This window comes from Coenobita brevimanus, chromosome 74 (genome assembly GCF_032717465.1).
Source record: "Coenobita brevimanus isolate Jiangsu-jjx chromosome 74, ASM3271746v2, whole genome shotgun sequence".
In the NCBI taxonomy this organism is placed as follows: Eukaryota; Metazoa; Arthropoda; class Malacostraca; order Decapoda; family Coenobitidae; genus Coenobita; species Coenobita brevimanus.
In genome coordinates, this window is record NC_137027.1 from 13,642,405 (window position 1) to 13,714,493 (window position 72,089).

Consider the following 72,089-nt stretch of genomic DNA (forward strand, 5'->3'; position numbering starts at 1 on the left):
TACAGTGTTGCAATTGTTATGTGGGGGATGCAGGGATTGCTGATGGGTGGAAGGATATGAAATATGAGGAGAGACAAGAGAAGATCGGAGAGGATTAGGAGAGAAAATAAAAAAGAAGAGAATGGAAGAGAGGAAGGTGATGTAAGAATAAGGATAAGAGAAGGAGAGAGAAGGAGTAAGGAGAGAAAAGGAGGAGAACAGAAAGAAAGAGGAGCAAAGAGAGAGAAGGAGAAGGAAGAGAGGCAAGAGAGAAGAGAGGAGAACAGTACATATGTTGCCAGTGTTGTGTGTGGGGGATGCAAGGAGTGTTGATGGGTGGAAGGATATAAAGGATGAGGGGATAACAGTTTGTTTACCTCGCACCAGAAATTTACATCAAGTTGGGAGGTTTTAGTGACTCTGCATCCCCTTACCAACCCAGTCCACTTCAGCATTGGTACACCTAAGCTCTTATTCATTCCCCTACATTTTTTTAACTCTCCTCTACTCTTTGCCGCTCTGTTTCTCTCTTCTCCACTTACAGTCTTTTGCCCTCCACTCAGAAATTTACATCAAGTTGGGAGGTATGAATGACTTATCGCATCCCGCTTTCCACCCCCGTCCACTTCAGATCTTGGGACACTGAACTCATGTCCAGTTTATTTCACTCATATTTACTCTTATTTAAGCATTTCGCCACTCATTCACACTTCATGTCAGCCTCATCCTCTCACTCCATTTCACAGTGGCCACTCCATCACTGATTCTCCTTCTGTTACCTGTATTACGAAAGACGTGACCAACCCATCTCCGTCTCTGCTTTAAATTGTGATGATTATTTTTCTATTTATTTTGTTATCATTTTTTCCCTCCATGTGATACTCGTAACATGGTATCATTAACACTATTGAATAAGGTGTCCATGCGTGCCAGGTGGGAAATTAGGAAGTACAGCTAATTCACCTACACTTGTGGTTTCGTAACTTGCAAGCATCACGTTGAGGAGAAAAAGGCAGAAAAAAAATGAGACATGTGGAATATATATAATCGCCAAATTATTTAGTACATACATGCTACATAAATGCAACATCCAGGCGAATTTAATCGGCATAGAAATGGTCATTCTTTCAGAAGAAATTAATGAATTAATGAAGGCTTTATCTAACTACCTATATCTAAATCCATATGATATACCCAGCCAGGATCTTGGGCAAAAAAGAAAAAAATTAAAAGCACACAGAAAAATGTGAATTATCTATATTTCCCCATGATTCAATACTTACAGGGCACCCATTGTAATCAGCGGACCATTTTTGCATTTCACTGCCTTCCCTTCTTAAAGTCATCGAAGAAGAAGCACAGGAAGGAGACTAAGAACCGCCCAGGCACGTGTAAACAATCCTTAGCCTCTGCCGGGTAAGAAAACACACAAGTCCCTCTAGAAATTCCCGCTTGATACATGAGCGTTTATTTGATCAGATACTCGAACTTTCCGCCATCCCAGTTGACGTTGCAAGTTGCCTGGGCTCCCTCGCAACTTATGATATGGTGCAAGTGTTCAAAATATTGTCAGAGGCTGAGGATCGCCGCGGAAATAACAAACTCCGGGGCTACTCGCAAACAAACAATAGTGGATGTGGTGAGCGGCAGTCTGTTTTTTACACACACACACACACACACACACACACACACACACACACACACACACACACACACACACCGAGATGTTATGAATGGAGTGGTTGCAAGATGGAGGAGGCAAAGATAAGCACCAAAACCGGTTCACAAATAGCCCTGGCGTGTAATTGGTTCTTTGTGCAGCTGGAGGCAACTGTTGCTTTACAATGTTTGGATTTCTTTTCTTAAATCTAAAGAGACTGTGGTAAGCTTCATTCATCATAATCATCATCATCATCATCATCATCACCACCTTCACATCTGAGCTAGGGCATACAATCGGTGACAAAAATTAACTTAATGTGCCACTGACTCTCTTTCGCACCTACGTAATGTCCGTCGCTTTCCTTCCCAACGCATCATATCCAAGAAGGGACAAACATACCAAGCCTTTCTTAGCTTAGGATTATTATTTATCAGAGAAAAGTGAGTGGTGATATGCTGGAGGAATTTCTAAGTCTGACTGCGCCTGGTGTGGGTTGGACATAGTTTTTTCTTTTTTGCTTTTTACAGAAGATGAGCAGACTAAGGAAAATAATTTAAACACATCCTTCCTTTTCTTCCTCCTCTCTCTCTCCCTTTTCCTCTTCCTCTCATTTCGTCTACTGCCCCTCTTCTCTCTCTCTTCCATTTCCTATTTCCCTACCTCTTATCTCCTCCATTGCCATCTTGTCTCTATCCCTCTGTCACTCATGAAAAGGATAAAGTCATCAGGGGGCTCTTCTTCCCTCTTTCCCTTCCCCTCTAATTTCTTCCGCCCCCCTCTCCTTTTCATTCCCTCCGCCTCCCTCCCTCATTTCAGCCCCTCTCCCTTCCTCCTCCCGCTCTCTTTCACCGCCCCTCTCCCCTTCCCCATCCCTCCTCTTCCTCTCTCTTTCACACACACACACACGTCCGCAGGTTTACACACTGACTACAGCCTCGTTTATTTTCCCAGCTTTTCCTATACCACACACGAATCAGTCAGGAGGAGAAACAGGTGCTGATGGACTCCTACCTTACCTTCCTACCTGCCTGCCTGCCCCCCTCCCAGTCCCCACCTCACCCTCCTCACCACCCCCATCGCGGCCCCTTCCCCCTCTCACCTGAGTCTTTGCCACCTGGCCATCAACGCATTGTTTTGCTGGCCTGATCCCGTTACATAAAAACACAAAATAAAGGGAATTGTTTTAACTTAGAAGTATTTTGCTGTATAGGCCTATATGGTCACCTTTTAAGGGACTTCCTCCACTCTCTTTTTGAGAAGTAATCCCACTAATGTTGATCATTTTTAATGTCATTTAGCTGAAAACGAAAAGACCAAGAGTTTATGGTTCCTGCCAGCAATTCGAAAGGAAGATTGGGATAGAGGAATGATTAGAGAACGAGGATATGAATTTCCTTAGAAGTCAAGCGTTGGGTGACGGAGAAGAGGAAACAGAGAGAAGTGAGAATACTGATAACTGTTCTCAGGTAATACATTTCTCAGTACTAGTGATCTCATAGCCTGTGTTAGGATGGAACAAGGGCGTGGTTAATTAAGGCTGCAGAGGGGCACTTGTGTTTACAGTGAAGGGACCTGTTGCCGACCCTCCCCCACTGTTTAGAGAAGACTCCCCTCACTTTTGTGGCTCCATCAAGGTCCCTTGGCTTATTATGTACTCTGAGGGGGTAGTGTAGCTCTTAGAGGATCTCGGGACAGTGAGTAGGATGCTTTCTTTTTGGTCAGGTTGATGGAAGACGGTGAAGGAGATGCTGTTTTTTTTCTTGAAGGGATCTAAAGACAGTAGTAAGATTCTGTAGTCCGTTTAATTAGTTAAAATGCGATAAATCTGAGTGAATGATAAAGCGTGTTGTGCATAAACCTGCATTGATATTACAAAGTTTTGTATTTTGTTTCGTGGATCAATGTAGCACTTAAATTCGATTATTTTTGATCTTGTAAAATAGAAAGGGTTCAGTAACGACACTGCTGTGAAACTGCGCTCAGCTTAAATACATGCACACGCCTTCAAGAGGATTTAGTGAAAGGTTCAGGGTTGACGCACAATATATACGGTCCTCACGCAACACTCACGTGAAGGACAGATAGTCACCATCCCCCGAAAATTATCTCCCAGCATTATTTCCCACTAAACACCTTCTGCTTTAATCTGACCTAAAAATTGTCATCTCTTCACCTTGAATGCTGAACTGTGACGAGAGATTAAACGAGAACGTGGTGCTGGTGAGGAAGAACTGTTATGGAAAAAATGTAGAGCCAAAGATATGTCGGAGTCTGCCAGTGAGCCATAGGGTAAAAAAAGGTGGAAAATGAAAAAAAAAAAAAAATCCCTCAAATTAACATAGAACATATATTTTTCAGTTGATATAGGAATCGAACCTTGGATTTTAAGGGCCATGCATCCCCGACACTCAAAGAGATAGCCACAAATCACACCACAATCCCGATATCGCCTCGAGACTCAAAACAGTCTTAATAATAATCCCACGCCTCCCTTCCCTTGGCATAGGAAGTTCCCCTACTCTTTTCCACGTGAACCCTTTGGGCCTTAGGACGTCTTTTTTCACTTTGTTCTTGGCATCCTCTGGCGATTATATTTACCTTAGGAAAGACTCTTCGAACTGGAGAGGTTTTATGTAATCTTAATGAACCCCTTCAGTGGGAGACGCTTTTCCTAAGTTTAATAAATTCATCTGGAAGCAGCAAGAGTAATTTATAAAGGATATTCAGAATTCAAGGACTTCATTCTTTTTCTATTTAATGTACGTTTTCACTCAGTATCGTGTTATTTGTTCAGAGTATGTCATCACAAAGCCATTATGTGCGTTGATTCTAGTAGCTTTTCAATAAACTGACGCCTGCTCTTTTTTATTTTTATTATTTTCTATTTGCTTCCTCCAGTTGATTCATTTTGGTTTGGGAAAATTTCTTGTAGTGCAGGATTTAAGAGAGATTTTTCTTATCTGTGCGAGTGCTGATAAGAAAGTAGGAAAGCTATTCTTTCCTCTTATCTTTTCAGCCAAATATGTCTTCCTTGTAATTGTTAAAAGATGCACCGTTGTTTTAGATGCAACAGGAACTAATAGTAAGTTTGTCTGTAAATCAAAGTCCACTCAGTCTTTAGGCAATTCCAGACTTCCCTCACCGCTAAGCACACAAACTACCCTCGCCCACATTAGCAACGGATTGAGTAGCTATTTGTTATGACAGGGAGAGTGAGAGAGTCTGAGGTGAGGAATACGTTCAGGAGAGGATATATGTGTGTGTGTGTGTGTGTGTGTGTGTGTGTGTGTGTGTGTGTGTGTGTGTGTGTCTGTGTGTCTGTGTGTGGATTTGTATGTTTTTGTGCGTGTGCATGTTAGGTTATGTATGTACCAAATGTGTATGTATTTTTGTGTGTTTGTGTGTTTGTATGTGTGTTTCTATGTGTTTGCATTTGTGTATATGTGTATGTTTGCGTATTTGTGGGCTTGGGTGCGTGTGCGTGCCTGTGTGCATGTGTGCGTGCGTGTTTCTCCCCAGACGGCTCCCTTACTCTCCTGTTGCACGTCCATTCAAGCAGTTCGCTGTTTAATTATTGGAGGTGGTGAGATACGAGTGAGAGACGCTGGCAGGCAGGCAGGGAAGCACGTACACCCTGACTGTGGTAAATGTTAGGGAGATATGTCGATCATGTTCAGGTGAGGGCGAGGGTGGTGGAGTGGGTGAGGATGGGGGATAAGGGTGAGAGTGAGTGATGAGGGTGAGAGCTTGGGTGTAGGGCTTTGGAACAATGAGGGATGAGGGTGAGAGTGAGGTAGAGGGTGGTGAAGAGGGAGAGGATGAGGATGGGGATTGTGAGCAGTAGTAAGAAGGAAGGAGATGAGAGAGTGTGGATGAGAGATGTAAGTGAGAGTCAGGGAATTTGAGTATATGGACGGTGAAGAGGGTGAGGATGAGGGTTGAAACTCAAGGATGAGGGTGCCATGAATGATAATACAAAACAGTATAAAGGATCTTGGATAGGATGAAGGGGAGGGATGAGGCTGGGAATGAGGGCTGTGTGAGACGGAAGGTGAGAGATTTGAGTGAGGGTGGTGAAAATGGTAAAGAAAGTGCCATTGAGGGTGATAATTATTGACGAGAGTGAGGATTATGAACAGGAGAGAGAATAAGTTAAATGAATAAAGATGATTGATATGGATGTATGAAAAATATGAGACAAAGTTAGGGATGTGAGGGAGTTTGACGGTAAGTGATGGTGGTAAGAGATGAAGTTGGAGAAACGAGAAAGGGGGGAGGGAATCGAGCGACAGGATGAGAATTTTCCAACATGTAGTTTTGTTGGTATAATGAACCGCGAAAAAATTGGTGTTGAGTACTTCTGTTGAGAAAAAAAAAATATTGCAGAAAGTGAATCAAGATACATAAAAAATATAAGCCTATCATCAAATACTCCATACTTCCCCAACACGAATTTTCCTGTATTGAACCAAACACAACCACGTAAAATAAAAGCGACATCTCTCCAAAAACTGCATTGCCGAGGAATATTGACAACGAAATATGCACAACTGAATTATTCTTTTACGTAGCCAGACAACACAGCTACGTAAAAAAATAAAAGCGAGGAAAAAAGAGGAAAAAACAGTAAAATGCCACATCCACCAAAATTTTTATTGCCAACAAAGAGCATTTCAACAATAGCTCCCCCCACCCTGCCCCCAACCACCCTTCCCCCTCGCCCCCTGACTCAACCAACTACCTCTGTGAGTCAGTGGGGGGCGTTTTAATCCCTTCAGTCCGATGATGTATTTTTTTCATTCTTCTTATCACTGGGCGATTTTATTCAGTTAACAGGACTTCCTTATAGAGAAAAGGTTAATGGAGACCTTACCTAACCTGTCCAGTTCAAGAAAATCTCTGTTGACCTGACGATTTTACTCAGCTTTGGAGAGTCTCCTAGTAATGGAGGGGTTAATGAAGGGTATATCTAACCCCTCCAGTTCAAGAAAAGCCCCTAAAGCCGAGTAAAATCGTCTGAGGATTAAGGAAAAAGTAATGGAAAAGATGTGCCCGGACTAAAAGGTTTAATCCGTTAAGCTTTCACACACCAAAATTGCTCTGTGATCTGATTCAGCCAGAGTACCCAACCTCCCATCACACACACACACACACACACACACACACACACACACACACACACACACACACACACACACAGCACACTGAGTCGGGTCTGTATGTTTTGTGCTGTCGGATTATTCTGGCCAGGTTAGGTTAGGTGGTGTTTGGGTTTGCGTGTTTTGATATATAAATCGTTAAGGGAATGTCGGAGTGTGTGTGTGTGTGTGTGTGTGTGTGTGTGTGTGTGTGTGTGTGTGTGTGTGTGTGTTTGTGTGTGTGTGTGTGTGTGTGTTTGTGTGTGTGTGTGTGTGATCAGGGTACGGAGTGTAGGTCAGGTGTTGTAATTGCTATTATTGTAGGTCAGAACGTTTCGTGTGTTACATGTGGTAGAGTTGGGAAAAAAAAAACTTTTCATATAACACCTCTGTTTCTCAATATCCTCATCTTGCTAATATTCCCAAGCTGTGACAGGTTTTGTAGGCTTCCAGTAAATAATGCGCTGTGACAGTCTCCATTAGCATTCTGTTATAATAGAATCCATGCAAAGCCCTACGTCATCAGCAGCAGTCCCCATTAACCTCCCCTACATCCGCACTTCACCCCTCACCCTCACTCATCTCCCCGCTACTCCTCCCCCCCCTCCTCCTGGGCACGTCTGACTCAGCCTGTGGCACAAGAGGGCGAGTGTTCCGTCCGCCTCGCCGTAGTGTTCAGCTGCACAGAGTGATGGAGCCACCGTGTACAATAACACTTACTGTTCTTGTCCTGGCGCTCCGATAACAAGACGGAGGAACTGCTAAGGAAAACACGAGGTCAAGGGCTGAGAGCTGAGAGGCTTGGTGGGAGGGGGAGGTAGGGAAGGAGGGGAATGGAAGGAGGGAGAGGAAAAGGAAGGAGATAGGAAGGAACGAGAGGGAAAGATATAGTGAGTAAGAGAGAAGGGGGGCTGGGGGAATGGAGGGAGGGTTGGGAAGTGGATGGCTGGTTTGGGGGAGGAAGGGAGAGCTGGGGAGGAGGGAAGGCTGGGGAAGAGGAAGGAGGCTTGAGGAGATAGAGAGGGAGGGTTGTGGTGTGGGAGGGAGGGCTGGAGAGAGGGAGTAAGAATTGGGGAGAGGGAAGGTAATGTAGAGAAACTGAGGAAGGACTAGGGAGGTGTGGTGAGAGGGAGGGAAGTCTGGGGAAGAGGGGGGGAGAGCTGGAGAAAGGGGGGAACAACACGGCTGGAGAGGGAGGGGGGTGGAGGACTGGAGGGAGGCCTGAGGAATGGAGAAGAGAAATCTAGAGAAGGAAGAGAAAGGTGGGGAATATGAATGAAAAAGTAGTGAAGGGAGGTAGGGCTTGAGAGAAAGGAGACGAGGTGGGGAGACAGAAGAGAGAAAAGGCGGCAGGGTTGGAAGGGAAAGGAGGAGGTGAGAAGGAAGGAAGGAAGAGGGGATGTTAGAGGGGGTAGGAGTGGGAGTGGAGCGAGAGAGAGGAGGAAGTGGGGGCAGGTTGGGGGGAAGAACAGGGGTTGGAGGGTGAGTGAGGGCGATCTTGTAGAAAATGGAGCCTTGACTACCAACACAAGGGCCACCTTGTTGACTGGACAAATTTTATAGGTATCTTATCTCCGCTACCCACAGTTGCTAATGAATGTTTTTCTTGGTGGGATTTGCAGGTGCGTTGTCTGACTTCACCTCCTCCTGAATGAGTTGATTCTAGTTGTAAGATTGGTGAGATAAATTCGTCATAGCCTCTAAAGAAATATGAGTTTTTTATACAGTAATGCGGATGTTAAAGATTTGGTGTTTTTCGTGTATTTTTTCATCATCATCATCATTTTCATTATCATCATCTTTATCATCATCATCATGACTTTTCCCATATAAGAACGGAGTGAGGTAGGATCCAGAAGCAATGGAGCAATGTACCAAAGTGTGGAAACCATCAACAGCATATTCACTAAATTATCCACGTGTATGAATTTGTTATTGATGCAAAGTACGTCGATATTAAAAGAATTTCAGTAGCATACAAAGGAATGCTACGGCGTTATATGCAGGTTAAATCGCTAAGGAAGAGGTGCCATGAAGAATCCAGCGCCTCCTACATGCAGACTGAATGCCACTTGACTCCCCCTCCCGCCATAATGATGAAAAGATACTAAAGATATGAGGGGCTCCACGCCGCCTCTCACCCTCATCCTATACTGAGGCTCCTACCAACTTCGGCTTTAGAGTAAGAGAATAAAAATAAATGTCAACTGTTATATGAAACATTTATACCACGTTTATTTAAAAAATGAGTATATTTTTAGAGAACTGAATTCGAAAGTGTTTCCGTTAATATAAATATACTTATTTTTAAACTTACCGCTTTCTTCAGTCCGAACGACCTTTCAAAAGCTGAGTAAAACGTCTCGAGAACAGGTATATAGGCGACATCTTAATGACATGAATCGTGAGATTATTTCTAATTCTGTGTCTTGCAGACCTTCCCCCTATGTAGATTGCAATTCCCCAAGTATATCAAGAACTGAACAAATATGCTTCGTCTCACTAAAGGAGTCAAGTTACTACAATAAACAGAATTCAGTATTGGACAGTTCTTTTGTTCCGCGTACCTCAGAAGTATAGAAATATATCATGCTTAGAATTAGAAACAATATCCACTAGTCTTCTCACTGTGGTGATGACCACTGTTTCACTTTTGCTACCAGTAGACTATAATATTCTTACCACTACTATTGCATGTAATTCAGTTGAAGTAAACAAAAATAGTAAAGGAGTTAAGAGCTTATTGTCCTGAGCAATACATCTGGCAGACCGACCTTGAGACATTAGTAAGCTGTAAACAAAGAGAGAACGGAGTGTCTTGGTGTGCGGGGATGGCCAGGAAGGGTCACAGTTATTTATGACTTCAGGGGAAACGAAGGAGACAGTGTTAACTCCCAGAACGGTCTATAAATTCTTTCAATACGATGACTGCTATTTTTTCTTTACTCTCCCTTTTGTCAGACGATTATTTTCAGCTTAAGAGAGACCCCTCGTTGTGTAAGAGTAGGTAAGAGTAAGTTAGAATATTACGCTACATACTTACAGCTTTCCAGGCTAATGATTTATGACAGATATTATACAGTTCGGTAAGATAACAAGTCTTTCAAGTACTCGGTTAAGATATTTCGTAGTTTTTTAGTAAAGTAACATGACCAAGGAAGCTAGTTGGAGGATATTAAATTATCCAAAAATAAATAAGTAAAACTCAAAACCACCGGAATTAGACGGAAAAAGCAAATGGTGGGAAGTGAATGTGGAAAGCGATGGTAAAATGCAAATAGTAGAATAAAGTGAACAAGAGGATGAACACTGAAGATGGAGAAACTTTTAGGGACAAAGAAGAGGATGCAGAGGCAAAAAAGTAGGAGAGGGTTTTGTAATAGAGGAAGAGTGGGTGAACAGAGGAAGAAGTGGAGGAAAATACGGAAGGAAGTGGGAAAGAAATGCACATGGTAGAGGAAAGAGTACCGTGATATAAGGAATTAAGAGAAGTGGAAAAGAAAGTAAAAAGAGAAAGGAATTGAAAAAAGTACTGATCTTGGAGGAAAAGGAAATGAAGAGGTTAACACAGAGAGGAAGCTAGAAAGAAACTAGGTCGGAGAAGAAAAAACAGTCATAGGATGGCAATGGAAATGGAAAGGAAAGGAATGGCAAGAGGTACATGAGGGAAGATGGCGAGGAGGACTGAAAAGTATTGGCAGGTTCCTCCTATATGTCGACAGGCGCAGACCACGCTGGGGGTGATGATGGAGTGTAGGGTGTGAGGTGGGGTGAAAGGTGAGGAGCGGGGGGGTGTGGTGAGGTAAGATGATGGGGTGTGGGAAATGAGGGGTGAGGTATGGAATGGTGAGATATACGATGATGGAGTGTCGGGGTGAGGTGGGGTGTGATGTGGTGAGAGAGGTGATAAAGTATGGTGAATGTAAGATGCAGAGAAGGTTGGGAGTGATGTGATGAGGTGTGGTATGGTGAGGGAAGTGGTAAAGTGTGGTGAAGTTAATAAGCAGAGAGGGTTGAGAGTTGTATGGTGGTGTGATGAGGAAGAGGTATGGTGAGGGTTTAGGTATAGTGAAAGGTGGGGTTGAGGGGTGAGGGATGGTGACTCGTGAGGGATGGTAGAGTTTGGTGTGGTAAATAATGAGAATAAGGAATAGTGTAGGAGTGAGCTGAGTAAGATCTGGTGATTGGTGCATGGTGAGGTGTGTAGAAGGGGATTCTGTGTGGTGAGAGGCATGGCTGATGAGTAGTGAAGTTTGAGGTAAAACTGTGGGTGAGATATGTCGACAGGGAAGGTGTAGTGATGGTGAGCGATGGTGTTTATCCGGAGGTGAACGTGAGGAGAGGCGAAGGAAAAGTGATGTACAGGTTCACTTGTGGTTGATGGTTCTATTACAGTGTCTCGAAAGTGTGTCAGATATATCTTGATAAACTTAGTGATAATATTCAAGTGTGTTAGAAGTGCCTTAGTTGCTTTGCTTGTTCGGGGTCCAAACGTATAAAAAAGATCATCATTCAATGCTGTACATCATTAGCTATTTAATCCCATCGGTCTTATGACACTTTTTGCTATTTTCATTTCAGCTGTCGGTTTTTTTTTTTTTTTTTTTTTTTTTTTTTGGGGGGAGACCTTTCAAAATGGGTAAGTTTAATGGAGATCGTTTGTGACTCATCCAATGCTATAGGTTTCTCCACAGTGAAATAAAATCATCTGAGTGTAGCATGAATGAGGTAAAAAACACGGCATCTGAGGGCAAGTGTTAAATATAGATGACTGAAAGTATTTTGAGGGGTGATATGCAACGATGAGAAGAGATAATATTCAAGGGCACTGCTGATGAACAAGTAGATATGTGACTCATTTTTCCTTTGCACCGGTGACAGTCTTTCTTCTCTTCCTCCCTCCCTCCCTTCCCCACCTCCTTCCATCTCTCCTCCCTCTCTCTCTGATGCCTCCCCACTCCCTTAGCCCCTTTTACTGACCCCTTCTGTCTCCATTTGAACCATATACACACTTAGTCTACTCCATCGCTGCCCCCCCCCTCTCCTCTCTCTCTCTCTCTCTCTCTCTCTCTCTCTCTCTCTCTCTCTCTCTCTCTCTCTCTCTCTCTCTCTCTCTCTCTCTCTCTCTCCTGTGACCCCCCCAAGCCACATAGTACGTCAGCCCCGTCGCCTACCCTGCCAAGTGTGCCCAGACAGTCACAACACACACGGCAGGGAATACCTCTTTATTTTTCTCTGGCCAGCCTGTCCTTAGTGCCGAGAGTTTGGGACGCTTGTGTGATGAGTGAATGGACGAGTGGCCCAGTTGCGATGGGGACTTGGCTGATAGTGCACCTCTTTCTGTCTCTTTCCTTGTCTCTGTCTCTCTTCTGAAGACCAAAATTCTCGTCACTTAAAGAGGCTCCCTGGCACCTCTTTGTTACCGGTTTATTGTTGCATATAGCGCGTTAATATTCACTTCACGTATTTAATGTTTAAGGAATAAGTGTATTACAAAGTTTCATTGCATAAAAAGAATACGATGGTTTAAGTAGCAAAGGTAGAGGTGTGAGAAAGCATCCTAATCCGAGGAAAAGAACAAGATCTTGAGTCTGTAAGGAGGGTGACAAGATTCCTTCCTTATATTTGCTGTGGGAAACCTTAGTCGCTTCCCAGTCGCTTACCTCAAGTGTCTATTTTAACTGGTGATCAATAGCCTGAATCGCGTTAGGCTTGCGATAATACGAGTGACACCGAGAAACAAGAACGACGAGCACACGCAGGGAGATGGGCTACGACAAATATCATTTTAAATCTCTTAGCATTGACCAAGTATTTTTTCTATAAATGTTGGGAAATTAGAGTTTTTACCTTTCATGATCATAGGAGTAGATAAGTGGCTGTGCAGGTATTACTAACATATACTTCGAGATTCCACCTTCGATGTCTCACAAGCCCTGCTAGATAACAATGCATATACCTTTACTGCAGTGTGGATATGCGCCAAGTACTCTTGACATTTAACTATCAGTTACTGTTATTTGAGTCGGATTTGTTCATAAAGTTCGCAAAATAAGTACTATATAATTTTCAGGTCGTATAGTATGATAAATTAGCCTTCCATTGTCGTATCTATCTTGTTTAAAATCATCTGCAACATTTCATAACTCACTGAATTTCCTCAAACAGTAAATATTAAAAACTACCTCAAAATGTCATATAAAAAATTACTCTTTCTTATTCTCTGCATACTGAGAAGAAAAACAATTCGACGATCATTATTTACAGTAATCTTGGGGATTGCTGTGAGACTGGTGAGCAAATATTTGTGGTACATTAAGGACAAACTAAGAGGATTATTAACAAAACTAAATCAACATAGAGAGAAAGAAAGTAAGAGAAAAGGAAAGATAAAAGAGAGAGGGGGGGGGAAAGGAGAGAGAGAGAAAGAAACGGGCACAGGAAAAGAGAGGAAAAAAAAAAGAGAAAGGAGAGGAAAAGGAGAGAGACAAAAAGAAAGAAAGGAGACATAGAATGAGGAGAGGAAAAAAAGAAAGAAAACGAGAGAGGGAGGTGAGGGGGTACTAGTGCAGATTCCCAGACGTGACCCACAACTAACAGGCCCAAGACGTATGGCCAGGGAGCCAGGCCAGACAGGGACAGGCACCTATGCAGTCCCTAGGGGCAAGAAGGTTTCACTGTTGTGCTAAATCTCTCTCTCTCTCTCTCTCTCTCTCTCTCTCTCTCTCTCTCTCTCTCTCCAAGCGAAGGAGCAGATGGATGGAGAGAACTACGTAGTTACATAGATACACAGACCACACAGACCTTGTTGTCCCAGCGAGTCAGTCTGGCCTTAGCATTAAGGGTGCTATTTAACGAAAGTCACAAGAGACAGAGATTGAGAACAGAGAGAGAGAGAGAGAGAGAGAGAGAGAGAGAGAGAGAGAGAACAGATGAATTATGAACTGAATGATTTATAGACATTAATAATGTAAACAAACACTGACAAAGTAGAACAAACAGTAAGACATCAGTAGTAGCAGCAGCCACGGACACAAGAGAAAGGTGATGAGAGCAGGAGGAGAGAGAGAGAGAGAGAGAGAGAATGAAGGAAATATCGTGTTACTTGGAAATTCGTCAAAATTAAGAATCTGGTAGAGCTGTGTGTCTTTAATTTTACAGCCATCAGTCAGGATCAGTATAACAGTCTCTCTCTCTCTCTCTCTCTCTCTCTCTCTCATTTCATTTTTCTTTTTCTTTCCTCCATCCCCTCTCTTCTTCACTCCTCTCCTCTCCTCTTATTTCATCTCCTGTCCTCTTCTCTCTAGTACTCTCATCTGGTCTTCCTGTTTACATTTCCTCCCTTCACTTCCTCCACTGAAATCATCTCAATAATTCTCCTTCGTTCCCCCACACACACTTAGCTCCTCTTTCCTCCCCTTCTCATTATATTCCCTCTTTTCCCCTCGCCCTGTCGCCTCTCACTGCAGTTCCCCTCTCGCTTCGTCTCACTCCTTCCTGTCCCTTCTGTTTCCTTCACTTATTGTCCCAGTCCTTCTCTTCAGCCATCTACCATAAGAAGAAAAATCGTCTTTCTGTCAGAATCGCCTGCTATGTATTTCGAGATTGTACACAGTGCCTCTGAAAAACTGTGAAAATATTTAGATTATAGTCGTGTAAAAAAATATCAATAGTTGTTTTTTAAATTGGATCATCTGTTTGCCGTGGTTGTAGAGTCAAAGAAACAGGTATCTCCCTCGTTCCTTCTGGAGAAAAAAATATACAACTGGCGAAATACATTGAAACCCCATCTGTTTAGTCCGTGTTACAGATGGTTCGATTTTTCCGCTCTATATTCGTCAGACTTTGGGAAGATTCTTGTGTCTCTCTACATGTGTGCACTATATTATGTTGCAGTATAATTGCTTTAAGTCGTATTTACAAGTGTGTCTTCAAATCTGCGGGTACGTTTTAGTCTACAGCAGCTGTTCATTGTATTTTATAGCTAGGAGAAATACAAGTAACAGTGGTCCTTCCGTCTGGGCTCAAGTTTATCTTTTTCTCTCTCTCTTTCTCTCTTTTTTTTTTTTTTTGTCCCCGGTTACTGTCTTATGCATGAACTCATTCATAACATCGCTTCTTCCTCCTCTTTCTTCAGCTCCTTCCTCCCCCTGGCCGCTTGTTCTTTACCTCCTCCTCCTCCCCAACATATTCCTATCCCCCCTTCATCACTCATGCCTCTCCTCCTGCATCATTTTTTTTTTTTCGCTACTCATAATCCTTCCTCTTATGCTTGTCTTCAGTCCGCCCACTGTTCTCTCTATTCCTGCTCCTGCGAGATCTGAGTCTTCTGTTCTTCCTTGTTCTCCTTCCTCTTCTTCGTCTTGTTTTTTTTTCCACCTCATCTTCGAATTTTTTCTTTCAAGTTCACCTTCACCTCATAGTCAACATCCTCATCCTCAGCTTCATCCTCATCATTTTCCTTCATTTTTCCTTCCCTTTCTCCTTGCATTCCCAATCCTCCACCTTTTCTGCATCTTCTTTCCCTTCCTCCTCTTCTCTTCTTCCTCCTCCTCTCCTCTTCCTTTTCCTCCTCCTCCTTCTCTCATGACTCTTCCTTGTCTCCCCATTCTTTTTCTAGATTACAAGTTTATATACGTATTTCTTTCGCTTCTTGTCACTATCAACAAAATTTTTCATGATTCTTCACTTCCCATTCCGTGTTCCAGAATTATCTCCTTGTCTTTGTTTTCTTCTATTTTCCTCTGCTTCCTCTTCGCCTCTCCTTTTCTCCCTATTCCTCACTTTCTCTTGATTCCCTTCTTCTCGTTCTTCTCTCTCCTCTCCTTTTCCATCCTTTATCCTTTTCTTTTTCTCTCTCTGCCTTCTGTCCTCCTCCTGCTTCCTCTCTCACCACTTTCCTCCCACTCTCTCTCCCCTCCCCCCCTGCTTCTCGCCACCCGTGCCCAACCCGTAATTAAACACCGCAAGATCATCCCAGCATAAACACGGCCACTCATTACCGTTCTTCATTAAACCCGGGTTACGCAGTGGCTTCCCTCCTAAATGAATAAAAAATCGGGTTTGTTTATTCATTTTTTTTTTCACTGTACCCTGAGAATGTTAATAATTTTCAGGGCATTAAAAAAAAAAAAGAATATCTTGATAAATGTAGGTCATAGCGATCATCTTCTTGTTAATGGAGATTGTCTGATGCCCTGTCTCTACGAAAAGCCTCGCTCAAACTGGATAATTGGCCTGAGAGTTGCAAGAATGAAATAAAACTGACCCCACCGTAGTGAAGGATAAATAACTGGCTTTACCACAATAAAGGGAACAAGCAGAGGGAATTTTCTGTCACGAGACTGCTTTGCTCCTCTCCAGACTGCCTTGTACTGTAATAGCCAGAGCATATCCGGTAATTCCAAACTCTTTTCTCTCTCTCATTATGTAGGTTGTATATTCAAAGGCTGAGAGGGATTCCTACCAACTCTCATGGTTACTTTCTACAAATGTCCTATTAATATTCTCATACAGTGTTATTACAAAGAATACCAGAATTCACACAAGATAATATGGATGCCTAAAGAGTACGTATAAAAAAAAAAAAATGAGGGGGTAATATGCTAAGTAAACAGCTTAGGATGAGGTGCCAGCGAGCTCCCCTCCAACACGACCCACTCTGTCTGTATATCGATCAAACTTCCAAGCCTCTGCAGTTTCATATTACGACTCTCTGCATCAGTTCTTCAGTAACATTTCAGTTCCTTCTAAGTTCGCTGCTTATTTTGTTATTTCCTCCCTCAGTACTCTTATCTCCTTGGTAATGATTTCCTTTGGGTTAATTTTGAGGGTGATATTATCTTTGGCGTCAGTCTTAACATTGGTCTTTCATACTCATTTCCCTCTCTCCTTCCATTCTTCCATCTAGCGCATATCTTTAATTTACTCCCCTTCCATCAACTTTCATTCGCATTTCTCTTCTTCCTGTCACTTGGTATGTATGTTGTTAAATCGTATGCCATCTTCCCTACGTCAGTATTCCCTTATCATTTTCCTTTCTCCAGTTCATCTTCTTTCATCCTTCCTTCGCCAGGTCCTTCCTTTCTTTCAGTCAGCCCATGTTCAGTTTCTTTAGTTAGTCTTTTCCTGTCTTGATACTTTTTTTTTTCCTTCCATCGCATATATACCACCCTCTTTTCCATAGCCATTCTCCCCCTCTCAGCCCTTGCTTTCCTCATTTTTTCCTTCTCCTCTCACACATCCATATCCTTCTCATCCTCGCTTCATTCTAATTTTTTCCTCCATATCCCTCTCCTTCCTCCTTCCTTCATCCTTCATTCGCCCCTTTCCTTTACTTACCCTTGTCGACCTCTCCATTTTGAGTCTTCACTCTCCCTCATCTCAACCATACATCCCTTACCACCCTTCACGCCAATATCTCCACTCTTATTTCTCACCATTTCTTCTTCTCCCATATCTCCACACACCCTTTTTTCCTTAACCCACTTTTCTCCCCATCTCTCTTTTCCCACCCTCTCCTGCTTTTCACTCACCCATCTCTTCGTTCTTATCTTTCCCCAACCCCTTCACTCCCCATCTCTTCAACCCTGTCTCTCCCCAAACTTACCCATTTCCACTCTTCTATCACCCTTCGCTCCCTTTCTCTTCACCCATATCTCTCCACACACCCTATCGCACCCATTTCCTCTCCTCTCCCATCACGAATCACTCCCCATCGCGTCGTTCGTTTCTCTCTCTTCACACCCTGCCATGCCAAGTTCCTCTCCTTCATCTCGCTTCTTTCCCCTTCTCCTCACCCTCATCTCTCTTGCTGTCCTACTACACCCATCTCCTCCTCTATCCCTTCATCCTTTACTCCCTATCTCTTCACTCCTGTCTTCCCCCAAACCTTGTCGAACCGCATTCACTTCCTACCCTTCCACCCTTCATTCCTCTTCTTCATATGTCCACTTCCCGTCTATCATTATGCCATTCATTGCAACAAAGTGTTCTTGAATCCCCCCAAACTGTCTTATGCAACAAAGGAAGATTGTTTGTATCAAGAGGGTTTAAATCACTTTTTTTTTTTTTTAACTTACTCTTTGTTCATTGTCTGTTAAATTGCTGGCTTCCTCTGTCTTTACTTGTCTGACACTTTTCCAGCCATTCATTCTTTTCTCTCTCTCTCTCTCTCTCTCTCTCTCTCCTTCTTCTTCTTCTTCATTTTCTTCTTCCTCTCCGTCGGGGTGCTACGTGAGGGAGTAACTCAGTGGCGCATGTGCAATCTGACAACTGAAAAAACAGGAGGAGGGGTTAGGTTACTCACAAGCCGAGAGAGAGAGAGAGAGAGAGAGGCAGACAGACAGACAGACAGACAGTTATGTAGTCAGACAGATATAGGAAGAAAGAGCAAGCGATAAAGATAAAATGAGGAGAGAGAAAGAAGGAAATAAAGAAAAAAAAAGAAAGTGGCTGAAAGATAAAGAGTATTTGCGAGAGAGAGAGAGAGAGAGAGAGAGAGAGAGAGAGAGAGAGAGAGAGAGAGACCGAGGGGCAAGCGGATATTAATTAACTGACAGATAAAGTTGAACAACCAGAAAATCTAACGCCTGAACAGAGGAATGTGAGAGAGAAGCCCTGAAGAAAAAAAAAAAGATGGACGGAAGGAATGAGGAAGAGAAAAATAAGGAAATAAATCATAAAGCTGAATAAATCTCTGGACCAGATGAGCTTGAGGCCACAGTAACAACAAAAACAACAATAATAACAGCAACAACAATAACAGCAACAACTCTCTGCTACGGGGTAATGTCCAAATCTGAGCCAAACTGTAAGGAACTGACAAGAAAAAAAAAAAAGACGGCATTGTACTGAAGTGAATAGCAGAATCTTAAGCATGGAAAAACAAAAAACAAAAAAAAAAAGAAAGAAAGAAAAATGGACTGAAAATAATGAACAATTGATAAAAAAAAAAGTGAAAAATGAGAACTGAAAATTATAAGGCAAAAGTATGAGATAAAATGAACTATAAACCAAAAAAATCTAGTCTCTTTAGCGATGAAAGAGGAAATGCAAGAACCTTCACTGAGAGAGAGAGAGAGAGAGAGAGAGATGAAGGAGTAAGTGGGTGTCAGGAAGAAAGAGAGGAGGGAAAAAAAGAAACTGAGGGAGAGAGCTAGTGTCAGGAAGAAAACAAAAGCTGTGTAAAAGGAAGAGAGTTCTGAACATGAGGGACCAACTTTAAGAACCGCTCAACAATAGAGATGGGAGTAAGTAGGAGAGAAGAAGCATAGGGGATACACATGGTTGTAATATGATACACTGAGAAGTAAGGAAATAGTATGGATGAAAGAAAGAGGAAGAGGAAGCCTGAATAAGAGGGACGAGCTAAGAAAGATAATTAATTGTCCAAGCAAGAGGCAGAAATTGATACACCAGAGATTGCAAAGGAGGGGAAAGGAAGCAGAAAGAGACACAGAGGAAAAGATGGTCTGAATATTAATGACGAGCTTTGACGAAGTGTGCAGCATTAGAGAGACAGGAATAAGCAAACAGGGACATACACAGCACCACAGAAAGGGATGCACAAGGCTGTAAAAGACTAGGAAAGAAAGAATGATAAGGAAGAGAGGGTCTTAATAAAAAATACTAGCAATGATTAACCTACGGCGTAAGAGGCAACAAATGAAAGATAAAGGAAGAGAAAGAAAGCAAGAAAGCGAGTGAAAAAGGAAGAGAAAGAACGGGAAACCAAGAGGAGGAGGAGGAGGAGGAGGAGGAGGAGGTCTGAACAAGAAGAACGAGCTGTAAAGAAGCGAGGGCGTAGGAGGCAAGGCTTCACACAAGTGCCTCCCAGTGTTCCCCAGGGCTTCTGTCATGAGCCTGATAACGCTGGGAGATTAATGAACTCGAGCTGCGAGAGAAACTGGAGGCGGTAAAAGAAGATTCATTGTATGTAGTAAATGGGGCCAAAAAATAAAAAAAAGGACTGATGAATAAGTTTGGTAGTACTGGGATTATGGGTTCTTAGTTGTTGGTGTTTAGATAATAGAGGGGAAGGTGTTTATCTGATTTATTAAGAGTCTGCATTGCACTATATGAAGAAAATGTGAAAAAGAAAAAATACAGATGAATAGCTCTGAGTAGTGGTGGGGTTATGGATTCTTTGTTTTTGATTCTTAGATAAATGTGTGTCTGTTTTATTCAGAGTTCCTGCTTGACTGCATGGAGGATTTGTGATAGCATGTAGATGAACCTGATGGGTGTTGGATCAGGGGTAAAGATGGTTATTGATTCTTGGGTAATGGGGAAAAATTGTGTGTCTGTTTGATTCAAAGTTCGCATTATACTGTGTGGAGGAAATGAGCCCCAAAATAAAGATTAATAACTTTGGTGATGGTAGGATTATGGATACTTTGTTGGGTAGGATGTTCGTTGATGCTCAGATAATAGAGGGGTTGTTGCGTATTTATTATATTCAGAGCCCGTATTAAGAAGGAAGCTTAGTATTCATGTGCTGTTTTATTTCATTTCCGTCTGGTACTTTATCGGCCAGACTCCGCAAGTAAAGAACGTTAGAACAGTGTTTGTGCAGTAGATAGAAAATGTGTCAGTGTGATGTGTGACTGTGGTTTGTGTGAGCTAGAGTGGTGTACATGGTGTGTCAGTGTGAGGTGTTTTGGGTGTGGCAGTGATAAGTGACTCGTGTGTGTGTGTGTGTGTGTGTGTGTGTGTGTGCGGGCGTGTATCAGGTGTGTTAATGTGATTGGTGTAACAGTGAGAGGTGCCTGTGAGGTGTGGCAGCGATACATGACTGCAACGAGTGACTGTGAGATGCTGCAATGTGTATGGTGTGACAGAGTGAGATGTGTGTGTGTGTTAAGGTAGAATAAGCAAAATAAATCGCTAAGGAAGATGTGTCAGGAAGTGTCTTATGCCATTTAGAATTACAGGTCTTTGACAGAATGCTTCACCTCATCTTGCAGTCGTACCCGTATGCCTGCTGGTGTCTCTGCTCGTCACAGTGTCCTTACGGATGCAGGTCACGTCCAACATACTAAGTACTTAATTGCCTATATCAAGTGTCGCAGAGATCATTCACTCCCTCTTATCCTCAGCTTGTACAGTCGGGACAAAAGTTCGACCAATATTTCACCACCACTGCTTAACACCTAGGACATGTCCATCACTTTCCCTCCTGGCGCATTGTATTAAGGAGCATCATTTTTGGTAAGAAAGATGTACCAAGCTTCTCTCAGTTAGAAATTTTTATCCAGCGGAGGAAAGCGAGTGGCAGAAGTGAAATATCAGGCGAGCTTTTGTCTCCGACGGTACAACACGCAACATTGGGATGATAAAATATTATAAGCAAGAAGATCTCATCTAAAAGCATTTTCATCATAATTCTATGAACCTTTTAATACAGAATTAGTCAGAATACTTTTGATAGTGGATAAATAGTCTAGGCAAGCTGTTTCCACATTCCGTGATTATAAATAATAGATACAAATTTCATATTGTTCTAGGACCTAAATGCTGCCAAAAATTCTTATGGCATTGTGATGCAAATCTGATTCATTCAAAGCATAAAGATCCCACGACAGTCTCATCAATTTCTCAGTTATTCACCACAAACAGGCATCTTCCCAGTAGCTTTGCAGTGAGGAAAGAAAATAAAAGAGGAAGAAAGAGAGTCGGGAAGAGCATAAAGGGTGTTGTGTGGAGGATGCTGCTATAATCTGTGTGTGAATGCAGGGGATGTGCGTGACGGCGAAAGCAGATGAGAAGGAGAAAGAGACAGATGGTAGAGTCGGTGAATGAGGCTTCAAAACAAACCCCAAACAGGACAGTCATCAAAATACTCAAAGTCTCTACTAAACTCATCTCTCCATCACAGTCTCCCCCCCCCCTTTCCTCGTCACCATACATCTGTCTGCATTTTACCCCATTTCTTTCCTCAGTTTTGCTTGATTGCTTTCTGGCTACGCAGTCATAGAATACATCCAGTGTCGCTGTCCTCTGTTTATTTCCACTCTCTCCACATTCACATCTGTCCACCATTACCCCCCTTTCCACATTTCCAACGCATCCTTCCCCTCCCCATGACACCACTCCCCTTCCCATCACACATCTCATCTCCCCATCACACCGCTCCCCATCCTATCACACAAATCTCCTCATCAAACCCCTCCAACCCCCAGTAAACACCTCTCGTCTCCTGTAGACCCCTTTCCTACCCACCACATCCTTTTTACTCATTAAATTGCAGTCTTAGTTCTCCTTTCTCCGTTTTGTCAAGCCGCACCTCCGACACAAGTCACTGCCCTTAGCCCCTACCCCTCTCGTCCCCACCACCCCCTCCAACTCCACCGCACCATTCAACCACTTTCCCCTCACTACTACACCTCTCGCATCCACACCACCCCACCTCATTCTCCTAACCATTATACCCGCCTCCCCTACCCCTCTCCTTCCCACCATCCCACCTCTATCCCCTCACCCCATACTTCATCCCACCATCCCGCCTCTCCCCTCACTGTTACACTCCTCCTCCTTCCCCTTCCCCACCCCCACTGTGTGTTTGTGCAAGCTGCAACATGGGATGGTGCAAGCTAGCAACAAGACCCTGAGCGCCGGACACGCAGCCAACCCACACCCCTGCAACACTGAAGGGGGGAGCGGAGGTCAAGGCCGAAGAGAAGGAGATAGTCAGACGGACTGGAGATGTCGACACTACTATGCTCACTCTCAGCTGAATAAAATCGTCTGACGAAGGTGTGGGTTGGCTGCGTGACCGGCACTCAGAGGTCTTGTTGCTAGCTTGCAGCATCCTATGTGTCGGCTTGCACAAACACAGTGGGGGCCAAGGAGGGGGGGAGGGGAGGAGAGAGGAGGGAGATGGTGGTGGCTGGGTCTGTGTGGCAGTCCAAAGGGTAACTGGAGTGCAGGGTGTGGAATTTTTGTTGAGATGAATCGATTATAAGGTGCTGTGAATTTGCAGTGGTGACTTGGTTATTGGTTAGACTGGTTAGGTGTTTCATAGGTGCAGGGTTTTGTGGGTAAGTGCTAAGACGTGTAGATTATAAAGATATGTCAATAAGTAAGTGTCAGTGTGCAAAAGTGCCAGAAAGTAAGTGTGTGCTTATATGTGCAAGTGCCTATATATGGGTGAGTACTAGAGCATGAGTGTGTCATTATATGAAGGTAGATGACAGCACTTTAACACAATATTTTAAGAGTTGTATATTTAGTCAAGCCGATATTAGACTGTTTTATTCAGCTAAGTGGATCATAGGAGACCGGGATTGTTATTATTGCCACCATTAACCTTACCATCGTCGGGACAACTTTGCATTTGTTCCAACTATCTCTTTTTTTTTTCTGAGTCACAGGAGCTGTCAGGTAAAATCGGGATGTGTACGTAAGTGCCAGGATGTATAAGTAAGTGCCAGGATGTATAAGTACCGGGATGTACAGAATAAGTAAGTGCCAAGGCGTTCAAGTATGTGTCAGAAAGTGTAAATCATTAACAGGACGTGCAAGTGTCACAACGTTTAATTAAATACCAGAACGTTTAATTACATACCAGAACGTTTAAGTAAATGCCAGAACGTTTAAGTAAATACTAAAATGTTTAATTAAATACCAGAACGTTTAATCAAATACCAGAACGTTTAAGTAAGTGCCAGAACGTCTCAAGTAAGTAAATGCCAGGAGATGCAAGTGCCAGTACGTGTTGGTAAGTGCCAGAACATGTAAATAAGTGAAAGAAAGTAGGCAAGTGTCAGGAGCTACAGGGTGAGAGTCAGGGTTCGTAAATGCCAGTACAAGTAAGTGCCAAGATGCTTAAGTGCCATGATGTGTAAGAGAGTGGCTTGAGTGAGTGGCGTATCATATTTATTAACCTAAGATAATATACACGTCAATTAGGATTCTATTTAGGTCTCTTGGTAGTATACTCTGGAAAGCACACACACACACACACACACACACACACACACACACACACACACACACACACACACACACACACACACACACACACACACACAATGAGGAGGGATGAGGAGACGAGAGAAGCGGATTATGAGGGAATAATCAGTTGGCAAGAACCTGGGGCAAGTGCAATGAAGACACTGCAATACCGGAAACTATATTTCTCAGGAACGTGATGAGAGATTTGACTGGCATTGTCTGAAAGAAAACTAGGGGATAAGATAAGTAATCGGGGAGAAGAGCACTGGAGACACTGTGACGTAAAAACTCTTGTTTTTTTTAAGTTGATGAGAGAATATGATTGATATTATCTGGAAGTAAATGTGGAGATACTATAAGATAAAGGATAGCAGTATACGTTTATGGAATTGTTAAAAGAAAATGTCAGTTCCCCTTTTGCTGCTGTGAGTCTATTCCAGTATTCTATTCAGACTAGAAGACAGATGATTTAGTGTTCAGTTGGGACAAGTTCTTGAAGTCGGGGTGATCAAATTAGGGCTGCGGATGAAAAAGGTGGCCTAGAGAATTTTATAACCATTTGTACGTCCAGAAACTTCTCTTTCATGAACATGCTTAGAAAATTATCACGCAGTTAATCACATCTTATGGTCACAGATAGTCCTTAATTGGTCATCACAACAAGCCTAAGTCGAGGGGTATGGTTTCGGGGTACAATTTCCTCTTTCCTAATTACTGCCGTCAGCTCAACTCCTCCCGCCACACCCACAACGCTACCCTTCCATCTCTCGCTCCCTCCCTCCTTCCCTCCCTTCCATCTCTTTCTTTTTGCTTCTCATTTCTTTCTTCTCTTTCTCTCCTCTCACCTCTGTTTCTGTTTTTTTTTTTTTCCATTTTCCCTCTCTCGCTTCTTCCTTTTCTTTCTTTCCATCCATCCGTGCTCCCCTTGCTTCCACAGCGGTACCCTTTCCTCTTTCTGTCTCTCAGTCTGTCTATCTGTCTTCTTCCTTCCTGTATCTCCTCACTACTCATTAACTTTCCCACACATATACGTAGTTCACAATATATTTTTAGCAGTTTTCGTGGTCAGTGTTTTGAAGCATCTGTCGTGGTTTCTCGTACATTTTTAGTAAACACGAGGGTAAACAAGATGATGATGATGATGATGAAAGTTTTTGCTCTTATCCCCTGTATCTCTCGCTCCAGCTACTCTGTCCTCACACCCACTGTTCCATCTCCAGTTGTCTTACATTTTCTAACAGAAATCTGAGTATATTATTTGTCTTTAGTATCTGTGGACTCTTGATAACTCTCCCCCAGTCTAAAAAAAAAAAAAAATCGTTATCAAGGATACAGAGACAAAAAATGCGTCCTCAGTTTGAAGGGGTTAATCAATCCCTCCTACCCTCCCTACCCACCCCTGCCCCCTTCCCACATACCACATACCCACCAATCCCCCAGCCTCTTCCTCCCCTCACCCTGCGCCCCGCCCCCCTCCCTCCCCTCAGTAGGTGTTGAACCGTAGCGAGAGGGTGTGGGTACTGAAAGGCGAGAAATTCCCCTCTCCCCCCTCATCCCACCTCCTCTTCCCCCTTGCCTGCTGTCTTCCTCTTTCTTCCTCCGTCCGTCTCCCATTTCTCTCTCCCTTCCTTTTCTCCATTTCCTCCCTATCTTCCCTCCTTTCTGTCCTCCTTCCTCAACTCACGTCCTCATTCCCTTTCCTTTCCATCTCTTTCTCCTCTCCTTCCCTCCCTCTCTATCTCTCTCTTCCCCTCTCTCTCCCTGTCCTCACGTCCTCATTCCTCTATCCCTCCCTCCTTTTCTTCATCCATCCCTCTCTCCCTGCCTCCCTCCTCTCTTTCTCTCCCTCCCTCCTGTCCCCCTCTGGCCCCCTCCCGTCCCTGCTCTGACAGATGACGGGTGGGAACGCCTTGGCACCCTCCACCAGGCAGGCACCAACCTCACTCGGCCTCCTCCCATCACCACCACACACTCGGCCCATATTCATACAAATTTCGAACCTTTCCTTCCACCCTGATAGATATTTTCCCTTCCATTCCCTACAAATCAAGCAAAATATAGAAAATCATCAGAAAGTCACACAAACACGCAAACTCTTCAAAAGAAATACAGTGCCACCCTTCAGTCATTACGTGGACGAATGACTCTGGCACAGGACGAAGGACAGCGGCACTAAACCCCTACCTCTGGACACTGCCGACACGCCAATTTGTCGGCCGCATCGTCGGGGAATCGCAATTTGTCGCCCATTACAAGATTGATGCGCGGAAAATGCGTGGAATAATGATTGTCCCAGCGAGGTGACCATTGAGTAAACTGGACTGTGCTTAAACCTGACATTAATAAAGCGAGGAATCAAGCCGTCTTCTTGCGAGTTTCAAATTCTTGTGAGATCCGTTCTTCATAGTTTTCTATTCTTAAACATCATCATTGTTAAACCGTTTATTTATTTTTTATTTTTTTAACCGAATGATGGGGTGAGATAGGACCAAGAAACAAGGGAAAAAGGAAAAAACGAAAATGTACATTCCATTAACGTCATGCCCAATATAGTTTTTATGTCTGTATCACATTAACATAATTTGCATGAATATTATACTAGGGATTATTAGTGTGTGATGTGCAAAATAAATCGGCGAGGAAGAAGCATTACAAAATATCCCAAGGCAGTAAGAGTGTGGCCTGTGATATCTACTGAGGGAGAGTAGGACTGTAACAGCAACACCGTGAAGATGAGATGAGGTGATGCTGTGTAACTTGTTCTTGTGGTTACGTGCGCGTCTCGGCCTATAAACCTATTTCGAGTGTGATAACTAACGCATTGTGGTTTTTATTTTCCTATTGTTTTTTTGCGTTTGTTAATGAATCCCTTCGTCCAATCTTGATGATCCTCGGTATACGAGAATTATATCCACTAATATTCATTACATTTTAAAACTAAGACAAAATTCTCAGTATAAATTAGTGCTGTGGGAGCACCTTAAAGACACCAGTTAATTAGCTCGGCGATACATCCAAAAAATAATAATGATAATTCCCTGGAGGAAGAAGCACAAGGTAGTATAGGCAAACGGCAACATATTTACTGGTCCTTTCGAAGCAGTTTGTTATAAGGTATGTTGTAAATTAATCGTCTTTTCTGCCAATCATAGACACGAGATTGACAACGGAAAGTGTAATGTTCTAGGTGGATAGGAAACCCAGTTCCACCTTTCCTTTAGTGATTTATTCTTCACATTACACTCCAGTATCCATGTGTATGCAGTTGATGAAAGCTAGACATATACACTCGATATTAAAATGACAAAAAGTACACAGATGAATGTCAGGGCGTAATATGAAACCTAAATCGCTAAAGAAGAGGTGTTTTGAAGTCTCCTATGCCACAAGGGTTTTCATCTCCCCTTGTAAATCTAAGTAATTTACCAATTTCTTCCGGAACCGGCCTCAGTTCCACCCCTAAGACGGTAATCTTGGCCTTAACCCCCGGCCGAAGAACCTCACGCTGTTAATCCGGTAATCCCCGCAGCCCCGCCCGTCGCCCGCTCATCAACCCGTGTAACATGAGAAATCCGCACCCTCACTTCCCCTCGCCTGCCTTCCCCTCTCTTCTCTCTTCCCCTCGTATTCTTGTTCCCACCGTCTTCCCTTGCTTATTCTTCTTCTCCCTTCTTCAGCCTTCCTCCTCATTCCCCTTTCTTCGTCTTCCTTAATCAACGCCCCTCCTTCATTCCCTTCCCTTTTTTCCCCTTCTTTTCGTCTTTTCGCATTTCTCTTCCTCTTTCTCATCTCCAGTTTCTTCCTCTGCACCTACATCTCCTCTCTTTCCACTTCTTCTCCCTATTTTCAGTTTTTCATCCTTTTCCCCCCTTCTTTTTTCCTCCCTTCTTCCTTCTTAGCAATCCAATTTCCTCTCTTTCTTTTCATTTCCCATTTTTCATTTCGTCTTTCTTTCCTCATTTCTTTTAGACTTTCTCTGGCCAGGTCTTTCCTCCTTCCTGCCTTCTCTTCATCCCTCCGTCTCCCCAGTCTTTTCTTCTTTCTTCCTCGGTGTTCCCCCTCCCTTCCATTCTCTCATTTCCTATCTTTCTTTTCGTCTTCTGTTTCTTCCTGTACACCCTCACTTCCTCTCCTTCGCCTCTCATGGGTCTTCTGGCATCGTCTTACCTCCAATTCTCTTTTTTTCTTCTTCCTTATCCTCAGAGCTGCTTCCTGCACCTCCTTCCTTCCCTCACTTTTCCTCATACTTCTTCCCCATCCCTCACACTGGTTCATCCCTTCCCCTCTCACTCCCCTCCGTCACCTCTCATACCTCCCCCCCCCTTCTTCCTCCCCTCTCCCTACCTGTCTCCGGTTTCTCTCTCTCTCTCTCTCTCTCTCTCTCTCTCTCTCTCTCTCTCTCTCTCTCTCTCTCTCAGTCTCCCTTCCCTCCTCTTTCTGCATTTTCTTCTCCAGATCTTTTCTTATTTTCCTCTCTTTTTTTTTCTCTCCTGGTTTTCTCTTTTCCTCTTACTGTTTTTTTTTTATGTGTTTTCTGTTTTCCTTAATACCTGTTTGTCTTTTTGTATTTGAATTCTGTGTTTTTTTTTTCATTTCTTTTTTAATTGCAGTACCCATATTACTTTGCAGTATTTATGTATTTCTCTCTCTCTCTCTCTCTCTCTCTCTCTCTCTCTCTCTCTCTCTCTCTCTCTCTCCTTACACTGCTTTCACACCCCTTCCTCCACCCTCTCGTGTTTACTTCCACTCATCACTTCCTTCTCCTAATCTGTCTCTCAGCCCCTTCCCCTTCTCTTCCCCTCACCCCCACCCTTATGCTTTCCTTCTCCCTCGGCCATTCTTCCTCCTTTCCTTTCCTCGCCTTCCTCCCCTTCCATCATAATTCGTAATTTTTCTCCCACCCCTTAACTTCTGGCTTCTCTTTTTCCTTTTTCCCTCCGCTTCGTCCTTAGTGGGCTTTCCTTCCTGACTCTCTCATGTTCTTACCTACTTCATATCTACACATTTTTCCACCTCTCCCCTTCAATATTTCAACAGCTTACTTGTTCAGTCTTCCACCTCTGCTATTTTATCCCAACACACACACACACACACACACACACACACACACACACACACACACACACACACACACACACACACACACACACACACACACACACACACACACACACACACACACACACACACACACACACACACACACACAAGTTACGTAAAGATTTTTTGGCATTTTTTTACGGAGGGAGTGGCAAAACAGTTCATTATTAAGGGGTTAAACTTTATCTGATATATTGATCCTAAAATTCATCTCATTTTAATTCTTCCAGATCAAGCAGCCTGAATTCAACATACAAGATGGACGATACAGACGGACACATCACGGCGGAAGAAGCAACGATAAGGTAGGTGATGACTTCAGAATTTTACCCTTTCAGTGCAATGACGTCCCAGTAGGTCTTCTTGCTATCTCTTAATTTATTCATCTTAAGAAACACCTATTTATTGGAGGCATGATTAAGTCTATATTTATTTTATTTATATATCTCGAAAAAGAAATCCATAGCCAAATAAATAAAAATCTGAAAGACGTCATTGGTCTGAAAGGGTACACAGTTGTTTCTTCCATAAACAGGATGAGTGGCAGAAGGAGCGACAGCCATAAGGTAGGCCTGCACATAAATATTTTTCGGAAGATGATATTACTTGTACCTTTAATTCTGCTGAAGATGTGTATATATATTTTTTCTCGTGAGGTTACATTGATAGGCCGATATTACACAGACGGGCGTACTTTCTAGAACGAGTAATATAAGTCATGCCTTTCTGCGTGATAAATATTAAGGTTAAGTTTTTCAGTTTTTCACAGTGCGATATGTAGATGGATTGACAAAAGGAAAGACTGATACCACCCTAGATCTAAAGTACAAAGCTTCCTGTATCTTTACAACAGGAAAATTATTAGTGTACCTTTAGTCATATAAGATCCACATAAACTTTTTTTTTTTTTTTTACATGGGCTAGATAGGTACAGAGAAAGGGACATAAGTACTTCTCTAAATGGAACGTATAGAGTGTTTCATATCTTTATACCCGAATCATGTTAATATCAGTCGTATGTTTTCACAGGATAAAGTTACAACTACATTTGTTTCATATGGGTTTAGATAGCTATTTAAAAAAGGAAGACTGATATATTTTGCCAGCGAAAGCAAAAAGATTTCAGTTTTTCTGTGCTTGGATAAAATTATAGGTCTTACGTTTCCACAAAAAAAAAAAAAAAAAAAATATATGAACATTTTAAATTTTAACATCAGGATACATACTGTAGATGTGCCGAAAGAAAGGCCGATAATTATTTTTTTTAAATAAGAGGTATTAATAAACTTAAAAATCATGGAGAAGTTATGAGGCAACCAAACGAACATTCAGGAGGCCATGGACAAGCAAATAGAAAAAAAAAAGATGGTTAACGACGATTGACTCGGAATAAAAACACATAAAAAAAAAAAAATGGAAAAAAAGGATTACTAATTAGGGAGATAAAATTGATGTTAAAAATAAACATTTATCTAGACTTCATGGAGGGAAGGGAAATTAGACTATCAGGGGAGGGTTTGGCCTTCAAGCATGCAGTTAGTCATAATACTCGATCTCTTCACTTGTTCATTCATTCACTGGGAGAAGGAGACCCTTATCATCATTTGTTGTTCTGGTTAATCATATTTTGCCATTTGTTCATTCGTTCTCATAATCATTCACTAAATAATTCATTCATTCATTCATCCACTCATTCACTTTCTCTGCCCATTCATTTTGCAGTTCGTTTGTCAGTTATTGTCTCATTCATTGACTAATTCATTCATTCATTCACCCATTCATTCATTCAGTAAGTGAATGAGTCCCTCAGTTATTGTGGCTGCCAGTGCTGGAGTGTTTGCTTTATTCCCTCTCACACACTCATACTCATCAATAACTGCCTCAACGATTTTACCCTCCCCATCCACTCCCACACCCACACTCACTTCCACATCCACCCTAACACTTATTCCTTAACCTTAGTCTCACTCCACATCTACTCTTTCATCCATACAATCCCCCTCCCCCCCCACACACACACTTTCCCTCCAGCTACACTTAAAGTCTTGCTCACACCGACACCCTTGCTCTCACCCCATCCACACCCACTCCCCTCCCACTCCCGCACCTACACCTACTCCCTCACCCATACAGCTGTTACTCCCCATACCTACCTACCAGACTCACTTCACATCGTACGGCATACGGCCAAGCCCTCATCTTCCCTCACACTCACTTCCATACCCAGTATTCTCATTCTGCATCCAAACACCTGACATACACTCACACTCACATCTACATCATTTCTTCCTCTCCCACGCCCACATCCACTTTTACCCGTCCACACCCGAATCCACATCAGTTTTTCCCCTCCCAGACCCACATCCACGTTTAACTTCCCATGCCCACATCCACTTTCACCCTCCCTCTCCCCCTCCAACTCCTTGCCCACTGCAAAACCCTGTCTCGCGTCACTCCATGCAGCCTTGATATCATCGCTAAATATGATCAGTGGGGTGTTTTATGTTCTTCTGTCTAGATGGGCCATTTTGGCACTGTCAGTTTTTCAGTGTGATGGCATGGGCGATATGGTTAACTAATCATATATTTATTTGTTAGAGTATAATATTTATGAATGGAAAATATTGACTGTAAGAAGTTATGTGTCTAATAATATGTTCGTTACATTGGTTAGTCTTAGTTACGTCAAGGTATATCTTAGAAGCAATCATTCGCCAGGAGTGGTCATGATGTACGACGAAGTGTATGCAAATAAATTACCTAGATAATTGTGATTCATGAATATGTCGATCTCCGCTAAGAGAAAACCGCTCAAGAAAAACTATGCTTTTTATTTTCCTTGTGAATGTCAGGAAAACTTAAGAGATATGAACATCTTTCTTCTGCATTATATATCTCCAGATGTGTCAGGTAGAACTCCGCTCCCCTTCCTTACTACCACACTTCTGCATCTCCGTTTAATATATCGTCACTCCTGTCTCTTCACGGCTTTTCGATTAAACCCTGTCATCACCGTTTTTAGATACTCCTTGACCTCTCCCAGTTCCTTCATTCGACACTGTTTTCTGTCCATCATCTTTGACTCGACCTACATGTCTCCTAACCACTGTACACTTGACATGCACCCTCTCGCCATCCCCACTCAACCATCCCCTCTCTCATCGCCACCATCTGCTCAACCTTTGTACCTCTTTCACCATCTCCCACTCGACCTACGTCTCTCCTCACCATCCATCTCAACTGGCACCCCCTTCACCACCCCCATTCGACCTACCCACCTCTCTCTCTCTCTCCCTCTCTCCCCGCCACACTGCTCGACTTGCATCACCTTCACCATCTTTCAGTCCTTATATTAGTCCTCATTCTACCAAACCTCTACCCACAACCCTTCTCTCTTCCTCGTCCTCTCTGTCTCCCATCAATCGACGAAACTCTCCCTGTCACTCTTTTCAGCTTAGTCTTCTTTACTCAGCCAGCTTCCATTCTTTTAAGCCCGTGTCCACAACACCCTCGATCGAGAGCTCTTCCTGTCACAAATATTTTATATTCCTTTTCTTTCCTATTCTGTTTTTCTCTCAATTTATTTCTTCATCCCTCACTTACAAACTCTATCCACCATCCTTTCCTATACCATTGCTGTCTCAAAGCCCTTCTCTCGATATGGTATTCTTAATCACCCCCCCCTCTCCTCCCTCTCTTCTCGAACCTTACTTCAGTCATTTCCCTCTTACTTCCTTTAGCAGTCCCCCTCCCTCCCCTCATGCATCCTTTCTCCCCCCACTATCTCATCCTAGCTATCCCTCTCCTTTCCTCACTAATCTCCAGTCCTCCCCCGATTCGTATTCCCCTGCTCCACCGTCCCCTCCCTTATACTTTCCCTCCGTCTCCCCACTCATCTCATTTTCCGTCTTCCACTTATCCCCCATATGTCACCTATTCTCTCCTCTCCGACCTCTCTTGCATTCCCAATCTCTCTCCTCTCTCACGTAGCCCCAGTGCATCCCCTCTTCTCTCCTCCCCCTCACACATACCCCTGTCTCCCCGCTCCTTACTCTCACTCCCCCATGCATCCTCTCTCCTCCCTCCAGCCCATACCCCCTTTCTCTCCCTTCCCCCCAGTGCATACCCCCTTTCTCCCCCCTCCCCCCACAAGAGACCACCGTGCGAGTGCTATTGTTAAAGGCGTGCAGGGCTGGACTTCGTCAGTGGCAAATGGACATCACATTCTAATATTCGCCGCCCTATTTTTTGACCTCTGTTTGGCTGCCGTCAACCACTTCATCTCACTCCGCCCCTCCCTCGCCCTTTTCCTGTCTCTGTTTGTCTTCCTAATAACGCTCAACTTTTTTCCCTTTTGTTTTTTGGCAGTCCTCACATTTCCATTCATTTGTATTCCATGTTTTTACCGCGCTTCAGTTTTCAAAGGTCTTGTCAGTGGCAGACATATTTAGACGCCGAGTGACGTTACACTTATCATTGTTGTTTTATGTATCTGTATATTTGTGCAAATGTGTCTGTATGTCTGTTTGTGAGTATTCGTTCTTTGCCGCCTTCGAGACTATTCGTTCCTTTGTAAGAAAGTGAGTCTTTGGGAAAAGCATTGTTGGCTTCAGATAGTTAGGGGGCTTTGTCTTGCTGATATTATTATAAGGTGAGTTGCAGCAATATGCTGTTTCAGTGAACTAAATGTTATAAGATTACTATATAGAGTCAGTCATAGCTCATTACAAATGTCAGTTCAGAAACAAATGTCATAAAACTGCACAAAACTACATGACGTGCGTCATGGGACAAAAATGATGTTATAGTAAGGTATGTTGGTATATCTTACTTAATACAGCTTTGTAAAAAGTTATTAAGCCGACGAGCTGAGTTGCTCTCGAGGATTGACTGATATGGAACAAAATTCAAAGCAAAGCCTAAGGTTATGGGTCAAGAGATAACAAGTGCATACTCATAATTTGTTTGCATTTCTGTAATCATCTGTATGCCTTTACGCTTAAGATATGAAGCCTTTTCACGAGGTGCAGTATTTGGAACAGGTGTCATCGGGACCTTATATGGCAGGACAGTAATAATTGTGCTAACGAGATTCAGTTCCTCAACTTTTCTTTCAATAGGCAGGATCAACCCCACACCCCCTCAGTCCATTGTCCATCACTTTCTTCACTCGATCATCACTTTAAATCACTTGACCCTAAGCCCTCTCAGCAGCTCTGGGACTAGGACCCGCGGGCTGCGCAGCTGTTATCATTCGTCGTCGCCGATAAGGGTAATAGAACTTTCTGTTGTCATTTATCCTGGTTTAACTGTAGGTTTTTATCATGAGAAACATCGGAGATATATATTTTTATTTTTTGTCAAATTCACGTGATCATGAATATATACAGTAGCTACAAAAGCCACAAATATCATGTCATACGAACTGTTAATGCACGACTGTATATGATCCACAAACATGACTGTACGAATAGTCATTTATAAACTTAATATTCATGTTATAACAGAATCCAGTAATAATTTCGCTTCATACAGTAATATAAATTTTCAGCAGAATCTTCGATATATTCATCCGGCACAGTACACAGCGACATGCACAAAGATTGACAGATTTCTCCGCCGATGATCATTTGCATATCCACCTTGACCCAATAAGGTTTTCCCTGCAACACAGCTTTTCTCTTCGTAACCTTTGTCGCCGTCCTCGTATTTTTACAAAACTCTTATATTCCCTTTACTGCTTCCAAGCGTTTTTTTTTTCCCACTTCCCTCTTTCCTACTTTAACTTCACAGCACAATTTTCCCTCATTCCCAGGTTCTTCCACATTCATTTCTACTCCTCTTTTCCTCCATGATTCCACTTTCAAAACGCAGTCGTCCATATATTTTCACCTCTCTCCTCACTTCTCCTTTCTTCTTCTTCTTTCCTTTCTCCTTACATCTCGCACCCCATTTACTTCCCTTCCTCCTCCATATCCTCTTCTAACATCCCGTCCCCCATTGCCTCTCATTTCTCTTCCTCTATCCTTGGACATTTCACACCCCTTTTCCTTCACGTTACTTTTCATACTTTCTCACTTGTCTTATTCTTTCTTCCGCTTTTCTTCCTTCTCGTGCTTCATATTTTCCTTCCCTCACCTCTCTTTCTCACCTCTTCTTAGTCTTGCCTATTCTTCGGTTAGTCCCCTCACTTCTTCATCCAGTCTTCTCTTCCTTCTCCTTTACATATTCTCCGTTTCCTCATACCTACTCTTTTCTTTCCTCCCCTCTCTTTTCCCTCCCTTTCATCTTCTTCTGTTTCCACTGCTCCACTTTCTCACTTTCATCCCTAGCTTAGCTTTCTTGTTCGTTTAGTCCCCTCTTTTCTTCATCCAAACTTTCTCCTCTCTCCTGTATACATCCTCTTTCTCCTCCCACCCCATCTTCTCTTTCCATCCCAGTCTTCCTCACCTCCTCTCTTCCCCTCCGAAGTCTTGCTTGTTCTTTGTCCAATCCCCTTTTCTTCTTCATTCAACCTTCTCCCCTTTCCTTTATTCTTGTCCTCTTCTTTCAGTCCTCCTCTCTTTCCTACCTCGTCTTCTCTTCCACCTTCTCTCCAGTTCCTCCACCCACTCCCCAGCTTCTCCTCCTCTCCCTCCTGCCCCAGCTGTGCCCCTGAGACCACCTATGGCGAGGGGCGGCAGGTGGCTCCCGTCAGGCGTACACAGGCTGCCCTCACCACCTGGCCTCCCCCTCGCACCTCCTTCCTCCTCCAGCTTATTCTTCCTCCTCCTCTCAGCTTCCTCCTCCTCGTCTTGCTTATCTCTTCTTCCTCTTACTGCAAACCTTCTTCATCTTTCGTCCTTTGTCTTGCATCTTGGTGCATTTCATTTTTCGTAAAACTGGACAAAAATGTTTCCATCAATTCATTTTTTTTTTTTTTTCAAGGGAAACAAAACAATGCATGAAACTAAGTGGCTTATTAAAAGACAGGCTTTTACTGGTAATCTAACTTAACCTAACGTAACCTAAGCTAAGTTTATGTCTTGTAAGATTATGTGATGAAATAGGATACATTGTTAGCTGTTGTAATTGCATATATCAGTTCAACACACAATATTGTTTTTTTTTTTTTTTTAAGTACATAGATACTTGCCTATTTTCCTGGGGTACTCTATTCTTCCTCAGCGGCTTCACGGTCTTTTTCTTCCACATCTTCCATATTCTTCCTTCAAATTCTACCCTGCTTTCTCACGCATCTCATTCTTCCTCCCTTTACTTAACTTTTCTTCTTTTCATCATTAGTTATTTTTCCTCTGACTGTTTTCATATCCCCCGCTTTCTCCTGTTCCTCTCCCATCTTCTTTCCTCCTCTTTTCTCCTTCCATTTATCGCCATATCGCTTCTGTCTTTCTCCTTATTTCTCGGATATCTTATTTCTCTCACTGCTTCCTCTCCTTCATCTCTCTCTCCGTCCTTCTCAATTTCCTTCCTTCCTCCATTTTCCCACCTCCTAGTATTATGTGTCTCGTATATAGTTCTGTCTCTTCTTCCATTTTCCTTCTGTTCTCCATGTTTGTCTCCTCCATTTTCATCTTTAACCTCCTTCAATCATACTTTAGTCTATTTTGTCGATAGATAGATAGATATAATATAGATATATCGACAGACAGAAAGATAAGTAGGTAGATAGGTAAACAGAACTGATATGTCTCAATAGTTCTTACATCTTACTTATTTCTCTCCCTCTTGTTTCACTCCCATCTTTTTTCCTTCTTTCCTTCCATCCATCCATCCTTTCCCCCTTCCTTCCATCCATCCAGGCTTCCCCTCTCCCTTCCATCCATTCATCGTTTCTCCCTCCCTTCCATCCATCCATCCATCGTTTCCCCCTCCCTTCCAACCATCCATCCTTTCCCCCTCCCTTCCATCCATCCATCGTTTCTCCCTCCCTTCCATCCATCCATCCTTTCCCCATCCCTTCCTTCATCCATTCCTCCCTCCCTTTTCCCTTCTACCTTCCGCCTCTCACAGATCTCGGTGAAGATATGGGGCCAGTTTTTCGTGTTGATGTTTTCTTTTCGTCTGGGTGGCTGGGTCGCTGAGTGTCGCTGTGTCACATCCATATTTATATAATTTGCATGATACGTTTGGGGGTGGTTTTTTGAGTGTGTGTGTGTGTGTGTGTGTGTGTGTGTGTGTGTGTGTGTGTGTGTGTGTGTGTGTGTGTGTTTATGCAACCCCATCCCTTTCATGAGTCCTTTTTTTTGTTATTATTTTTATTATTATTTATTTATTTATTGTTTTCATTACTACCCATTTGTTTTGGATTTTTGTCGTAAATTTTCATGTCATGTCCCCCTCTTCTTCGTCCGTCTTAAATGAATCTGTTCTCACTTTCCCATGAGTTTCTTACTTTCTCTTCTCTCCTTTCTTCATCTCTTTCCCTCTTTTCCCTCCTCTCTCCTTTCTGTTCCCTTTCTCTTGCCTCCTCTTGTCTCTCCTCTCCCCGTTCCTCTCCTGTTCTCTCCCTTCTTCCATTTGGTCTCCTAATCTCTTCCTTTTCTCTCCCATCCTCTCATCTCCTCTTCTTTTTTCTTCTCCCCATTTCCTCTTTCCTGTTCCCTCTCCTCTCTCCTTCTCTCTGCTCTGAATCCCTGACTTCCTCTCGCCTCCCCCGAGGGTCGTGTGTGACCTTACCTGACCTACGAGATGAGGGGAAATGAGAGGAAACGGGGAGGCAGGAGGTGAGGGGAGAAAGAGGGTAGAGGAGGAGGAAGATGCGAGAGAGGGGAGGGTGTAAAAGAAAGGAGACAGTAATGTAAGGAGAGGTGAGTAGGAAGAGGAAAGCGAAATGAAAGGTAGGTTATAAGAGGGAGAAGGGATGAAGAGGAGAAGAGGGGAGGAAGAGGAGAAGATCAGGACCAGGATAAGGGAAGAGGAGAGGTGGAGTGAAAGAGGGGAGAGAGTAATGTTAGGAGAGGAGGGAGAGGGGAGGGGTGATTGGGAGAGGGAGGGGAAGAAATTAGAGGAGAGGAAGGGGAAGTGAGGAGAAAGAGGGTACTGGAGGGGGACTTTAAAGATGAAAGGGGAGTGTAAAGAGATGAGGAATGGGGGATGAAAGGAAGGTTAAGAGAGCGTAGAGGGAAACTGAGTGGAAAAGAGGAGGAAGAGGTATTAAGTAAGGAAAGAGGAGTAGGAAGAAGAGTAAAAAGAAGGAAAAAAGGAAGATGGACAATGGAAAATTTAAAAATGAGGAAGTAGAAGTCAGGGAAGGAGAATAAGAAGCTGCAGAGTAGAAAGTAGGCAAAGGAGGAAAGGTGGAATGAATGTGTGTGTGTGTGTTGAGAGAGAGAGAGAGAGAGAGAAGGTGGAGGGAGGGTGTTGAAGGGAAAGTGAGGGGAGGGAGGGAAGAGATGATGGCTGGGTGAAAGTTGTGATGACTGAAGAGTAGGGCAGAGAGGGAGAGGGATTGAGGGAAGTAGGGAAAAGTAGGGAGGGAGAGGGAGGGGAAGAAGGTAGGTAAGAAGAGAGAGAGAGAGAGAGAGAGAGAGAGAGAGCGGAAGGTGTTAGGCAAGGAGAGGTAGCGATGAAGAGACGGAAAGAAGAGGGGAAAGGAGATAATTATTATTATTATTTTTTTTAATTATTATTATTATTATTACAGACATACATTTCACCATTAAAGTCGTACCTAAAAAATCTAGTGTATATGTCAGTGCATCATATTCACATTTCTAACAAGGGTAAGGCTTTCACAAACTACGGGTGGCCAAGAGAGCTTACAATCACACATTTCCACAGAAGGAGACACGCTTTGCAAACAACAGGGAGAGTGCTTACAGAATATACACATGCCTAAAAATATGCTTGAGAAAGGGAGGTAATAAGCTAAGTTTTGCTGTCTCCTCCAAGCAGTGTGGCCTTCACCTCCTTAACTGTCTGCCTGTCTGTCCCTGGAAATCTATATTTTTTGCGTACTCTCAGTGAAAATATTAAATCTCCTCCAGTCGATTATTCCACTTTCATAGTCTCAGCCAATCTGTAACACACTAGAGCTTATTCGTACGTTACCTTTCTCTCTGTTTGTTTCTAGTAAATCATAATTTATCAGAGTTTAATTTTAGGCATTACAATGATGCTTAATTATATTCTTCGTATTTTCTGTTCGTACTAATTTATTCTTGCTACTTATATTCAGCTTGCGAGATAATTTTCTGTCAAGAAGAGTTAGATAGAGCCTTCATTATCTCTTTAATTAATAGAGCTCTTTCCTGAGAGTGAAAAAAAAAAAATCTGTGTAGCAAGCAAGTAACACTTAAAAATAGACGTCGGGTTTAATCAGCATTTCCCTCACTCTGGCTGCCTTATGTGTTATTATTCTCTGTCTATTCTCAGTAAAAGTGTAAAGTGTCCTTAAGGAATATCTCGGTACTCTAAGTGCATTCCCATACTATTATTTCATTATTTTTATTATTATTTTTTAGGAGAGTAAATTTCTGCTCAAGCTAACAACTACCCTCCTCATACTGTATACCGTACTCCCAATCAGCTTTCAGTCACACTAGTCCGTTTCTTTATTTTCGTTCTTAATCTAAGTGAAAGGGTAGTCTTTCACTTCTGCACTTTGGGTTATCCTGATAATGTTTGTTTTTCTTTATTCTTGGTGAAACTGTAATCCATCCTGAAATTTTTGTCTTTCTAGCTCATCCCAATATTATCGTTCTTTATCAGTGTCTCGAGAAAGTGTAATTTCTCCATGCATAAGTGAACGGGTGTGTCGAAAGTTACTGCCACATGCTAGAAATACGCGAAGTCACAGAGAGAGAGAGAGAGGAGTGCGGGAAAGTGAAGGCACTGAGGTAAACATAATTTTTAAGTGCGGTGAGTGGACAGGGGGTGGCGAGGGTAAACAGAGGAGATTGAAGCAGCCCTTGTAACTTCTTCTTAAGGCGACACCACATCTTACCTTCACCCACATCTGACGCAGCCTCAGCACCCCTGGATTCCACACCGTCATTCCCTGCTTACTGTGGACTATTGCGCGTTAGTTAGGTGTGGTGTTAGGCACTTGCAGATCAAAATATGAAAGGCATTTGTCATCACCGTCATCATTATCGCAGTCATCATCATCTTTATCATCATCATCTACATCGTTTCATACCATCACTGGCTAAGGTGCTGATGCTGCTCACTCTGATCTCTTACACGGTACTCTTAGGGCTGATGTTAAATTCTTTCCAAAGTTCCTGTTTACTGTACTTTGACTGCAAACCCCATTTTAACACTTTTCTTCCTTCTCCTTTCATCTTCTTCATCAAGTTCGTCGTGCATTTCTCTCTGTGTCATGCACACATTTATTTTATATATATATATATATTTATATATATATATATATATATATATATATATATATATATATATATATATATATATATATATATATTTTAGTACACTTCTTTCTATTGTTTCTCATCTTCTTTCTTCATATTTCAACTGCATACCCCTTTTTACAGTCTTCTTCCTTCTCCATCCGTCATTTAAAAACGTGTTGCTTCCTCTCCTGATCGACGAAGCGTACACAGGAAGCCAAAACATCGTGCACACTCCAGGTGACTTTTTTTTTTTTTTTTTTTTTTTTTTTCGCCAGCAAAAATTTTCGTATGCAACTGTCCAGGAAAAATGTACATAAAACATTCAGAAGAGAGAGTGGTCTGACATCATTTTGTGGAGATGTTCATCCTCCTTCACCGTCATCATCATCAGCTTCTTCCCCTTCTCCCTCTTCTTTCTCCTCCTTCACCCCCTGGCGGCCAGTAGGTGACAAAAAGCGAGGTTGTGCTGAGCTGTGGCAATATTGACTCTACGAATTTTGGCCGATGTGATCAATGCGATGTGTGGCGGTGGCAGGCAGTGATGGTTACTCCCCTGCCCAGCCTGGTTAGAGCACGGCTGCTTTGCTGTGGATTGCATTTATCATGTTCTTTTAATACACAGGCTTTTTGTTAACCCCTTCAGTCCGGTGACATATTTTCTGTTCTCTCCTTACAACAAGATATGTTTTCTGTGAATTGCATTTATAGTATTTTTTTTATACACAGTAACTTTCCACTAATCCCTTCAACTCGGTGACTTTTTTGTTACTGCTATCTACATATGATTTAATGCGCTTTATTGGGGACTTCGAATCTTCGTCGCTACTATGGGTCTCACTCAAGCAGAATAAGATCTTCTAATAGGTAGCAAAAATATCACACAGAAGTCGTCGTTGACCTGAAAGACTTAAAAGTATGTTTCCCATTTCTGAACACAAGCAGTACCTTTGGAATACAGGTCTCGGTACAATTTAGAGTGTGTGTTCTTGTATTTCAGAGAGTGACAATTGAAGTAGATGTATTGAGTGTCTCCGAAATGCTCTGTTTCTCGTGTTGTTTATTGATCATTGGCGCGACACATGTTAATTTTTAGGAATCTTCTCCGTGTGTGTGTGTGTGTGTGTGTGTGTGTGTGTGTGTGTGTGTGTGTGTGTGTGTGTGTGTGTGTGTGTGTGAACTGGAATTGTCAGACGAATGAACTGAATGTTTTGTGTAAAGAATCCGGTTAAGATCCGAGGAGACGGATGTAAAAAATTTTGCAAGGTGGTGTGGGATGATCAGTAGAATTATGCTGGGGATGTCTGTGGTCCTGGCAATGACGATGAAAATTACGATGATGATTGTGATGACGATGACGATGATGACGTTGGCAAGTATAACAAATATAACCATCATGGTGATTATGATTTTGGTGAAGATAGGGGGATGTTTATATTCCTGCAGATTTTTTTTTTTTTAATCCCTCTTGTTTCAGAGTTGCCTTTCCCTACGGGCAGAATTAGCAGATATATAATTTTCAATCCCTATCCAGTAGCTTCCCCTCATCCCTAACCCTATCGCATCTCTCAGAACTACTCCTCCTTCTCTATACCTCAAGTCTTTCACTGTAAAAAGCATGCTCTTACTTGACAACTCACTCTTCATATCACTTTCCCATTCTCTTTAACCTTCACTCACTACACCTCTCTCACTTTCTCTCAAAAAGATCTCACAAAACCTGTCTCTCACTCTCAGGCACTCATACTTTCCCCAACTCTCATTCCCGTAACTCTCTAACTGTCACTTCCTTTTAACTCTCACTCTCACATTTACAAGGGCCAAAATAATCACCCTGAAGACCTCATCTTTCATATGGCCAATCTCATTCACTTTCTGGCATTCCCATTCTCTATAACTCTTACTCCCTATAATTTTTTTCGCTCACCCTATCTCTTGCTCCCAATAATCTCTCACGCTCTCTCACTCCCTATATCTCTTTCACACTAACTCTTACACTCCTTAATTATTTCACTCTCTTTAATTCTTACCCTCCATAACCCACTCACGTTTTTAGTTCTTGCCCCAACAACTCTCTCACTTTAACTCTTACTCTTAACTCCCACTCCCAATCACCCTCTCATTCTTCACTTTCACCCCGAATAACTCTCTCTCTCAAACTCTCTTTAGCCATGACTCTCTCTCCCTGTCACTCTCACTTTCTCTAACTCTCTCACTCTCACACTTACAGAGGCCAAATTAATCACCTTGAAGACCTGGCCCTAACAGCTCTCGTTAATGAGTAGGGAGGGGGAGAGAGAGGGGTGGAACTTGAGTTACTGTGGCAGGTGGCTCCCCTCAAGACACTCCTTCCCCTCACCTCACTTCCCCTCGGATGCTGCTGGCTCTCTCTCTCTTCCCCTCTGTCTCTGTCTTTCACTCTGTCTCTCACTGTCTCATTACTCTCTCTCTCTCTCTCTCTCTCTCTCTCTCTCTCTCTCTCTCTCTCTCTCTGCCCCCGATTCCTTCACTTCCCCTCTGCTGTTGTTCCCTCTATTTTTACGTCTCTCTCTGCCTTCGTCTTTTCTTTCCCCTCTCTTTGTTGCTCTTCCTGCCTCTCTCCCTTCCTTGCTTTCTCTGTCTTTCCTTGTGTCTCTCTTACTTTCTCCCTCAGCTCCTTTTAGGCTTTCCTTCCCCTTACCTTACCTCTAACTCCCCTTAGCTTCTGCTCTCTCCCCCTCTCTTCCGCTCTCCGTCACTCGTTTTCTGACTGTCTCTGCTTAATTCCGTCTCTCTCTCTCTCTCTCTCTCTCTCTCTCCACACTTTTTCCATTTCTCCTAATCCCGTTTTCGCCCACTTTTCCTCAAGACCCAGGGAGGACTAAAGCATTTTCTGAACCCGCGTGGAAATACAAACACTCAATATTTTCAACCACAGAGAGGGGAAAAGACGCCCACCCTGATTTTTTAGGCTCCTTCGAAATTGCTCATCCGGGAATTTCTACACCAAACGTACAAATAAACCGAGGTCCGAAAAACACTCCCTGGGAAGCCTCTTATGCTTTACTATGAGGTTATGTCATCATTATTACGTTCAGTCTTACAGCTTATTTTTGTCTGTTTTATCCATGCTCCTTTTAGGCAGTTTTACTCAACGTGGGAAGAGGCTTTGTGATGACGTTAATTAAGGCTTTAATTACTCTCATTAGTCTGAAAATTAACCCCCAAAATAAACAGTAGTCCTAGTTGAATTGATCTGTTTGATATTAGTGGGCAAGTAATGAACACGATTTTATTGATAGGTTAGTCTTATGCTTTTAGAAACTGAAGGAAAAATGTAGATGCATGTATATCTTTAGAGGTGCGAGTTTTTTATAATGCGCGCACACACACACACACACACACACACACACACACACACACACACACACACACACACACACACACACACACACACACACACACACACACGGATAATAAGAAGTAGATACAAGACATCATCGTGCTGAAATGGTTGATGGAAGTCGGCATCATCCTCTATAGTAACCGTAACGAGACTCTGCCTTGCCATTTGTCTATGTATCTATCTGTGTCTATCTATCTATCTGTGTATCTACATTTTTCTGTCCACCTGTCTGCCTGCTTATCTAACTGGATAGAACATTGGCTGTCTATCCATCCATCCATTCATCCTTCCATCCATCCATTCATTCTTCCATTTATTTTATCACTCATTCATTCATTCATTCATTCATTCATTCGTTCATCTATCTGTCAATTTATCTATCTAGCTGTCCCCCCATCTATCAACTTTTCTATCTGTTGCCAAGCCCCTAATCCCAGAGTTCACCCTGCTGGCCATAAATAGACTGTGGTGATAAACAGAGTGCCATTTGAGTGCCATTTGAGTGCCATTCCTGAGTGCCATTTGTGTGTCAGACTCAAATAACATCAAAAGGCGAAAGTGTAATCGGAGTTTGACGAGGATTTCCGGGGAGCGAGAGGCAGGTAGGTAGGTAGAAAGAGGAACAGGTAAGTAGGTAGGTAGGGGGATATGTAAGTGTGATGGTAAGTAGATAGGTAGGGGGATAGTTGTGTGGGTAGCTGGGTAGGTAAGTAAATAAGTAGTTAGGCAGGTGATCAGGGAAGACACCTACTTAAATAAGAAGGTAGGTAAGTTGACCTCAAGTTAAATAGGTAGGTAAATTGGTAAGCATTCAAAAAGGAAGGTATGCAAAATGACAAGAATGTAAATAGATAGTTACTCGTAGGTATGTAGAGAAGATGCTTACATAGTGGAAAGATATGTAGTTAGACAGATAGGTAGATAGATAGAGTATTAGGTAAATAGGATATAAGTTAAAAAATAAGCAAGACTAAAGATGGAAATGTTGTAGGTAGACAGGCATGGAGGTCGGAGAAAATAAAAGCAAATAGAAAGTCCAGTAAGTTAATCTTGAGACTGTCTGTAAGCAAACAAAGATATATGAGTAGCTTGGAGATAGGTAGATCAGAAGGCAAGGAGGTATATGCGAAAGAAAAGCAACATATAAGACGACAGGAAGGTAGACATGGAAATAAGATGGTAAATACGGTGGTCAGTAATTCATAAACACTGCCTCGCAAACGTACAAAAACCCAATGAAATCTTGCTAAAATAACCATTAAATTATAGACGAGGTACAATGAGCAGAAGTTTACTGCACAAGTTCTTTGACCCGAACGAGTAAAAGGATTAATAATTGTACCTAAGAATTAATAAGATGCACAGGAATGTAGGCAGATCAGATAATTTCCACAGATCCAATTTGCTCAGTGGTAAGGAGGACAGAATAAGGTGTATAGGTGGGCGGGACAGGGCAAGGTGTGGCTCGGATCACAGTCATAATGGCCTGCCTGAATGCCAGTGTGATTGCCGATCCTTATCATATCAAGCCGGAACACTTTTTTCCATCGGACTTCATAAGCGGTTGTACTAATGCACTCGATCTCGGCGCCGCTGTGCAAATAAACTAATACAAAGGATGCCGGAGCTATAGGGTTATTTGTGAGTGGAAACTCTAGGTGTGTGTAAATTTAGTCTACGTGCAAGTTGTTTGTGTGGGAATATTCATGATATATATCAGATTTAGTCTACATGTGTGCAAGTTGTTTGTGGGAGAAAATATAAGTTATGTTGAAATATTAGCCGATATACAGGTATGTTGTTTTTGGCAGGTTATTGTGTAAGAAAATTTTAAAGGTGTGTATAAATATCAGCCTGTAGACGTGCAACCTTCAATCATATATATACACCTTGGCCCATTGTAACCCTGTGGAGAAGTTTGTAAGTTGGGGATCCGAAGAATAAGATGTGTCGGCCACAGAAAAAATAATAATAAAAATAAAAACGCATACATTCAATAAAACTGATCGTGAGTAATGCACGAGTATCTCCACGTGATTTGGAATGTCTGGTAATTCTGTAAAGCTAAAAATTCATTCCATATTAATTAGCTATTATGAGAGACTATATCATTATATATAAAAATAGTGCTGGATTATTAAAGACTCTTCCCCCTGTGTTTGAGAATATATTGCAGGACGAAGGTAAAGATTGTCTTAAATATAGAAAGAAAAGAGAGTGAGTGGGAAAAAACAGGGAGAGGTTGAAAGGTAGGTATGAAGAGTGCGGAAGTAAATGTGAGTAAAGGTTTATGCTTATATAATTTCAACATTGTATAGAAAGTTAGAGAAGAGAAAACGGCTCTGTAGATCAAGAACGATTTTGTTAGGTGTGAGATGAACCGGTCGTATCGCTGGGTAAGTAATAATAGTCAGTCCTGTATCACCTTTTGTTAAGTGAAAGGGACATGAGACTAGGCTGCAGTTGACCAGAGCATTAAAAGTTACATGGTGGGCCTGCGCTCCTGAAAGTTTTACATAATCGATGAAGCTCTAACCTCCTTTGATTGAGGCAGAGGTGTGAAATAGGTTCTAGGAAGCCTTCATAGTTCACGAAAATAGGGCCAGATAGGAGGTAGAAGAATAAAAGGAAGGGGGGAAGTAATAACACGGGACAAGGAATAAAAGGTAGAGGGCTAAAGCCAAGATGGAATAGGGAAGAAAAAGAAAGAGAGAAGACAGGATAAGGGTGGGTAAACAGGGGAGGGAAGAAAAGAAGGAGGGGGAAGGAAGAGGGAGAGGGGAACAGGACGAGAGAGTGCAGAAGAGAGGTAGTAAGGAACAGAGAAAATAGAAGTGAAACTCGGAGAAGATAGGACAGAGGGAAGAGGATTCGCGAAAGGATATGGGAGAGGTGAGATGGGAAGAGGGGAGCAGAGAAGACAGGTAGGAGAGAGGAAAAGAGGTGGAAAGAGAACAAGAGGAGGGGGGCGGGGGAAAGGAGAAAGCTGGGACGGAAGAGGGATGAGGGATGGAGACAAGACATGAGTAGAGGGGAGGGGAAAGAGACGTGGGAGGGGGGGAAAATGAGGCGGGAGAGGGGAGATAAGGGGGTGAGGGGAGATAGGGGAAGAGGGGAGAGGGTCGCCAGGTGGATCATAACAGAGGCAAATGCGCTTCCACCTCCTCACTTCGGCTCACAGGGCCAAGAAAGATTTCCCAGCTGTTCACTCGCTCTCGCTCCATTTAACTCAGTCTGCCCTCACACAGAAAACTCCATTCACCTCTGAATTGAACTTTGATATAACATAACCACTTCTTAATTCAACTTTGATATAACACAGTACCTTTTGGCTTGTCTTTAAATAATGCAGTGATTTCTGAATTTAACCTTGCTTAAATGTAATTTCGATGTAACACAAGCATTTAAGATTTTAGCCTTGGTATAACACAAACACTTATGAAATAAACATAGATATAGCACAACGACCTCTAAAATTATTCTTACTATAACATGGTCACTTCTGAATTCAGTCGAAATAACAGAGCCACTTCAGAACTCACCCCTGATATAACAGTCTACTTAAGAATTCATCCTTGATTTGAACGTAGCAAATTACGGCCAAACAGCAATGATACACAGCCAAAAAGAAACGAGAAACCATTTGGGTCATGCAGGTTTTAAGCAGTCATCACCCACACGTAACTAGAGCTGAACGAAGACTAGAGAGACGTTCTGACTGGCTCCTCTGGCCTTCGTTCATGCCCCTGGGCGGCGGTGGGAGTCCTGTTTTTCTTCTTCACTTGTGTTTGCATTCATCATTCCCATTTCGACGGGTGACGCTTCTCGCAAATAGCCCAGCTTCCGTCTGTTACCGTATGTGAACCAACCTGCATGGGTGAGAGTATCAGGCTTCGTTCCTATCCTCCGTACTTCCACCCCACCCACCCCACATCTTTAACCTCCTCTAACCTCTTCTTTTCTGGGATGAATAAAATCGTCTGTGGCAGGCAGGATAAAACAGGGAGGGTTATTGAAATCTTTTTCTAGCATCTTCATCACGAGAGACTTCCTGATATAATCGTCTGGCGGTGTCTGTAGAGTAAGATAAAACGAACTCATTTTAAGGAAGACCCTAATGCAGTTTCTAGCCATTTCACTAAAGCAGATCTCTCCCGTAAATTTAATAAGGCCATTTGATGCTACATATCTTAAATAGAAAAGACATGATGATACCAAATGGGTTAATGGAGGTAACTAATATCTTCACAAAAAATATATATATATTAAAAAACTGAATAAAACTGTCCGTCGGTAATGAGGATAAGCAGGAAGGAGGCCATAATGTTGAAGTTAATGGATATAATTATTTCCTCTTCTTTGTTAATGATCTCCTCTAAGCTGAATAAAATCGCTTCATGTCAAAGAGAATGAAATGGAAAGATGCTCAGAATATTGGCGCTATGAAGAGAGATTGTGTTGAGTCGCTCCATTGACGCCAGAGGTCGTAACTAATTGCAGACTTGAGAATATCGCGAGAATTTGTTAACGGCTCAGCTGAGAAAACAACACGAGGATGCAGCCTAGTCGATAAGTGCGTCTGATTTCACAGTGCCGTGATTATGGCTGAAGTGGAGGAATTATGTCCTGAGAAGGAAACTGCACCGTCTTGGAAGTGTGAAATCGGTATGTTGGTGTCTGTATATATATTTCGAGTTGATAAGTAGATGCAAGGCTAAGTTTGAAAGAGGTATTCTCTCTCTCTCTCTCTCTCTCTCTCTCTCTCTCTCTCTCTCTCTCTCTGCGCAACTTTTAGCAAAATTCCAAGTCACCTTACCTATGTTCCTGAATTCATTGTGTCCGAATGTTACTATTAACAGAAATTAACATACTTATATTGGCAGTTGAATGACTGAGTCCAAAGAAGAAAACAGGAATTATTGAGCAGAAAAAGAAATGATGAAGACAACAGCAGCATCAGCAACAACAATAACAACAACAACAACAACAATAATAATAATAATAATAATAATAATAATAATAATAATAACTGTATCTCCACTGTCATTAATTGGACAGGTATAAACCAGGAACAAGAGAAAGGAGTTGCACTAAAGCTGGAAAATTATCATTGGGAATCCATCAGAAGCGATCAACATACTCTTCACTTTCATGCTAGTCTTTAACATTCTCCACACACACACACACACACACACACACACACACACACACACACACACACACACACACACACACACACAGTGTAGAAAAATAAAAATTCTATCATTATACCTATGTTTTGTTCCATAATGACAAGTGTATAAATTAGGTGGGAAGGAAAACACAGGAACGCTCTAAGCTCTTTATTTCCCCAGCGGTTTAGACTACACAGAGCTCGACGTATATAAATGCCTCCGAGTGTACCTCTTTTTGTTCGGCCCCTGTGTGGGTGGCCTGTGTGTAGTCAGAAAAGTAAGAGAAGTGAAGGACCTAAGATCATTCCTGTGTTTTTACTCTTACCTGTTTGATCCATTTAATATGTGGGTGTTCAGTTAATTTTTGCCACGTCTCCTTTTAACCATCGCTCAGACTTTTTTTAAACAATAAGTAAAAATGCAATATGCGAGAGCTTCAGGACCCTTCAGTTAATACCCTTCGCGTGATGTGGTGTGGAATGATGATTGGTTTGGTGTGCTGTGGCTACGCTTATGTCGCCAAAGTTTACGGAAGTGAAGCATTTTGCGTCTGAGAGTCGTTAGTGAGAGACAGGCAGACGGAGCCTCTCCTAGAGAGACTGTCGCATTAAACAATAGGAAAACTAACTCTTTGACGACGAGGAGCCACACCAACACTGAATAAAATCGTCTGGCGATAACACTAATAGACTACCAAAGATTTCTGGCGTTTTTTGAAGAAGAGAATTATCATTGTCGAGCGAATACAGATCACACGGCCATTCAGTCGTCATTCAAGCCAGTTCCTCTCTTCCACCATCACCAGCAAGTCACAACATCCTACACTACAGTAACTGGCACCATAACTAGCCACCATTTACGTCCATACTCTATAATTTCTCGTTTTCTCCATCAGCAGTGCACAATTACTTTCACGGTAGTCACTCCCAGGGTATTTTAGAATTTTTGTCCTTTTATACTTATTTCACGTAGTTCACTGGTAGTAAAACACATTGTTACGGCATTACCTCCTGTTTAAAGCATTTCCTCATGACTAGCATCATATTTTAGTGTTTATCTATTGTTGCAAGAAACATCCAAGTTTGAGAGGCGGTAGTTTCAGGTCAGGTTAGGGCAAAAATTGTATATCACCACTTATGCACAAGCCTTAGAATTTTTCCCTTTCTTCCAACGACAACAACACACAATTACCAACAGTACAGTCATCACCAGGTCACCATCATCACAAACTCGTACGTGCACCCACCGTGTCCCTGCTCAAATACCCTCATATTCGCACAGTCACTACCATCACACCGTTAATTCAAGCACATTCACCACCACCACCACCACCACCACCACATTGCCTGCTGACCACCACCATCACCATCCCACCACCACCACAACCATCACATTTTTTATTGACCACCACCATCACCGCTTACTGATATCCACAATTACCTTTGCTAATTCCCGACTACCCCCACCAAATCCATTATCACCTTCACATGTCCATCTCCTGACAACAGCCATCACCATTACTGTCACATTACCAACCCACATCACCACTACTACATTACTAACTCACTATTACAGCCACTGCCGCACATGACCAACTTCTAACGTCAGTACAGTTACCTAATTTCCACCACGTCCACATCATTACTACCCCACCACCACAAAAGTATCGCCAATTCCACAAAACCTCAATCACTACACAATTACTATAATCACACATATCATCATCATTACCATCACAACATCAGCATCACTTCGCCTCACCACGAACCACACCACATTGCAGCCCCAAGCTCACCAGTCCGTAAATGCCACCATTATGCTATCATCTCCTGCACCACACCATCACCACATTACCACCATGACACCAGTATCACCATTACCTGTGCACCACACCACACCACAGTATACCTCCACACTGCACAACACCACACCACCAAACTACACGCCACACCACAACCACAATACTACACCACACCACATCTCCGCAGCACAACCAGCATATTACCATCCCTTTACAGCCACCACACTACCACACCACCACAGCACAGCATCAGCAGCAGCGCCTTATTGACAATCGTGAGGCAGTGCTGGGCTGACGACCGCACCCGTGTTTTGTCTATAAATCTCTCCACCTCGGCCTCACCCAAGAGCTCAGTTTCAGAATGCCTCTCTCTCGGTCGTGGTCTCTTGCTCTTTTATTTGGTCTCGGTTTCTCTCGGTCTATTTTTCGATCTACGCTCATCGTACGTTTCTCCTCATCTTTCTTTTCGTAGCAGCTGCTGTCTCGTACTTGGTCTCCCTCTCTTTGGCCTCCTACCTCTTTTCTTGCGTCTCCTGGTTTTCCTCAATCCCTTTTTAAATGTCTCGCTCTCAATATCTCTTTTTCCGCCGCTTCTTCTTTTTTTTTTTAGTCGATATCGCATTTTTGGTCTTTCAGTCGCTCTTGATCTTTCTCGGTCTCTTGGTCTCTTCGTACCTCTCGGTCTCTCTTTTTTTTCGGTCTCTCCCTCTCAGCTTCAGTCTTCGTCTTTCATAATGGAAGATAATTCAAATTCAGAAGATAAATGAATAATAGAAACTTAAACATTACTGAATTAGGCATCCGGCACCACGATCATCGGATGGATTTAGTAATAGTAACCAAACAAAATTCATACAAGGCAATAATAGAGTGGGAAAAAATTTAATCTACTTGCAGAGGCAGGCACGAAATCTGAAAGTTATATTATCCTCATTCACTGTTTGTAATACGTGGATAATGTTCGTCTGTGTACAGTACAGTAAGTCTTTTTTATTTTATATTAACCGTTATTACTTTCTACATAACTTATCAAATAAAGGATAATATTTAAATACAGAAAGAGCATGATAAGTTTAGTGCAACCTGAAGGGGATTAAGTTTTATATTGTCAGTTTCTTTTGCTTAACAGTACTGTGAAAAAAAAAAAAATGAAATGAAGCAGATGAATCCCAGCCTTAGCTTGAGACTGACGATATTAAGTTAGCGACTGCAGTTGCAAAGGTTTTATACATACATATCGGAAAACAGCTGTGCAACTGAATTAAGACACTGACCAAGGATTTAAGATGAACACTACGCAGTAACCTCAGGACTATCTAGTCATACAGGCCAATGTTTCATATGTAGTTTTGCGAATTATTGTAGTGGAGCTGAATTTACTTTACACACACACACACACACACACACACACACACACACACACACACACACACACACACACACACACACACACACACACATTCATTCACTCCAGCTGACTGAGGAAAGCCAGTTCTTTCATTCCGTTGGACGATCATAAATCCTTTTGTAGCGTTGGTGACAGTCGTTAGGGAAAGAGGCTTTCCGTAGGCTAATAACCCAACTTAAAATAGACGACATTGATGCTTATTGTAATTAGTATTTTTATATATGATGGGATATACTGTATAAAATAGTAAAAAAATATTGTTACATAATCACTCACACTTCTAGTTTTTCAGATCTTTTTTCTAGTTCCCCTCACAGCACATCTAAATTTTTCTAACATGTCTATTAATCCATCCAAACTGTTGTGCACACTTTCCCTATAACAGACTACACTCTAATCACATTCGCTCTCGTTCCCCACACATCATATCTTCACTGTTTTCACATGTCTATCACCCTTTCTAAACAGTTACGCACAAAATCCCCAATAACAGCCTAATCGTTTCTCTTCATACTTCCTTCACGTACCTTTGTTCTTTTTTACATCCTCGCAGTGCATAATTATCTAAGCTGCTTTAACACGTCTGTCATCCCATGTAAACAGTCACGCACGATTTCCACATAACAGACAACAGTAACCACTTCTTTTCATACTTCCCACTAGTATTTTGGTCCCAAGTGTGTGTATCAAGTGCGATGATGCGGTGCTCAAGAGGCCTTCTGCTTCCCCGACTCATTAAGTGTTGTGCAAGATCCTGCCCTTGTCTGCCACTCACTGAAGAAGGAGGTGGTGGTGGTGGTTGCTCAAGGGCCATAACTCACTCAATAGACACGCCAAGACGCTGTTTCCGGCCGCCCGTGCCTCATACACCCGCCCATACACTGGCAGTACCGTTATCTTCCGTGCTAGTGTATCTCTGTATATGATGTTACTATTCCGTATGCCCGCTCCTGATGTACAAATGCATACACTATCAGGAAATTATTCTCATGGCGTTACTTGGCGTTGAAAACAGTTAGGACCGTTCTTTATACTCTAGTTGGCATAGAACACTCCATAGCACCTCATTCTTTTCAACTTACTTATATGGATTGCTATTTACTGGGTGTTAGTGGTATCTCAGAAAACTTGGACTCAATTAATAATCACGCCAAGCTTTCATTTTCAGTTGCTCATCCCTCATAAATTCACCCATACACTGTGGAACGAATTTTGATGGAGTTAGGAAATTTTGAAAACCTTATAGCAGATGCAGATACACATACATTTATTTCAGTACATGACACTACTATTATTTCGTGACTCAATCATTAGGCATGTCAAGGCTCTGTTTCCGGCCGCTCTTGCCTCATAATCTCACTCATACACTGTTAGGATCGTAATTTGGGGGAGTCTGGAGGCTACCTATTTGCTAGTGGTGCAAGGAGGCTCCCAGGCACCTCTTTCGCCTGTCTGTCCCTCGCACATACCCAGACATTATTTTCCCTTTCAGTCCCGATATTTTTTTTTAATTCTTTCCTCATTGCATACTATTTTATTCAGCTTGTAACAAACTTATAATAGTGAAGGGGTTATTTAAGATTAATTCTGACTCCTCTAGTTCGACTGAGTATATATCTCCTCAGGTGAATAAAATACTCTGGCAGTAGCAAAATTAAACAAAAAAGTAAATCTCTGGGTTAAAGGGTTAAGGTTGTTAATTTTGGTAGGGGCAGGAGGCTCCCAATCATATTATATTGGTCATAGAAGGTTCATTAATAAATTTTCCTTAAGAATTTATTATTCCGTATGTTATAAATATTATTTTCATTGCATAACTTGCTCATTAGACAAGCTGAGTGTTCGTTTCCGGCCGTTCGTGCTTCCTACACTCATCCATACATTGTCAGAGCCATATTCTAGAGGTTTTATTAGACTCACCAGCACTTCCTTCTCATTAGCCAAATTTTCTATCTCTTCCGCTACCGTCCCTCCCCATCTCTTTACCCATCCTCCCTCCTTCTCAGTAATTCACTCTTCTCTTCCATCTCCTCTCCGTTCTCCTCCTTTCCTACCCTGTTAATTCCTACCTCTCCTCTCTGTCTCCCCTCCTCCCCTCTCCCCTTTCCTCCTTTCTCCCTTCTTTACTCTTCTTCTCCCTTTTTTTTTCCATATCATACACTCCATCCCTCTTTTCACCCGGCGTCACCCTTTTTCCCTTCTTTCACTTTTCACTAATCCTCTCCTCTCTCTTCTACTCTTGTTTTTCCAATTTTCCTCCCTCTTCCACACCCCTTCACATCTCTTTTTCCTTTTCTTCTTCACCTCCCCCCCCCCTCACTTCCCTCTCTTTCACCTCGCACAACTTTCCACTCCACTAATCCTTTCCCTTCCATTCCCTTCCCTTCCCATCTTTCTCACAATCTGTTCTATTCTTCCACTCAATCCCTCCCTATCCCCTCATCTCATTCACTCTTCCCCTTTCACATCCCAAACACCCAACCCCTGTCCCCACTCCCTTTCCCCTCGTTCCCTTCCCCTTATTCACTCCCTTCTTTTAGCCCTATCCAACTCAGTCCCATGCCTCTCACCCCCCTGTTTCCCCTCCTTTTCCTCTTTTCCCCTACTCAACTCCTTCCCCATCCCCTCTCTCTTTTCCTCTCTCTCCCCTTTCCCTCCTCTCTCTTTTCCCCTCTCTTCCCCTTTCCCTCCTCTCTCTTTTCCCCTCTCACCCCTTTCCCCTCCCTGTCAATAATCCACTCACCCCTTTCACACACGTCCAAAAAGGAAAAGAAAAAAGCGCGAGATAAATTCGTGTGTGACATGTAATTGCTCGTCCAAACATCATAAACGCGGGAACCCACACAGAAAAAACACATCGCTTGGTATTTTGACTGTAACCACTCGTCCTAGGCCCCTTGTTCCCCTCTCTCACTCTCTCTCTTTCTCTCACTTTCTCTAGTTTCCCCCCCCCCCTGTTTTCTTCCTGTTTCACTCCTCTACCTGCCTTCTTTCTCTGTTTCCATCGTCCCTTCCCTCTCCCTCTAGTTTTCCCCATACTCTCTCTCTCTCTCTCTCTCTCTCTCTCTCTCTCTCTCTCTCTCTCTTCCGTCTTGTTCCCTCCCTCCCTGACCTCAACATTTCTGTAAACTCATTAAACTCGGCAATAACGACTTGGTAACGCTGTCCTGACCCTCACAGTTGCCAGACAGATAATTGCTCTCATTTGCAGTATCTGTGTTATTATGTTTTCTATGTTAATTAACAAGGGACATAGGAATCATTTAAATTTTCCGACATCTCGAAATACGCAATTTTGGTTTCGGCTTTCTGCTGTATGACATTCTTTGGAAGGAAAGATTTATAGAGTCAGAAAAAATAAATAAATAAAAAAAGATAACTGAACAGCTGGGCACGATGAATGTAATACCATCATGCTTTCCATCATCTCGAAGTGGTTGGAATGTTTGGCTGTGAATTCATCTCTTAAGAATATCGTACTATACAACGTTATAATAGTGATAATTGGATATTTAATTATTAAAACTGCATCTTTGCTTCATCTTTCCTATAATTACATGGTATTTTCTTGACATACTAATAGCATATGCAGGGATGGTGAGAAACTGTGTAGGTGACGGTAGTGCGTGAGAAGATGGCTTTCCACGCGTGACCCCAGCAGAGGGGACAGGAAGGACAGGAGGAAGTGACGGAGGTGGACGGAGGTGGTGATGCCTTTAATAGGGGTAGAGAGAAAGGAGGCAATCAAGTGAGCATGGAGAAGAGAAAGAATAAATGACTGTAAGATAAATTGGAAAACTGAAGAATGGTTTTGTAAAGAGAAGACGAGATGATAACAGAATGCAAGAGAGGGAGGAGAAGGAAGGATGAACCTCCAAATTTCCTCCAGACTCTTCCCCATTCTTCCTCTCTCGATCGATATTTCCCTCTTCCAAGCTCGACTGAAACCCGAGGCCTTCCGAAGATTCCTACCAGATTCCCAGACAGCCGTTCCTGCTCCCGCTACCACATTCCTGGATCAAGTCTAGAGGTCATTTGCGGGTTTGTGAGAAGCCCAACACAACACTGTGGTTCCCGTTTTCTGTTCGCTTAGAAGGGGGACTTTGTTATTCTTGTAAGATTTATAAGTTTGTCGCAGCTGTGGGGGTGACGAGGGGTGTCTTTCTCACGGCGCATCCGGCCACTGCGCTATGAGAGAGCCCTTTGTTGGAAATGCTTGTGGATTACGTTAATATGTTAGGATTTAGCTACTACTACGTAGTTTGCTAGTCTTTTTCAGATATCACCGGACGGTTTTATTCAGTATAGGAGAGGCTTCTCGAAATAGGGTATTAGAAACATCCTTAAATGTCTGTAAAATCGTTTAACAGTTGCAAGAATAAAATATAAAAATGCCTCTTTTAGGTTAAGCGTTTTGTAATTCTCATGCTTTTTTCACCTTTATAGTCTGCCTCTCTCTCTCTCTCTCTCTCTCTCTCTCTCTCTCTCTCTCTCTCTCTCTCTCTCTCTCTCTATATATATATATATATATATATATATATGTATGCATGTATGTTGTGTGTGTGTAGAGGAGGATCGCATCTAAGAGAAAGGCCGTTGCGAAAAATACTGGCAGATTACTAGATTACTTTAACTTCTTGAGATTTTATATTTCGACCATTTCCACGTTTTTTGCCCATGTCTTGGCCACCTGTTTATGTACACAAGAATCACATCTGTTTTAAAAGGCGAGCGATACTGGTGGGGAGGAGAGAGAGAAAATCTACCATTGTTTTCGGAGGGATTATGACCCACACTTGGCGTCGCCTTCCACTACTGTATGGTTGCAAGCTGGCTAAGGCATTCTCTGTCACTTTACAGAACAAGCTAAGGAGGAAAGAATAGTGGAGTATTTTGGATTCCTTATATATATATATATATATATATAAAGTATATATATATATATATATATATATATATATATATATATATATATATATATATATATATATATATATATATATATATATAAAGTATATACGGTACAGAATTAATTATACAGGCCACACAAGGTAATGTATTTGGAGGCTTAGCGAAAAGAAAATTATATTAAAGCATAAACTATGAACACAGCTACATTATTTCAGCAGAATTATTATGCATTTAATTTTTTCAACATCAGACAATTATCGGCATAGGCAAAATATATAAATATGTCGAATACCTGAGTCACAAAGTTATTTTTACCGTATTCGAAATTATCTATAGACCACAACTTTTGAATTGTAATCAATAATTTGATATGATTACATAGAAGTCTCTGACTTATGAAGTAATTATACGGTATATCCCATGAAAGACAAGAGGCTACTGAAAGAACAGGGGTAACATATAATACTTGACATGTGAAGTATTTACCGTAGTTACGGAAATCAAAAAGGGATGTTTCCTCATTATATGAGTGGTGAAATCATTTATTCATCCTTTTTTCATTCATTGCCAGACGCCATGTATCCCAAACGGGGTGGATAAGGGCTTAGAGTTAATTGTTTTACAGGGAGGGGCACTAATCCTCCACCAACCCCACTTGACATACCGAAAACTATCTGCGCATTTAATGAGTAAATATATCTACTTTATCATGTGTTATATTATTGACGAACTGTTATAAATTAATAATCTTTCCTATTTTCCTACTCATTTCTTGTGCCACATTAGTTATATAAATTTCATAGTCTATCTGCATATGTTTTTGAATTATTATATCGTAGTCATTTATTCTCTGCCACCTCATGTATCTCTTGCGTTATCTCTTCTCCTCTCTTCGTCCGTTTGCTTTAATTTACCCTCATTTATATGCCTTCCCTCAACGCCTTCACATTTTCCCCTCACTTTCCCTTTCCTTCCACTCCTTTCCCCACCCGTGTCCCCACATTTTATCCCTTCATCACCTTTTTCACTTTCCGTTTTGTATGTCTCAGTTCCAGCGTTTCCTTCTTTTCCTTCGCAGTCTGTTCCTTTCCTCATTCACTGGCATTTCTCGCTAATCCTCTCCCCGTCCCCTTTCTTATAATCTCTCTCTCTCTCTCTCTCTCTCTCTCTCTCTCTCTCTCTCTCTCTCTCTCTCTCTCTCTTTTGTTACGTTGCCATTAACTTTCATAGCTTTTATATGTTTACCTCTGTTTCCGTATCATTTTCTCTTCTTTTTTTCTCTCTCCCAATATATCTCCATAACTCCTCTTTTTTTTCTCTCTCTCTCTTCCATTCACTCCATGTACTTAATTGCCCTCCTTCGTCTCTGCATCCCCTTTTCTGTTTCCTTTGTGCTATTGTCTCCTCTCTTTCCTTCGCTCTTTAAGGTGTATTTCTCTCCTCTGTCTCCGGCATTCCTCTCTGATCCTCTCCCTCTCTCCCTTCCCACGCACTTACCATCACCAGATTCTTCTCCACGTCTCCATCTATCCACCCAATATATCACACTCTTTTTCTCCATTTAAATCATAATCCCTTCACTACGACGTTCTCAGCCCATTCAGTTCGATGTATTCATTTTTTTATTTTTATTTATTCTTCTTTCGCCAAATTATTGAGATTAGGAGTAACATTTTGAACAGGAGGACCTAGATATGGTCTTCATTTTCCCTTTCATTGTCAGATATTCCATCGAATTTGAATAGAAATAGTACGATGGTCCCCTGAGTCATATATAATAATAGGCTTTGCAGTAAGGAAGCTCAGCTTTATAAAGTCATTTGGTGGAAGGAGAACAAAGGAAAAAAAAAGTATTCCACAAGTGAATGGAGATTTTCCAACTCCATCATTAAATGGAACTAAGTTGAGTAAAAAAAAAATATGACTTGTAAGAATGAAAATCCAACTAGATACTCTGACTGGAGAGGTTACTGTTGATCTGTCGAAGGCCCAAAATAATTGTGCACTCTTTCCATACGCCTAGTGAATTATTATTGTTATTATTATAATTAGCATTAGTATTAGTATTATTATTTACATTTGACACCAAACTTATCTCGAGTAGAGGGGGAAAAAATGCATGAACACTTCTGTTAATATATTGCCACCTCTAACGGATTGCCTGTTGAACTAAATTTTTGAGTATGTTAAAATATGAAAACCAAATTTTATAGCACAAATTTCGCCGGTTTCGTCAGCTACATTGTTTCTAAGGTGTTTGAGAAGTGGTGTGCCAGCTTGGAAAAACAAAAAGGCAAAAAGCTAAAGGGAAAAAAAGGGAGGGGGTTAAAAATGAGATGCAAAAATTTAATACTTTCTGATGCTTCACGTTAATGCAAAATCCAGCCAGGGAAAATCGCATACAAGCGCTATAAGGCCTGTCACTTAACCCTGGCAGTTATTAGCAAAGCGTCGGCGGCACCCTAAAAGACAAAACAGACCCGTTTAAAAATATAAGACTCAGAATTTATGTCGCAGAATTTCTTGGCTTTATCGTGATATGGTACGGTTGAAAAATACATACTTCCTCTGTATGGATTTATTATTATTTTTTTTTAATGCTAGTAAGAAGAAACCAAAGACTAGAAGCCCGCAAGGTTGTTCCCTCCAAGAAAGATATAAACAAGATAATAGAGAGTTTGTACGGGAAAAAAAAAAATGTGGTTTTATGCTGAAAGTAAAAATGAGATCCGTAGAACAGCAGCGAACTGTTTACCAATCTTTAGTTATATCACAAGCTTTCCTGTATATCATTTACACTGTCCCATTTATTTAACCTTGCTGCATCAAAGTTTAACATATAGTTCAGAAGGAAATACAGTTTTTAAAGGTTGTAGTACTGAGATTTAATTATTTAGAAACAAAATTTGTGGTAAAGGCCATTGCTGTGCTACCTCAATTGAACTTAGTTAATATATGGGTTAAAAAAAAATATTAACCAGTAAGATATATTCTCTGATGTAAACGCCAGAGTCAGAAAACTAAATGGATGCACTGTCTGAATTTATTACCTTCGTTGAGGTAAAAATATCGCCGGTATGCTAAAAAGATAATCGTGTTAGTTAAAGATATAAGTCTAGGTTTATTACTCACTAAATTGTCGAAAAAAAAAAAAAAAGGCATGAAGTAACGTCCCTGTTATTGGAAAAATGCCGCCACGAAAGTAACAAGAACAACAGTAGTGATGATAATAATAATAATAATAATAATAATAATAATAATAATAATAATAATAGCATGTTATGTCTGATGGTCAGGCCTTCTCTAGTATTATATTCCAGCTAACGCCAGACGATTTTATTCAGCTGAGGATGAGTAAAGGAGCCTGTGAGCATTAATAACGTTGCCGCTAGCCCTCTCATTGTCGGGAAAACTCTATTGTACTCCAGCTAACGCCAGACTGTTTTATTCAGCCTAGAGTGAGTCATAGGAACAGAGATTATTTAAACACTGATATAACTTTACTAGATCTGTATTTTCAGCGCTAGAAATATATAAAAACTAAGTGCGGACGTATGAGTTTCCTATCCCTGTTGCTGGAAAGATGTCGATGCAGTGCGAGAAGGCAGTGTGGACAAATTAAGAACTCATATATTAACAGTCGTTCAGATAGCGGTGTTAAAATCAACGTCAGCGCTTGAGGATTAATTGCCATCGCTGACTGAAATAATTACTGCGGCCTTATGAAAAATGTCAGCACTATGATAAAAGAAAAATTATCCTGTTCTAAAAGAGACTGAAAATTTGTTAGTCACTAAGATTTTGGCGCAAATAAAATTATAAAAGAAAAAAAAAATAAAACCTCTATATGCTTGTTATCCCAAAGTGATGGAAAAATTTAGCACTTAACTAAAAGAATATTGAGCTTCATAATACAGCTAAAAAAAAAAAAAAAAAATCAGGGAAAGCTAAGGCCAACGTTGTAAGACTGAATTACCTGTGGTGTTGTAAACTATGGCCTGAAACCTTAAAGAAAATAGCTTATTAAAAAAAGCGTGATTCAGAAAAATTTATCTTCAGTTTTTAATCGTTAACGTCATATCCAACGCCGAAATTGATAAGATACGCAGATGACAAATATAAACGCGATAAAAGCTAAGCAAATGCAATCGCTGCGAGATTTTCTTAATTCGGTCGTTTGAAAAATTCGTGTATACTGAAAGAACAAGATGAAGAATGTGCTGAAAAATATATATGACTCAGAGCATGAAAACTACAGCTAAAAGAAAAATAAGTCCTATGGTTAAAGAAATAATAAGCGTATTAAATAATTCAGTCGTCATAAAGTTTCGGAGACAGAAAAAGGCCAACCCTACAGGCAAACGCATTATCGATTTTCCTTTTTCTATTGGGGGAGGGAGTGGAAGTGAGGGGTGCGAGGGATGGGAAGAGAAGACTGAGCAATGCTAGAAAAGGAAAAAATATATATAGCACTTTCAATATATGACCAAAAATATCGGTGTCAGGGACAAACCCATCACCAGAAGAATTCATCCGATCACTGTAAACATTTATTGTCCTCTTTTGTCGGAAAATTTTGGAGATGCACCGAAAATGACGATCTTCAAAATATCAGCGTCAAACTTACTAGTCTGTTCAGTTTAGTCACTAAGACCAAATCCAATAGCAGAATGTTACATCCAGACGCCGTATGAATTTATTACACGCTGACGAGAAGGCGGCTGTCGGTATCGGTAATCAGATAAATAACTAAATGAATAAAGAAATAGAAATAAAAATGATAAAATATATTAGTAACAAAGATATTTTCTGTACTGTCAACGCCAACGCCAGGAAAATGTATGCAATTTCTGAATTTATTTTATTTTTTTTTTTTAAGTCGGCCTTTCTCAAAAAGTGCAGGTGTTAGGAAATATAACTACGTATTTATCATGCACCCGGAAATTATTAATCTAGGGGAAAAATATAAACACTATGAATTTTAAGGCCTGACTGCCGGAAAAGGTCGGTGCTGTACCAAAGGATATGAACTTCGTTAAAAGTATGACTCAGATTTCTTCAGGAACAAGCAGTATCTTTTCTCTTGCCGACGTCAACGCCTTAAGATTAAATTCAAGGGTTGTATTCATTTATTACAGCAGCTGATGGAATAATGCCAGCGGTATGCTAAAAGAGTACAAAGACATGACTAAAAATGTGATCCAAAATATATTACTCAGTAAGGCTTCGTCTGTTTTCACATTCAGCGCCAGAAAACCAAATGGGTGTATTCATTTAACCCCATGGTACTAAAACTGCCAGTGCTATACTAAAAACAAGTGATAAAATGTATGCTTACCTAATTTTACACACTAAGCTTCCATCCCAGAAATATACAAAAAAAAAAAAACGCAAACGCTTTGTGAAATTGTTAATCTTCTAGCCCGGGAAAAATGTGGGCGCTATGCTAAAAATTAAAAAAATGAAAATGGATTTCAAAATTTATTAGTCACAGAGTTATTTTTTAGGGTCAACGCTAGTGCATAGAAATTATTGCCAACATTGAATACATTATTACCCCTAGTGTTAGATTTTTGTCGGCGCTGTACCAAAAGAATAAACAGATGCATTGAAAAATTAATCTCAGTATTTTTTAATCACTGAAATCTGACGGCAAAAAAAAAATGCAGGATATAAACGCAAACGCCGTATGAATTTATTAACCCCGAGTGGCTGGAAAAAGTGTGTTCGCTATGCTAAAAGAACAAATGGGCGTCTCAGTTTACCGTACCAGCCCGCCACTCTACAAATCAGTAAATATTGTGTCTCAAAATCTCTCGGGGGTAAACAGGGTCTCCTATCAGCCCTTGTAAATCTGTGGGTCAACACTCCGGACGGGGGAAGGAATGTAAGCCGCTTCCCCATTGGTCAGTGTGTACCCCAATGGACCAGATGGATGTGAAAGCTCCTCTCCTATTGGTTTTTTGTGCATGGAACCCGGTAGGCCATTGGATATAGGCGGTTCTGGTTGATTAGGCGTCAATATTCCAATCAAGATAAGGTGTTGATCTGCTTATCTTACTCACGGTGGCCTGGGATGATGGGATCCAACTTGTATCTGTTGCCACTGATGATGACGATGATCCTCACTCGATTACATTTGTCGTCCTTTCCATCCTGTCTCGTGTACGGCTGTATTCGTAAAGCTTTTAGGGCACAAGTTTTAAGTATCGTTGTTTTGACCGTAATTCATATACTTAGCACATCACAGCTAAAAAAAGTGAAAAATGAGACCGAATAATGATTTTCTCAATAACAATTAACTGCCGAGTAGACTTGTTGTTCCAGTGTTGGCTAAGATCGTTTATGAATACGGCTCCTGATCACTTCCATCAGAGAAAGAATCTAGCATACGAAAAGTCATAACATTTGCATATAATTTCCTTGTGTTTTTAAAGTTTATAACAATATCAAATATCAACAGGGGCTTTTTTTTTCATTACTATTGTTATTATTATTATTAGCACGATTACCTTTGACATCCCTCGGTGCTGCCTCTTCTCATCATTTTCAGCTATAAAAGAATCCATCATGTAAAAAAAAAATAATCTTTGCATATATCTCTCTCGTTTTATCAATATTTATGGTCCAATACCGAGAGCAGTGGTGCCCTTTTTCCCTTCTTTCTTTTTCTTGCTTTTTTCTTTCTTTCTTTCTTTTTCGTGGGAGGACTATAAAAATACGGGGATATATCAAGGAAGAGTCACCAGATTAATTTTCCCGTGTTTGTGTGTGGGAAGTGCCAGGATCGCAGACGGGGGAATGTAAGGACTACTCCCATTGGCTGGCCCGATGAGACAAAGGCTCGTATTGGCTGATGGAGAACATGTGGGGCCTCTGAGTTAGAAGGGCGAATGAACCAGTCACAAATTTGGGGGTTCCACGTAAGAAATAATTTGGATAAGCAATATAGTGCACATTTCTGATGGCTAAATTTTCTACAGCACCATCAATGTTAAAGTCGTATGCTTGAAGAAAGAAAAATTAATTTCGTGTGGTTTATTGCTGAGATCCGCAAAAATAAAGAACACAGATTATAACCTTCATTATCACAGAATTATTTTAGGCTCATTCGTCCTTCTGCCTCCGAGGTCTTTAATAATAAAGGATCTTATTGGGTGGGAAGGAGAGCACACAGGAGACGCTGACCTGTGAGGGGGTGAAGGGGGCATGGAGGCAGGCACGTCCGTTCACTTGACGCTACTCTGATTATAAAAGGGTAAGGGGAATGTTCTCTCATAGATGTATTTCAGGTAAAAGACGCAGTTTTTTTTTCCGAACATCATCCTGTTGCTATTGAGGAATAACAAATCTAGTATAATAGCTCTAACCCATTTAACTTTACCATCCGAATTAATCTTCACACGGTATCATGCAGTGTTTAACCGTAAATAATATACAGTATTGCATTTCGGGGATGCATTGCTGTACCATATAAATTGTAGTGCATATTATCTCGAAAATAGATGTTTATTTCAAATTATGATTAGATTACACAACAGTCTCTGTAGTGCGATTTTTTTGTTTTCAAGCTGCCTAACACCAGACGATTATATTCAGCTTGTAGTCGGTTTTGCAGTATTAGCCAGCCTTTCAACAGATGTCCTTAACGTAGAGCTGGCCACCCCCACATCACCAGCAACTATGTTTTCCTTAGGATTTACTAGTTGTTTCCCCTGGTCTTACAACAGGAGCAACAGGTGTCCGCTTCCTAGTATCAGTAATTCTTTCAGTAGACGCCATACACCTGTCCAACAACGGTAGTAAAAAAAAAATCTCAACATAACCACTTTAATCAGAGGTCTGTTGAATGTTTAATAGGTCGTTAATCAAGAAATACAAAGGTCATCTATCTTATGAGGTAGTTTTGGATATTGCCGCTAACCTATTCAGGAAACCTAAGCTGAACAGAATCGTCTTGTGTTGGTTGGCTTAAGAGGTTATCCGCTGCCAGTCATTTACCAAAGTCCCATAACAGCGGGAGCAGATGTCCTCCTCACAAAGGCCAGTTACATATTACCGAGGAGCAAGGTGAGGTCCCAGTCTGCTCCGGTTGAACCCTTAACTCACGGATGTCAATAGAAAGCTTAATAAAATCGTGCGCAGGGAGAAGTAAAGTAATAAAGACGGCATAGGAAGGCAGGAAATAACAGATTTTTGCTAGTCCATCCCCTAAAATTAATAAAGTCGCCTGATGGGGTAGCATGCATAGAGTAAAAACGACATCAATCACAGGAGGAGAGTATAAATGGTCAGTCCTTCCCCAGAGTCCCATAACAACAGCAGATGTCTTCGTATATCACCGGGGAACAAGGTGGCCTCCCAGTCTGCTAGGGCTTAAACTCCCTGCGAAGAAGAGCCAGCCATTTTATCGATGACTATACTGTTTCGTGTGCAAATATCGCCCATGTTCGTCGCTTATTTTCCAAACATCTTGGGTTGCAAGCCAAACAGAGCAGCGGCTATTTAAACCAAGCCGAGCGAGACAGTGGTGACGCGAGGTGGTGTGGGGGTGGGGTTGGGGGAGGGGGAACGTGAAGTGAGGGGCGGGGCGGGGCAAAAAGGAGGGGAAGGTTGGAAAAGTGGGGGGAAATGGGTAAGGGGAAGGAGAGGGGAATGAGTAAGGTGGAAGGAGGGAAGTGGGTAAGGTGGGGAGGGATACGGGTATGGTAGGGGGAGGGAATGGTTAAGGTAGGGGTTATGGGTAGGGAGGTACGTGGGACAGATTGGGCTGAGATGAGGATTAGGATGAAATGGGGTAGACTAAGATTAGGTTAGAGAGCAGGGAAGAAGCCTTAAGGTTATGAGTAAGGAAGGGTAGGACGGGATGTGTAGCATAATAAGGTGAAGATACCAGTAAAGCGGTGGAGTGGGGCGAGAGTATGGGGTGAAGGGGGTGTAGGCTTGGGTAAGGTGGAGAAGTGGAAGCAAAATGGGATGGGATGAGCAGGGGTTGTATAGGGAGAATTTTTGGATATTGTGGTAGGGTAAGGATTGAAGGAAAAATTGAGTAAGCTTGAATAGGATAAGGAAGAGGCAAGAAAGAACGAGTAGTGATATGAGTAAGTAAGTGTGGAATGTGGAGGACCAAGTGGAGTGGGTAGATGTTAGATGGGACGAGGCAGAACAAACTAGGTTCGTAGTGGGTTGGAGTGGAGAAGATCGAAGTGGAACGGAGAAAAGGTAGAACGGGAAGCACATGCAGTCAGGGCTCAATTGTGGATCGGAAAAATAGGCAGAGTAAGGAACGGGAAGAAGAGGAAGGTTTGATGAACGGGAGGTAGAGGTAGGTCTGCTGAAGAACGGAAGGGAGAGATGAGTTTGCTGAGAAACGGGCGGGTGTTATGTTGAGGATGAAGTAGCCAATTTTTGGTAGAGCAAGTACCCCTTTGGGATCCACAATACAAAGGGAAAATTTTTGTATCATTGGCCTTTCGGTACAAATGCCATTCGTCATTATTCAGACCCTTTTCCCCAAAATTAATTTGTTCTTGCTACGGTCAGACGATATTATTCAGCAGAAGGGAAGCTATTTGTGAGGATACTGAACATTTTGGCCTCTGGAGGCTTCCTAGAGGCGAATAAAATGGTTTGTTGTTAGCAAGAAAAAAATAGATCAGTTGTAAGGTGACATTTAAGAGCTAATCTTGAGAGTTTATAAGCCTATAGACCAAAGGATATTGCTCATGGACGAGTCACATTGTCTTCCTGTAGCTAGAGTAAGTGAAATAAAGCCACAACTGGAAATAGACGAAATATTAGCAATGTATTCCAGTCACAGGCACTCAGGTGAAAAGCTCCGCACAACATGTTTCACACAACCCACGTTTACAAAATACTCTCACACCGCCGCACCGTAAATAAAACCCTCTCTAATTACCCATATCCGCGACCAGACACACCTCATCGCCTCTCCTGCAGGTGTCACAGGGGCGGTAATGCTGTATCCCCTGCTGCCTAACCCACTAATGCGAGGCTCAGGCACATTGGGAGCCTCTCTCTTAAGGGACACAGAAGCCATTAATTACGGAGATGAGGTGGTGAAAAAATGTGGGAGTCGTTCATCATGTGAGTGTCGAGGGGGTGACAGGTCAGCTGATGGTGGTAGTGGTGGTAGTTGTGGTTGTGGTAGTAGTGGCGTTTGTGGTGGTGACTGGTTGTGGTGGATTTAGTTTTGATGCTAGTTTAGCTGTACTTGTGGTGGCGGTGATGATCTTGTTGTTGTATTGGTGGTGGTGATAATGGTTGTTGTGACTATGATTGTGGTGGTGGTGGAAGTGGTGGTGCTTTTAGTGGTGGTGGTGTGGGTTTTGATGGTAGTAGTGGTCATGAATAACATGGTGGTGGTCACATTTATGGTAATATCGTGTTGATGATTTTCGGTGACGGTAGTTTGATGAAAGTGTGGTTGCTTATGCCAGTGAGATGGAGTTCAGTTTCCGTGAGCCTGAATGGTGAGTGAATGAGTGTGCAGCTGTTTTCTTAGGGCATGATACTAATTTGTCCTCTGTTGCCATGCCCTTCCTTCTTCCTGACACAACCTCATCGCCATACTTAGGTGGGAAGATGATGATGATGATGATGATGATGATGTGATGGCAGTAATCGTGAAGGTGGTAATGGCACTGAAGGTGATGGTGATAGACACAGGAAATAGGTGACAGCATTGGTAGACAGATGATGATGCTGGCAGTGAGCGAAGCAATATTGTCAGCTGTGTTTTACGATGACGGATGGCAGTGATGACATAAACAGCAAATTGCATGCAAATGACAGTTTCCTTGTAGTTTTACTTCTCTACTTAAATTTATTATTAGGATAAAGGACATAGCAAAACTTCATACTAGAATACGAATGCTAAAAAAAAAAAATACTTTGTGTGGTTAAAACAGTGTATAATATTTTTCCACTTTAAATCTTTATTAACTGAAACTGTTTTCGAAGAGGTATACCAAGTAGGTAATATGAAATAAGCTGGAAATTGAAATATGAAATACGTTTAAGAATAATATGGTTACTCACACATTATCTTCCACTGGTTTAACCGGGGCATCAGCATAAGCGAGGGGTGCGGTGTCCCCCTTTCGTCAGATTTCTTGTGGTGGATATTATTAGTGTATGTCGCTGTCACTCTCATCAACGGGTGGCAGTTTTGATGCACATGGCTTTTACCCGCACTCATACAATTACCTGCATACCTACAACTACACGTACACACAGAAAAAGGCAGCCCAAAAAATTACACACACACACACACACACACACACACACACACACACACACACACACACACACACACACACACAGCCACCTATATACCCACCAACACTCATCAACTCCTCAAACATCTACCTTTGCTCATCTATCTGTGTGCATCCATTTACAATCCTTCATTTATACACGCGTTTCCAATTTCGTATGTAATTAATCAAAAAGAATATGAAACCTTTCCTTCTTTACGTATTGAAACACTTACACTTTTGAAAATAATCCCCGGTAACTTTTCGTGACTGTGTATGCCTAGTCTTTATCAATACACCAGGGAAAAAAGAACTTCATCCAGTATATGAACACTGTCTATTCATAATTATTTATCTTCAAGGAAATAAACGCAAAAAACAACTCCTTTTGTGAAACTATTGATCACTTGCGAAGATGCATTTATGATGGAGTGTATATTTCTCCAGTTATATATCTACTCGCATATCCTGTCTTTTCTGACTCATCACCACTTATCCATATTAGACCTGCCATAACACAGAGGTCATCGTTGTCCTTCCCGTAACAGGCCATCAGCACAGGAACTATTGACTAACATAAGACCTGCAACAAATCGAACATAATCAGAGCCACATTTCACTCTGTAACCCCAATGTAAAGAGTCATGCATCCGCGACTGTCACCTAAGCCATTACTGCAAAACTTATCACGTACTACATTGTTACGCATAAAGTGAGAAATGGAAATCAGGTGAGACAACTTTAATGTAAAAATTTATCCTCCAGTGAACGAGAATCTTCAACAAGTAAAATTTTCACAGCCAGTTAGCTTTTATTTAATACTGCAACCACGGCCCTCAGCATGACACCACCGGCGACATCCATTACAGTAATTACCACGACAGCCAACATTACATTACTCAAACCTCAACAGCAGCTAACACACAGCACTAAAACACTCGCTAGGAAAACCACTACAGGACCTGCCACCAAAACAACACACCCTTACACCAGGTCTGTCATTCATCACTCAAGAAAACCTCACACGTCCCTTGCAACGTCGCTTTCAAATGGTCCATTGAAAGCTTAGTGTGCGAAGGGAGGAAGGGGGGTGGCTGGTAGTGGAGAGAGAGAGAGAGAGATTTTGACTGAGAGTGTGAAGAAATATGAATAGTGAATTAAAATTGCGGATGGGGAAGAAAGCAAAGCATTGGTGATAGAGGGAGAGGGAAATGAGCGAGGAGATTTGTGACTAGGTACTGATACAAAATAAAGTGAGGCCAGGTAGAAGGGGTTGGCGATGAAGAGAAAAGGAAAAAGGGGCGAACGAAAGGGAAGATTAATATGGAAATGAAAGAGGTGGGGATAGCTGTCTATGATTGGAAAGAAAGAAAAAAGGACAGGAAGGCTGAGACTACGTTATGACTAAAAATAAGAATGAGAGAGGAGGTAGGCGTAATATACTTTAGGAATGGAGGGAAGTGGAAGAAAGCTCAAATACATTTCAATTATATTCATATAGACTGTTGGTGAAAGTGCCCCAGTGATGTTTAAGTGCTTGTTGGGGAGCTCCCTGTGTGACTCTTGATCTGGGCATCCTAACTAGAAAAATCAGTAACTTAAAAAAGGAAAGAAGAACACTAAATAAATAAATAATGGAAAATATGTCTAAGTTGTTCTCATAAATTAATGGAACAGGTAGTTATATCTTCAGCCTAAAGGGTCGTAAAAAAAAAAAAAGAGAAGTAAAATGCCCGCTAACTTCAAAGCCTCCCTCCACCCCATTCCCTCTACTCTCATTCTCACCTTACTCTCACCCACACCCCCACTCACCTTCGCCATTCCCCACGCTTATCCCTCCCCTCCATCCCTACTCCCTGTTTGCCCCTCCGACATCGTAATATCCAAACTTTGTAAACAGTGTCTAGAGGCAGATGTGAGGCCGGACAGCTATTACGCATAAATCTGTTACCTTCTTTCCGCTCTGCTCTAAATTACTCCCTCGAGGAATATAGGGCGGCTCTACTGTGCCACGGACGGTGTATGAAGGAGCTATGAAATTCGCCTTTACTATGTGCTTTAGATAACATTTAAAGTTACTAGAACAGGCTGTCCACCATAATAATCTCTTTCCTATGGCCATTAGTCTTTGCACTTTTGCAAATTTAACCTTTTCAGACAGACACTGTCTGACACTCGCCAGATTAAAGTGCATTATTGGCAGCTTCCCGCTGAAGAAAATGAGATAGGTACATTTTCTTATAAGTAGTATCCTTGTATTTACATCACATTTCTGTTTAGAGAGGTCTTTAAAAAAAAGTCTTCTGTATTCAAGAAGTTTATTTTGTGACTGTCTCGAAGCTCTTGTTTTTATTTGTACGCATTTGAAAGCTGTCGTGGGACTAGTAATTGTCTCTATACAGGATTCTCTTTTGCACCATCCCACAAGTCCTTTCCCTGCCCCCACCACCTGCCTCCTCTTTGCCTCCACCATTTGCCCCATCCCTGACCTCCCACCTTCCACCACCACCTGCCCCCTCCCTGCTCTCCACCACTTGCCCCCTTCCTACCTTCCACTTCATGCTCCCCATAACCTTCCCTCCACTACCTGCCCCCAACAACCTGCCCCTACTACCTGCCTCTCACAACCTGCCCCCACTACCTGCCCCCCACAGCCTGCCCCTACTACCTTCCCCCTCCCTGCTTCCACCATTTACCTTCTCCCTCCATGCACCCCACCACCTGCCTCTCCCTGCTTTCCTCCACCACTTACCCCATCCCTACCCCCTCCAGCTGGCCGTCACTTCACCATAGCTAGACAGTTCCTTGTTGGTGCAGCTAAAACACACTAATGCTGACACCCGCTCCCCTCTGTCCCAGTCCCCCATCCCAGCGCCTCTTCTAGCCCCCCTTGAAGCCCCCTCCCCCCTCCCCTCGCCACTACATTGCAAAAGAAAGTGTGTGACGCCATTTGTTGCTCGTACTTAGCCGCAGGGAATCAACCGTCTAATTAATACAACGTCGAATACACCCCAAAGACAACTTAAAGGGCCTGACATAAGCGAAATGTGGGGAATGCACTTTAAATAGAACGATAATAAATGAAATGAACTTCATATCCTTTAGCTCGAGGATATATTTATATATATTTTTTTTCTCGTCTCTGAATCGTCCATTAGGCAATCCATTGTACTACGATTGGCCTGATCACCACCACCAGCCTAATCGCAGTAACCAGCTTAGGGGTGGATTCACAGACTTGCGATAATGTTTCCTGTTGTAACTTTGATTTAGTAGGAAAATCTGGGAAGAGGTGCAAAATCTCATCCAATGACTCACGTTTCTGCAGTAACAATGAATCGATTGTAAATATAGGCCTATTCATTAATTTATCCCCCGATTACAAAGATACATCACCTTCCACATAATGACGCATGTGATAAGTTTCGGGGCAATGTAACCCTTTCTGTTGCAGCACTGGGATTTCATAGCCAGAATCACCGTGAACCGAACCAGCCGAGAAACACAGACACGCTACACAAACCCACAAATACACATACACAATACACAAACACAATGCACAGACACACAGGCAAAATACACAGGCTTACATATATATACATAGGTCCAAACAGCGCAGCTCATATGTTGTTTTTTTTTTTTTTTAGCATTTTCTTCCTACATGTTCTCCTAAATCTTCATTAAACTCAAAGTATACAAAGGTTCCGTAGGCAGGTATACTCACGTTTTGCCTATATGGATGTGGGTGTGAATGTTGGTGAGGTATGATGTGTAGTTGGGTGTGGGTGTGGCAGTGGGAGTAAGTGTGTGAGGGAGTGTGTGTGTGTGGCGTGGGAGTAGGTGTGAGGGTGGGAGTGAATGTATTTGGGCGTAGGTGTGGGCGTGGCTGTAGAAGGAGGTATGGGTGTGGGTGTGGGTGTGGGCGGAGGAGAGAACGCTCGTAT